Source organism: Lutra lutra, chromosome 7, assembly GCF_902655055.1.
Source record: "Lutra lutra chromosome 7, mLutLut1.2, whole genome shotgun sequence".
Taxonomy (NCBI): domain Eukaryota; kingdom Metazoa; phylum Chordata; class Mammalia; order Carnivora; family Mustelidae; genus Lutra; species Lutra lutra.
Genome location: NC_062284.1, coordinates 11502354 through 11572556, shown reverse-complemented (window position 1 = coordinate 11572556; position 70203 = coordinate 11502354). Strand labels below are relative to the sequence as shown.

The following is a 70203-nucleotide window of genomic DNA, read 5'->3' as shown; positions in this document are numbered from 1 at the left end:
TTTTGAGGATTCAAACACAAATGGTGGTCCTCAGCCACCGGGCTCCCTACTTCAACTTAACCTTCTGTTCTTCCATGATACCCGTGTCCTCAAGCTTACTGTCGAGTAACCTCATCATTGTGATCAACCAGTGGGCCTGACACATCAGTCAGCCTCCTAGAAGGAGACTGTTGTGTTTGTTTGTTTGTTTGTTTTCAGTTCGTGTCTGATGTGGCATTTCTTTTGCTTCCGTCAGAATGTCTATGGCTTTCTTACAGAATTCCTTTCAGATGGTTCTTCAGGTGCCCCATAGAACCCCACACAGTATTGGCACAATCACAAACATTCCATAAATGTGAAGCAGAAGTACAAATGGCCTTCCAGACCTTCAACACACCCTATTCTCCTTGCCTCTCTGCAGGCATTTTCATCTTAGACCAGCTGCCAGGTCAACTCTGCTGGTTCTTCCGTCGCCTACCATCACCGAGCGCCTGCCATGCAGTGGTCCTACTCCTCATCCAGTCTTCACAGCAATCCTCTAAGACAGGTCCCAACCTGTCCTCTCCTATGGATGAGAAGAACGAGGTCCAGAGAAGGGGAAAACACTCGAACGGTAAAGTCAGGGGTTGGACCCCAGTCAAAACAATCACAGAGTCTGCCCCCAGTGACTCCAGTTGTACAACGTCAGTGGGTTCTGAGATTATCCCCACATTACAAATGGCCAAAGAGGCCAGAGAGGTTCCAGACTTCCTAGACATCACCCACCCCCACCTGTAAAAAAGCAGAGTTCATGATTCCGTCAGGTCAACCAGAAGCTCAGACTCAAGGAGCAATTGTAGACCTACTTCTAAATTTCAACATAGGCTTCCATGAAATGAAAAAGAGAACTATAATAAACAGAAGAAAAGAAGTTTAATGCCGGCTTTGCACTAATCCCTTCGAATCATGCCTTTAATTAAAAAGCTACAAAAAGGTACGCATGAGCTTAACATGTTGGCTCCTTCCCATCATTGGTGACTCTGATTTCTTCTCTCTTTACAAGTACACTCCTGCCTCACGGCCTCTTGCTACTCAATGTGTGGTCCATGGACCAGCAGCAGCAGCAGCAGCATCTGGGGTTTCCCAGGAATATGGGGTCTTGGGCCCCAGCCAGACTCACTGCATCAGAGTCTGCACGTTGGGTGGCTCAGTGGGTTAAGCCGCTGCCTTCAGCTCGGGTCATGATCTCAGGGTCCTGGGATCGAGTCCCGCATCGGGCTCTCTGCTCAGCGGGGAGCCTGCTTCCCTTCCTCTCTCTCTGCCTGCCTCTCTGCCTACTTGTGATCTCTGTCTGTCAAATAAATAAATAAAATCTTTAAAAAAAAAAAAAAAAACAGAGTCTGCACGTTAACAAAATCGCCAGGTGACTTATATACAGGGGAAAGTTTGAGAACTGGGCTATATGACCCCAAGGAATGTCAAATATAACCATTTTGTGAATAATTCTCTTCAGTGTGTCTAAAGACAACATCGAGGGGGCACCTGGGTGGCTCTGTTGGTTAAGCATCCAGCTCTTGCTTTTGGGTCAGGTCATGATCTCAGGGTCCTGGGGTCGAGCCCCACATCGGGCTCTCTGCTCAGCAGGGAGTCTCCTTCTCCCTCTGCCTCTTTCCCCCTGGTTTGTACATTCACTCCTCTCTCTCTCTCTCTCGCTCGCTCAAATAAATAAATAAGATTACGTGACTAATGAGTACTCGTTTTTAAATTAAAAAAAAAAAAATCTGCCCAGCAACACAGCTCCCAAGCAAGAACCACCTGGAGGGGACCACAGTGAAATGTCTCAGAAATCTCAGTTCTCAGGTGAGCAAGCTCACTCCTGGGGGCCGCCGGGTTACCCCCAAATCCTCAGGTCCCCTGCAGCCAATCCTCACCCTCGTCTGCCACGGCTACTTGGCTCCTTCACCCAGTGTGCCCACTGGACCTTCTGCAAGGACCTGTGTCTGTTTTTCACAGAACTGGAGGGGGTCGTGGCTTTGAAAATCCATGTTGAATGACTAGAGCAAAACTGATTTTTTGCCACATGGAAGAACGCACCCAAAAATGAAGTAATTGGGGAATAACCATGAACCTTAGGGGCTGTCCATAAAACAAGCCTAGGATGGCTTGGAGAATGTCCTTATAAAGCCATATGATGACTCCTTGGTGGCTGAGCTGTGGGTGGTATGGGGCTGACCAGACTCGTGGAATCCCGGGTTATAGGAAGGTCGGAACTGCTTTGGTCACCGGCCAAATCTACAATTAGTCCTTGGGGGAGATGCACGGGAAGGGACCCTTGGCTGGAAGGGTGGGTCCAGCCCAGGAAAGCCAGAAGCCTTCCCCAGAAGGCGGTGCCCGGCTTTTCCTAGGGCCTGCTGGAATTTCATTATCCTGTTTGCACTGTACAGATGGGAATTTAATAATTAATTAGGGAAGAGCTCACCCCAGAGCCGGGCAGGGGGATTATACAAATCAACTGTGATGTAGCAAGGAGCTGAATATTTCATAGTGTGTTTAATTTGCAAATGCTGCCCACTGAGAAGGTTTAGGCAGGGAACCTACCAACATGATTCTTATTACTCCTGCAAAACTACTTGAGTTTCCATCAGACCGCCTTCTTTTCAATTGTTTTCGCCAAGTACTTCTTTCAAGACATGTAATATTTTTCAAAAATGGGAGGAAAAAAGAGCCAAAATGTAAAAGAATGTTTATTAGGAATGAAATGAACCTGTTCAGATAAAATAAAAACTAACCTAGACCCTACATTTGTTCAGCCTGTAACTCTTTTTAGCTCCATCCTGATCATTTTCTCTCCTGTGAACTCTGATTGAGGAAGCTGGACACTAAAAGTATCCAAGGCATTACTTCTCGTGTGTTCCACACATGATTTCATGCATTAATTAAACCATCCACTGATTCTGAACACCCTTGATATCCTTCCTATACATTTTCCTTCCCTTACCTAAGCAGGAGTAATTCTCTACTATCTTTGCAACAAGAACCCTAACTGCTGTAGCTGGTGTGGACACTAGGGGCCAGAGGACCACACACCCACAGGCTTCTAGCTAATTCCATCTTTCCTACCACCACCACCATCACAGGCTGAAAACTCAATCATCTAGAGGAGGGTCAGCAAACTTTTTCTGTAAAAGGACAAATAACAAATACTTTAGTCTTTGCAGCCCATATGGTCTCGGTTGGAACTTCTCAACACTGCTGTCTTAGGGGAACGTGGCCACAGACTGTATGTAAACAAATGAACATGGCTGTGTTTCAATAAAACTTTACTTACAAAAACAGATGGCAGGCCAGATTTGGCTGCCAGCCAAATTTCTAGATGTTCTGCTCTAGCATTTCTTAGGATTTCATCCAAATTTATGCTTTAAAAAAAAAAAATTAAAGAAGTTCTTGGAGCGACTGTGTGGCCTACACAGTTTCCATGGAGACTGAAGATGGTTTCCAGAAGGATGTGGCTAGCATTCACCCCCACCACTGGAAATCCTATACTTTCTGAACAGGTAGTACTATGTTACCTGTTTCCTGTTGGAACTCTTCATATTTCTGTAGAAAGCTCTCCTGTTACCATATTCAACAGCGAATCTAGTCCTAGACATGGTGATGTTTCTCCTTTACCTTGAGTTGAAGGAGTTCAACTATTTTTTGGTACAAAGGGAAACCTCTGCCAACAAAAGATGTCACTTGGTGTTAGCATGGCCTTGAACTTCCCATCTGTCACGGTGGCCTCCTATTATCTGCCACAGACCTATGTGCTCTGCCGGAAGCCATCATGAACAGCATCTCGCTCTTCTTCTGTGGCTCAGAGCTGCTGCCTGAGGTGTTCACCCTGACGGCTTTCTCCAGTATGGACCAGATTGGGAGTACAAACATTTCATTCAGCAGCCCTCCACGGGATGAGACCACAGATATTTCCGCTCTTTAACCACACCAGTGAGAACTGGTGGGTCAGGTTGTCCTGGGAAAGTTTCCACTCTTCTTTGGCACAGACATTTGGGCAACAAACTGAGCAGAAGGCCACTAGGCATCATCTTCTGAACCAGGACCATCAGCCTTCAGCCTGAGAGACTGTTCCACATCCAGTGTTAGGAGGAACAAGGTTGTCCCATCCTGGCCCTTCTCAAAAGCAGTTCCCTCGGGCCCTCAAGTTCTCTTCGGTCGTTGTGGCCAGAGCAGCTTGTCCAGACCGTATAAGCACTTTGGGCTTCCAGCACGACCGGAACAGCTTACTCCCTGTGCGTGCTGTGCACACCTGTTCCGTGAGCTCAGCGAGCCTCGGGATGCTCTGCTCCCAGAGTAAAGCAAAAACCTCTCACCTCAGTCCTCAGAGACCGAGCTCCAGAGCCTTTTTAGTAGCTCCTAATGTTATTTTTCTACCCTCATCATGAAACAAACATTATTTTATAATAAATGTGTCCTTTCTGTCAAAAAAAACACAAAAGATGGACTTTCTCTGTGACTCTGGGTATGTGTCTAAGTAGACCGAAGTTTATTAGATTAAACCAGTGGTTCTGGGGTGCCTGGGTGGCTCAGTGGGTTAAAGCCTCTGCCTTCAGCTCAGGTCATGATCTCAGGGTCCGGGGATCGAGCCCCACATCAGGCTCTCTGCTCGGCAGGGAGTCTGCTTCCCTCTTCTCTCTCTGCCTGCCTCTCTGCCTGCTTGTGATCCCTGTCTGTCAAATAAATAAATAAATAAAATCTTAAAAAAAAAAAAAAACAAAACAGTGGTTCTCACATTTGGTAATGTCTGGAGACCAGAGTTAGCCTCATGGGTGTCTACATCACACAGCTCAACGGGGCACCCAAATTAGGAGGGCCCAAGCCCCACCCTTGATTTAATGCTTTTCTGGTGAGTCAAGGTCAGGGCTGCCACTCAACATCCTAGAACATGTAGGTCAGCCCCACAGCTCAGCAAAATAGTATCAAAATATCCGCAGTGCCAAGATGGAGATATCCTGGGTCTGACCATGTGAAATGGCCGATAATCTGCCATCTCTGACGGACCCATAAAATCACAGGGTACGGTGCCGCCTCACGGAACTCTCCTTTACATCTTTATAAGATTTATTTTGTCATAATATTTACGGACCAGAAAACAGGTCCTCTCACCATCTGTGCGTTTCTGACTTCTCTTCGTTCACCACAAAGAAGCCTCTTTAAATCTGCCCCCGATTCGTGCCCTGGTGTCTTTATTTATCTATCGTGGTTTTTGCAGGAAAGTAACATACACAAGTGCCGCTGATATTCAAGGCTCTGAAAGTCTAGTTAACAGGGACTGTCCTGCCGGTCCTGTCCCCCATCCCCATTCTCCTTCTCAGAGCAAACCTGTTGATCACTGTTTCATCTGTCCCCACAGACGTTTTGAAAATGGGGCATTCTCCACACATGGTTCCATTCCAGTTTTCCTTGGGATGTCTCTTATCGGCCCACCTAAAACATTTACCAGCGACCCCCTGTGCCTGGTCCAATCCTGCTTTGCTCCCCATTTCTCGGGGGCCACCTACTTCAGTAACGGGGACTGCAAATGTTCCAGAGTCTTCCCTCCAGCAACTCTACCTCCTTATTAGATTCCCTTACCCGCCCCCATTTTGAAGTCCTGGCTGAATAAAAAAATAACATTCATTTTCCATTTCCTAATTTCTCCCCCTCGGTGCTCTTTGTCACAGAATGTATTATTGCTCTATTTAAGGTCTGTTGGGACCCAGCGCCTGTCAACATTGTTGAACAGAATAAAAAGCTCTTGAGCTTGAACCAGGCCAAACCTATACATAGACTTGACCCTCATTTCTGTTCCAAGAAGAGCAGGAAAGAGTCTGATGTTGGAGGATCTGACTTCCCTCCTATCGATCCCGACATGCAGGGGGAAGGAGGGGCCTCCTCCCCCCCCACCGCCCCGTGCGTGTGAGCGTGAGTGCATGGCACCACACATCTGCTCATAAATTATTAATCCCATCTTTGAATCAAAAAGGGGGAAAGACAAGCAAAAGCAGCCAGAAAAGCATAAGCAGGCAGAGAACACCAATTCAAGAGAAGGATTAATTATTTAGAGGTATTTAACCACTGTCTTGATTCAAGGGCAACATTTCTCGTTGGGAGAAGTGAGAAGTCTGCAGGAAAATGTGGCTCCGGCCCCAGCCAGCAGCAGATGGCTGCTGAGAGGACAGCAGGTCCCAGGGAATCTGCCTTATGTTTCCTTCCTGACCTCCCATCTCCCACAGCCGCCACACTCTTGTCTCTCAGGGGGAAGGCTGCGGGCTCCGGTTTCCCCTGGCCCTCCAAGGTGAGAATGAAGTGCCCTGGGAATGGTTGTTCCGACTGATGTCTGAGGTGGCAGCTCGGTGACAGAGAGAAGGCTGGACCTCACCCTTACGGATGGGGGTAGGGGGGTGGTCTCAGAAACCCAGGCGGGTCTGGCATTCACGTCCCCAAGGCACTGCTATCCTCATGCTTCAAGATGACTGGTGGAGAGGATGAGGAGGCCGGATCTGGGGATGCTTGTCCCATCTGCAGTGGGACAAGTGGGTGGCTTTAAGGAAGGCCTTCCACCGGCTCTCCTGGCTTACCTTGTTCTGCTTCCCAGTGCTACTACCATTTTGTCCTTCCGGGCACCGATGGGTTTGTCCTGGTTGTGACCACATTCCTGTCTAAATGAATGGCTTGAGATGGGGATGTTAGGGAGACAGGTGCAGACTAAGCTAGGAGCCAAAGAATGGCACAGGTGCTTTCAGAATGGTGAGGTAGCCTCAGGATCAAGTTCCCAGACTCCTTGCCCTCGAAAAGCCTGTACAGCTTTGGCGGGAAAGGGAGGGTAGTAATAAAAGACATGTAATATAAAATGTACCATTTTGGGCGCCTGGGTGGCTCAGTGGGTTGAGCCGCTGCCTTCGGCTCAGGTCATGATCTCAGGGTCCTGGGATCGAGTCCCGAATTGGGCTCTCTGCTCAGCAGGGAGCCTGTTTTGCTTCCCTTCCTCTCTCTCTGCCTGCCTCTCTGCCTACTTGAGATCTCTCTCTGTCAAATAAATAAATAAAATCTTTTTTAAAAATAAATAAATAAATAAATAAATAAATAAATAAATAAATAAAATGTACCATTTTTACCAAATTTACCAATGTCAACCATTTCAAAGCATATAGTTCAGTGACATTAAGTGCATTCACACTGTCGTGCAACCTTCACCACCATCGGTCTCCAGAACTTTCTCATCATCCCAAACTGCTCCCCATTCTCCCCTCCCCCAACCCCTGGCAACCACCATCCTTCCTGCCTCTGTGGATCGGACTACTCCAGGCACCTCAGAGAAGTGGAATTATACAGTATTTGTCTTGTTGCAACTGGCTTATTTCATTTAGCGTAATGACCTTGAGGTCCATCTCTGCTGCTGCAGCATGGGTCAGTATCTCATTTTTGGGACATTCTGCTGAAAGTCTCATCTTCTAACTGGGACGAGTGTAGACTCTGGAGTTCCTAGAAAGGGGGCCTTTAACCAAACCTAGGGTAAGTCTCCCAGCTCCTGTAATACCGATTTCCTTGTTGCTTAATCAGATTCTACGGGGCATTTTCAGGGAAGCGTACAGTATGAGCCCGTCGTGCTTCCTGTGATAGTTGACAAATCATGTCCAATGCCCTCCAGAATGCTGTGTGCATAGAAGTTACTACTGTGTAGATGAACCGAAGAATGAATGCACGCTCCTCCTATGTCTTGAGCTGACCTGTTTGAGTGCTGTATTAGTCACGGCCTCCAGAGAAATGGAACCGGATATATACAAGCAGATTTATTTTAAGAAATTGGCTCACATGATTGTGGGGGCTAGCAAAAAATTTGCTGGGGAGGCCAGCAGGCTGGAAACTGAAGCAGGGTTTCTACGTTTCAGCGTGGAGGCAGAACGCCTTCTTATCGCTAAACCCAACTTTCCTCTCAGTGGCCTTCAACTGGTTGGATAAGGCCCACCCACATCATGGAAGGCACTTTCTTTAAAGTCAACTGACTCAAAAAAAGTAAATAAATAAAGTCAACTGACTGCAAATGTTAATCGTGTCTAAAAAATACCCTGGACTAGTGTTTGGGCAAACTGGGCACCATAACCTAGCCAAGTGAACATGCAAAATGACCTATCACAAACACATACGTCCCCAATCTAGAGATTTATAAAAATGCAAGTTATTATGGATACTCCTAAAGGGGAGGAAAATAAGGATGTTAAGATGGGCAACTATTAATAATAAGATTACTATGAGCTTGTAATCACAAAGTCTGGAGTTGGGATGTTGTTTCTATTTATATCCTGCTTGCTTAGAGAAAATATTTGAAGAATCAGAGTCAAGAGCAAAAACCAAGAAATTGTCAAGAGAACTGAAATCGAGTTTCCCTGAATGTTCACTCTAGTAGGTGATAAAATCACATATTATTTTATGTTTACTAACTCAGGATTTTGGAACTCGGAAGATCTCAATTTGCAAACCACTGTTTCATATTCACAAAATCCAGGACTAAAGAGATGCATTTACAAAATGTCACACCCTATGAAGCCATGGGCCTCAGCCACACTGCAACCAGTCCACACGTTCAAATTAACCTGACCTTTATAGAGCACCTACTGCATACCAGGCTTTCTGACAGATACCTTGCTAGATACTGGAAACACATGCAAGACTTAAAATCACTACCATCACAATGATATTTTAAGTATGTAACTATTATCCCGGTTTTCCAGAAGAAAGTATTGAGTTGTAGAACATAAGGGATTTGCCTGAGGTCACAAGGCTACCAGGCCAGTTACTGGAATTCAAACCCAGCCAGCAGGGGCCTGGGTATGTGTCCTTGTCCATCATATGATACTGTTTACAGTAGGGAAAATAAAAGCACATGCAAAGGTTTTCAGGGTTTGCTTTTTTACTGTTAGGAAGGACAATATGAGACAAGTGTCTTAGAACGTGCCTGGAGGTTACGCAGCTAAGACAGGTGAGCAGAGAAGCGCGGCGCGCATAGATCCAGATTTTGTGGGACCTGAGGCGCATGTCATCTGGGGAGTGTCTTTCAGATACAAATCTATGAACACAAAATTAGGTGCCAAAATGAATATTCACTTAGCACAAGAAAGCACCACACTGCACATTTTAAAAAGTTGATCAAATACTGCAAACATTACACGATGGAAAAAAAAAAAAAGAAAGAAAGAGACACAATAATTTCATTCACGATCTGCCTGATTCACCTCTACTTTTATCCCTATATATTTGTCCTGCCCACTCTTCAATTGCCCCGTCCTATAACAATGCAATATTTTTTACAGAGAAAATGGATAATGTTGTCCTTCCTCTCCCATGGTGGATAGAAATTTTATTTTTATTCTTAACAGTTTAGAACAAATTCTTTGCACTTCCCGCTAATTTCTGGGGCGGCTGTGTAAATTTCGGGATTGTTGTCAAAACTGAGAAAAACCTCTGAAGGTTTATATATGAGCTGTGAGATTTCAGGATATTCCGAGTTTTCTTGGGCGGTGACTCATCTTGCTGTCCTCAAATTCTCTGAATTGATGAAACTCATCAACCACTTTGCTGTCGATGTCCTCATTATAGTATGTGTTTTAAGTTTAAATTAGATTGTTGATATCCATGTTTGTGGGCAAATCAGCAAGAAACTTCAATCTTTTCCCAATGTGTACAAATGTTTGACTCCTTTCAGTTAACTAATCTAGTTATCAAAAAAATCTGAGGGCTTAGTCATCACTTCCATTAGGAAGAGAATATCTTTCTCTTAATGAATTTCTACTTTTGACATATCTTTAAAAAATTTTTCACAATTCTTTTTTTTTTTTTAAAGATTTTATTTATTTATTTGAGAGAGAGACAGTGAGAGAGAGCATGAGCGAGGAGAAGGTCAGAGGGAGAAGCAGACTCCCCATGGGGCTGGGAGCCCGATGCGGGACTCGATCCCAGGACTCCGGGATCATGACCCGAGCCGAAGGCAGTCGTCCAACCAACTGAGCCACCCAGGCGTCCCATTTTTCACAATTCTTTAACATCAGAATGATTTCTATCGATTTCATGGTTTTTTAAATCACATTTTGTATATAATCCGTTAATTTGCTCTCAGCTCTTTTTTGTTTGGTTTCACATTAATATTTTACATTAGTTCACTGGAGTAGAGTTGACCACATGTTACATTCACTTTGGGCATACAACATGGGAATCCAATTTCTGTACACTTATGCGGCTCTCAGTTCTTTAATAAATTTAAAGATGACACAATAGGTTCATTTTCATCCAAATTAGGAGTCTCTGTTTTCTCACTTCTTTTATTGACATGTTCCAAAGCATCCTTCCAAATTCTAAGAAAAATGCATATTGAAGGTTTATCAACTTTTTTGCGTAAGCTTTGAATGCTTCTCATTTATGTTCGATCTCCTCTTCCAAGTCTTCGAAAATATATTTTGGAGCTCTCAACACATCCTACACTGCAAGGCTTGAACAGCTTCATCATGGGCAGACATTCTCATGACACTTAAATTCCTTAAAGAAAAAATCCAAGCTTAGCCAACCTGAAAAGAAAACATGTAACAGATAAAACATGGGAAGTAGTCAACAACTTTAGGTATGGCAGGGGCAGTGGGGGACAAGGACAGGACATGCCCAAGGTGGCTCCTGATTGCAATGAAAATATTTTATTTTTGCAAATTGACAAAAAGTTATGACTGTGCAAACACATTGGCCTCCTCCCAGACCTCAGAAGGACCCTGAAATAGAATCTGCAAGGTGGAGAGGAGGTATCCCGACCAGGATGAGATGAAGCAAGACAGGGTGCAGGAGACCGTGGGCAGATGAGCCTGAGGAGCAAGGGCAGCTCTAGGTCACTGAGAAAGGTTGTGCTGTGGATGATGGATGCTCTGGAGGGTTTAGTGTTTCTTTCAAATGTGTAGGGAAAGGGAGAATGGGAAGTTAGCTTTTAATGGGTACAGAGAGTAAGCTGGGAAGGTGCAGAAGTTCTGGAGACAGACGGTAGTGATAATTGCATAACAATGTGAATGTGCTAAATGCCCAGAAGTATCCACTTAAGAACGGCTACAATGGTCAATTTCCTGTTATGTATGTTTCACCACCTAAATACATTTTAACACAAACACATTTTCACATTTTAACAGTTTTTTTAATTGAGCTCATTATAGATTCACGGTTGTAATAATATGGAAAATTTTCTGGGGTGTCTGGCTGGCTCCAGTCAGTAGAGCACGCAACTCCTGATCTCGGTTGTGAGTTCAAGCCCCAAGCTGGGTATAGAGATTACTTAAAAAAAATTTTTTTTTTAATCTTAAAAAAAAAAAAAAAAGGAAAAAAATTTTATACTTTACCTATTGTAAAGTTTGTCCCCTGGTAATTCTTTGTAAGACTCTGGTACAGTATCACAGCCAGGATATTTTACACTAGTACAATTAATGTATTCTGACTCCCCCATTCTACTTGTACGTGTGTGTGTGTGTGTGTGTGTGTGTGTGTGTGTGTATGCAATTTTATTGCCTGTATGGTTTTGGGTATCCACCATTACAGTCAAGCTAGGACAGTCCCACACAGGGATCCTTCATGCTGCTCTTTTATAATCACATCCACACCCCTCCGACCCTGCTCCCCATCCCAAACCCCTGTCCTCCATTTACAAAATGGTATCATTTCAAGAATGGTATGTGAATGGAATCATACCTTCATCTCACTCATACAGACCTTCTTGGTTTGATCTTCTGCACCCAGCATCATTTCCTGGAAATGCGTCCAATCGGATACAGGTCTCAGTGCTTGGCTCCGTCTCGTTCTTGGGTACCGCTCCGTGGCATGGATGTGTCCCAGTTTGCTTAACCACCTATTATTAAGGGACATCTGGCCTATGGAAGGACAGTTTGGGACTATTACAAATAAAGCTGCTCTGAACATTTGAGGATAGGGCTCTGGGTGAACATGAGTTTTTATTCCTCTGGGATAAGTGCTCAGAAATGCCCTTGCTGGGGTCTCTAGTAGTTGCATGTTTGTTTGTTTTTTTAAGTAATTGCCCAACAGTTTTCCAGAGGGTTTTCCAGAATGTGTTTGTCAGCTCTGGTCCATTCTACATTCCCACCCACAACGTATGAGCGATGTAGCTCGGGTGCGTCCTCACCAGCATTTGGTGATGTCCCTGGTTTTATGTTGACCATCCTGATAGGTGTGTAGTGGTGTCTCCTGATTCCGATGTGCATTTCCCTAATGACGACTGATGCTGAGTATTTTTTCATGGGGTGGGGTGTTAAGCACGGGAGTGAGGTGGCAAAATGGGCACTTCTGAAGGGTTGTTATTGGAAGGGGTTCCCATAGTCCTTGGTGACAGCCACTGGGGGCCTGAGCTGGGCCTTGGAAGCCAATGGACAGAGAGGGGTGGGCTTGGAGGATTCCAGAAAGGCTTTAGGAAATAAAATAAGCCAAATATGGCAACCAGTGAGACACGGGGAAGAGACTTCCTGCTGAGGAAGACAGAGGAATCCAGAATAGAATTTGGTCTGGCAGTGTTGAGGTGGCTCAGAGCATTTGGATACGAGTGTTCAAAATCAGGACTGAACCTGGGCTGAAGACATGGATTTGTAAGCTCCTCAATTTCCTCCACTAAACTTCGCAGGGGAGGGACCTGATTTTTTGAACTTCTATTTACTGGTTCCCCTGGTAGGCCGAGGACCCCAGGCATCTGGGGACCGCCGCAGAGGACCGAACAATCCACATGCACACCAAGCATTTCCAGGAGCACATGACTCCCCTCACACACCTAAGTGTTATTTTTCAGTTATATGTAGATTGGGTTGTAATTTCACAGATCTATTTACAAAATGTAATTTTAGATTTTTCCATTATGACTACTTTTCAGGGAGATAAGAAAATCTCTCAAACTGGTGTAAGAGCATATAGAATGTTTAATCATCTAGAAGTGGCCGTGACTTCTGGCTAGTTCGTCTCCCTGAGGACAAGGGGTCTCCACTGCTCTGAAGCCCCCGCCCTTGGGGTCCCCAGATATTCTTTCAATGAAGGCGACCTTCCACCTGCTGCCCTGGGAGACTCCCTGCCCTTCCGCCTGCCCCCAGGCTTTCCCACCAGTTCCAGGTAGTAACAGTAACAGGTAGCTGTAGACCTTCCTGCTGAACTTGAGAATCCCCCTCCCCAGACTACCCCTTGCAGAAGCCCACCTGCCCCAGGAACGATCCCCTCTGGACCCCCTCCGTGCCCCACTCAGCCCTCTGGGGAAAATATTGCCAGCTCTGCACCCCAGGGGCTTTTTCCCACACCTGCTGTGAGATCTCCTTTGCTGCCTTTATAAAGATGGTAGAATTACATTTCCTAAGCTCTTCTGTTTTTCTCCGAAAGGACAACTCCCTCACTCCACCCCTACCACTACCCCCACCTCTATAGTAGGAAAACAAGCTAAGCCACCAAGACAGGCAGAAGAGCAAATCATGGGGTCTCCACAGGACTGATTCAGCGCCCCAAAGCACCGGGTTGTGCCTGTCCATGTATAATACAGCATGCACTGGACTTGGCCGAAACACAGTGACTGTGGAGTCCAGGCTTGCCTCTGGCATCTCATAAAATGGCTGCATAAATATAATTGCAAAGAAATTGAGGTTCTCTTTGGGAAGGAGGGGGAGGGGAAAGGAAAAGCTTGGCCTGCTCTATTGCAATCACTGAGTCTTTGTGACACGGAAGCCGTAGGCCAGATCCAAGATCTTACTGCAGACCGGAGGGAATTGTTCTCCCAGGAATTCGACACTGGGCTCTTATCTCATAATAATACCCCTGAAGTCTCCTGTACTGAGAATTAGCAAAGATGATGACACAGGGGGCAACAAGGGGACCCCTGCCTGCTATCCTTCTGCAACCATTTAACTGATTCTGTTTTCCAGCTCTGGCTTCCAAAAGCTTTATCGTGCTTTTCCAACAATGGGAAAAATTGGGAAACTTCGATTTACTTATATTTGTCTTTATGCCTTATTTTTGGAGTTTTCTAAAATTAAAAATCCAATGTCCAGACCCTGGTTATTTAAAAACAGGCAAGTTAACTTCCACTGCATATAATTTCCCTGGAGGCCCTGAGATTCCTACAGTGAAGCCATCTGAGGAAGCTGGAGGTAGGGAAGGAAAGGGAGAGAGTCATCAAGAAGACACTGCTCTTACTTTGCTTCCTCAGTTTTCCTTCCAGAATTTTCTTGGGCCTGTGATCCAAGGACCTCACAACCCCACCACACACCCTGTGCCACCTCCCACAGCTGTGCCAGCCCAGGGGCCCACCTGAATTTGGCATCACTGCCCCCTCCGCAGAGTGATGGTGGAGGTGCCCCAGTTCCCACCGTGGGTAAGGAAAAGGCCTTCTCGGCAACAGAAATGAGGTGGTGTCACTCTTTTGAGGCTTAATACAAGAAGTCCCCCAAGCCTCCCGTTAACACAGAATGTCGCAGGCACAATTACATGGAGAGCCTCTCCCTGAAATCCGTAGAGTCAATGACTTGGGGAGTTCACAGATTTTCAGGGGGAAAAAATGGAGAAATACATATGCATTTGCTAGCTCTTTGTTGTGTCAAGAAAGGATTTTTTTTTAAGGTTTTTTATTTATTTATTTGACAGAAATCAAAAGTAGGCAGAGAGGCAGGCAGAGAGAGGGGTGAAGCAGGCTCCCTACTGAGCAGAGAGCCAGATGCGGGACTCGATCCCAGGACGCTGAGATCATGGCCTGAGCCGAAAGCAGAGGCTTAACCCACTGAGCCACCCAGGCACCCCTAGGAAAGAAAGGATATTTTTAAAAGAACTACTTTCTGCTAGCACTTTCTAAGAAAAAGCACTTGAACTCGGGCACAAATATAGATACGCAAGCACACCCATACAGAAAGAGAAACCCTCCCGAGTTCGGAAGAGCCCAGCAGTTGACAATGAACCTCAAGTTTTCTTTTAAAGCCAACCACTGTTCCAGAAGCCCTGGTTTGGGGTACCAGTCCCCTCCCTCTGCTGTGTGCAGGGACCCAGGCGACATCTCCATCATCGCTCAGCAAAGAGCAGTGGGTTCGAGGGCCCCTATGTTCTGCTGGGAGCTACTCTGGGAAACGTATGTAAGAGCCTATCAGCTTTTCTGAAAGCCATCCCCTCCCTGGAGAAAGAGCAGAGGCATGAAAGACGGATGACCAAATGTCGTGGCTGTTATTTACCCCTTAAGGATGGGTTTCCCTGGTCAGTTTAAGTCTGAATCTTTGACTTCAGGGGTGACAGAGGCCTGACCCAAAGGGAAGCCTGCTCTGCGATATGGCCAGTTCCGGAGTCCGTCGCTCCAAATGCCCCACAAAGACCCAGTAAGGCATCTCTAGACACCACGTAGTCTGCGCCGGATGCCCATCGGATCACTGCGTACGCGGCTCTGCACAGACCTGCAGAATGGAGAAACGGAAGCCTTCGTTCCGATGAAGATGCTGATGCCACAGCTTTGCGCCAGGAGGGAGGGCCCTGTGTCATTCCCAAGGGGGGACACACCCCTGACCCGGGTTATATAATCCTGGCCTCTTAGTCACTGCTGGCTTTTCTTTGCAAATGCACTATTCCGGCATTGCTTCCAGCAGCATCAGCGATGGCCAATTTATATTCTAATGGGAGGAAGGACAGGGCCCAATTTATATTCTAATGGGAGGAAGGACAGGGCCTCTCGGGAGTTTGGCGGGCCAGGCCGGAATCAATTTCCCTCCTCCTTGCAAATGTTCTCCCACCTGAACGTATGCCTCTGAGGACACATGAGGAAAAAGATCATCAAGAAACAGCACTTGCAGATGAAGCTCATTCTGAAAAGGGACACGCTGGTGAACAGGCCACCAGGAAAAGACAAAAGACAGAAATACGAAGGGCTGATAAATAGATGTAAAATATTGAACACGACTGGTAACTTTTTAAAAATGTGAACTGAAACAGTGAGATTCAGTGAGTGATACAGTGCATGTATGTCTAGTGTATCCAATTGGCAAAATAATGTTACAGTCGATCCTGTGTCCTAGGGTCCGAGGAAGCCGATCCCATAGAAGGAATACAAACAATGGCCATTTTTCTAGAAGTCAGTTTTTCTCTACTTAACCTCAGAAACCTGCATATCTTCCATCATGACACCTGCACAAATGCATTCTAGGAAATAATGACGAATGCACACAGATGTCTTTATGTAAGGATGGTCTTTAAATACCCAACAGAGGCGCGCCTGGGTGGCTCAGTTGTTAAGGGTCTGCCTTCGGCTCAGGTCATGATTCTAGAGTCCTGTGATCGGGCCCTGCTTCGGGCTCCCTGCTGGGCGGGAAGCCTGCTTCTCCCTCTCCCTCTGTTGCTCCCCTGCTTGTGTTCCCTCTCTCGCTGTGTCTCTCTCTCTGTCAAATAAATAAATAAAATCTTTAAAAAATAAAAATAAAAAGGTAATAAATACCCCAAAAGCAGGGGTTGATGAAATCAGTTACGGTATACCTAAGTGATGGAACAGGAGACGCTTACAGGATAACAGGATGGTAGTTGTGTATTTGTTGAAATGAAAAGCAATTCAAAATATACTGTTACATTGTAAAAGAGTTTCAGGCATAGTAAACATAGGGGCACCTGGGTGGCTCAGTCATTAAGCATCCAACTCTTGGTTTGGGCTCAAGTTATGATCTCCGGGTCATGAGATCCAGCCCATGTGTGTTAGGCTCTGTACTTACAACATGGAGTCTACTTTCCCTTTCCCTCTGTTCCTCCCCCCACTTCCATGTGCTCTCTTGTTCTCTCTCTCAAATAAATAAACAATCTTTTAAAAAAATAATAGCGAGTATATTTTTTTTTGCTTAATTCATCATTTCAATCAATAAATATTACTAAGCAAGAAGAATGTATCAAAGACCAAGACAGATAGCTCCCCACTCATAAAGATTGCATTTATTGCAGTGATGGGGCCTGGGGATTGGACAACAATAAAAAGTCAGTGAGACAATTATCATAGTGTAAAACTGCTAGGCAGGGAATTAAAGTAGGAGACATAACAGAGATGTTTCTGAATTTTAAACTGAGATCTGAATAAGAGAAGGAGAAAGGAGTGAGAATGGTCCAGGCATCAAAAACAGCTTGTGCAAAGGTCCTGAGGCAGGACTGAGCTTTAGATGACATGGTTAGACCTAGCTAGACCATGTAGCTAAAGCCAAGTGAAGGAGGGACAGTATGGTAGATAAAGACAGAGAGGGGGTTGGAGCTGGATCATGTGGGGTTTGCTAAACCAGGGTAAGGAGCTGGGAATTTTTTCTACGTGCTATGGGAAGAACTGCAGGTCTCAAACGGGAGGTATGATCTCATCAGTGTTTAGTAACTTCACGCTGGCTGCTGTGTGCAAGTATGAATTTAAGAGCCAAAGATGGAGGCAGGGAATCAGGTCACGGGGGCTGCTGCAATCATCCACACCAGGCTTCAGGGTGGGTTGGACCTGAGGGGCAAGTGACAATGGAGAGAAATGGATATGGTCAGGATTTATTGTGGAGTCAGTACCAGCAGTATTTGCTAGTGGATGGGTGACTCGGAGGACTTCCCCCTCGTCCCTCCTGTTCCAGATGCTTCCAGCTCCACTTCCCTGCCAAGGTTCATCCATACCCCCTACCTTCGGGTTTTGTGGGATGATCGGCCCCAAAAACTAAGTCTTCCTCTCCTCAAACTACCTCCAGCTGCTTTTCATTCCTTGCAAGGGAGGCCATTGAGCACCTGCTGTGTTACAATCCTCCCAACAGCCCTGTAAGGAGGGCACAGCCATGGAAAAAGGCAAAGCTCGGAGAGATGAGGTGACCTGCTCAGTTCAGAGTGGCAGAGCGAGGATTCAAACCCAGGACTTCGGTTGGGGTCCAGAGCAAACACGTCCTCCTCTCCACCATGCTGGATCATCGAGATGTATCCAGCTGCTAGCTGACCAGCAAATATGGCTAGTTAAGCACCAAAATCTCAGCTCTCTGGTTGCACAGGAGAACAATGGCCACCTAACCACACTAATTTCCCAGCCTCCTTTGCAGCTGGTATGGACATTCGACTTTCTCCAGAGGAGTCTTAAAGGAAATGAAGAGTGTGGCTCCTCCACACCCTTTCTGGTTCCTGCAGGCTGCAAGCCGGGCTTGGCAGTGTGTCAGCTTCAACGAGGCAGATCGCAGTAACAATGACTCAGAAGGAGCATGAATCCCTGAATGATCACATGGCCCCGAGCCTGCCTCCAGCCTGGAAAGCCCACTTGGCCTGGGTGTGTGAGAGAGGAAGGATAGAAACTCTAATCTTTAAGTCATACCATTGCCAGGTCTCTTGGTACGGCATTCCAGCCTTATGTTAATTGATACGTCATCTCAACATGATCCATATATTTTAAATACCAGTGGCCTCTGTCGTTAAACACTAATTGAGCCCCTCAAAGAGTACCTCCGGACAATGCGTAGACCCTTGAGTTTCCCCACTCCTGTCCATGGCTGAACATGTCTAGTCTGTGGAACAGAGTCAATGCCTCATGCACTCCTAGGAGTACCTTTAAAACCCAGTTTAGGGGTGCCCGTGTGGCTCAGTCAGTTGGGCGTCTGAATCTTTTTTTTTTCCTTTTTTTTTTTTTTAACAATTTTTATTTTATTTGACAGATCACAAGTAGGCAGAGAGGCAGGCAGAGAGAGAGGGGGAAGCAGGCTCCCTGCTGAGCAGAGAGCCCAACGCGGGGCTCGATCCTAGGACCCTGAGATCATGACCCGAGCCAAAGGCAGAGACTTAACCCACTGAGCCACCCAGGCACCCGGGGCATCTGAATCTTGATTTTGTCTCAGGTTGTGATCTCAGAGTCATGAAATTCAGCCTCACGTTGGGCTCCAGGTTCAGTGAGGAGTCTGCTTGAGATTCTCTCTGTGTGTGCCCTCTGGCACACACCCCTCTCTCTAAAATAAATAAATCTTAAAAAACAATAAATAAATAAAACCCAGTTTAAGTTGGAAACCAAAATCAACAAGACCTCCATCTCCATGCATGAGAAATTTTTTACATATAATTATTTATAAAAATATTTGAAGTGTTACATTCTTTCTTGATAAATGCTTAACAATTGATAAACCAAAACTTAACAATCCTCCAATCTAATGTTAAATCTTCTGGGAAAAGACCAATTTTATTTTTATTATTATTATTATTATCATTATTATTGAACTGGGTTTGTTCCAGAAAGACCAGCTTCTGGGGAGCATGGGATCTGGCTTTCATATATTAATAAATCATTTTACTTTTTTTTTTTAATTTTATTTATTTATTTGGCAGACAGAGATCACAAGCAGGCAGAGAGGCAGGCAGAGAGAGAGGAGGAAGCAGGCTCCCTGCTGAGCAGAGAGCCCGATGCGGGGCTCGATCCCAGGACCCTGAGATCATGACCTGAGCTGAAGGCAGCGGCTTAACCCACTGAGCCACCCAGGCGCCCCATAAATCATTTTACTTTTCAAAAACGGGGTGGGATTGTCAGGGAGCAAGCCAAAAACCCTAGTCGATCATGATGACAATTTATTTATATCAGACTGTGCGCTTCGTCCCACAGGTTCCAAATTTAGAGACCAACGTTAAGTTCCCCTGAAATAGGTGTGACTCAGTTACTTCCTGGTAAGGTCCACTGAATACTAAAATAAACCCAGTAACTCCCTGCGCTTCTCCATGGTTCACAAATGTGACAAAGCTCTCCAGAGTCCACTAGGAAACCAATCTGCTTATAGAGCTTGCCCTGTGGACACTGGATGCTTTTGGCTGGAGGTGACAATACAGTCATACTCCACCAGCTTCCGCAGCACTGCAGAAAATGGGGTAAAAACCTGTTCCCCAGAGTGGTGAGTGTAGGTGTTTCCATAAGGCCATCAGGAAAGATGGAGAAAGGACAGTAAGGGAAAGGGGTTCCACATGCTTAGTAGTAAGAAATGTACCAGTTTGGGATTCAGATGGATGCGGATTCCAATCCTGACTCTCTCTACTAGGTGCTGTTTGACTCACGTAACTTCTTTAAACCTCAGTTCCCTAGAAAGACACCCAACTCAAAGAGCGTCATGAAGACTGAGGAAGTATCTATAGCACATATAGAATGTTCTGGCAGACTTGGCACTGAGCCAGTGACTGCAAAACAAAACCCAAGCCGATCCTGCCTCGAGATAAAGAAGTCAGCAAGCCTGCCTTCTCTGCCAAGTCGCTATGAAGGAACGCAGCATGCCAGCTGGCCTCAAGGTTTCTAAATTGTCAAGGATGGGCTTCTGTGGGTGCTCTTGTGGGGCGGGTGGATATGCTCGCTGACCACATCCCAGCTGTTCTCCTGCAACTGTGGCTGCCCAAACCTTCCAACTATTCTCATGGCTAAACCAGCCAGCAAAGCACAGTCAAGGCCTCATGGAAAAGTCTGTGTTCCAGTCACCTTCTTCTGCTGTCCAAACTCACGAACAATAATGAAGGACTGCTTTACGTGCTTTCTGTTCCTGAGGCTGGTCATCCACTTTCTTTTTTTTTTTTTTTAATTTTATTTATTTATTTGACAGAGATCACAAGTAGTCAGAGAGGCAGCCAGAGAGAGAGAGAGAGAGAGGGAGAGAGAGAGGAGGAAGCAGGCTCCCTGCTGAGCAGAGAGCCCGATGTGGGACTTGATCCCAGGACCCTGGAATCATGACCTGAGCCGAAGGCAGAGGTTTTAACCCACTGAGCCACCCAGGCGCCCCCCATCCACTTTCTTAACAACAATGAAGTGCAAAACCAAAAACAAACAAAACAAAAAAATCCTTCATGTACCTTGATTATGGTCTTTACTGTTAGACAGCCAACAACTGGCTTATAGGGAAAAAAAGCCATAAAAAGCAACAGTGAATTCATTAGGCCTTTTTTTCTTCATGATGGGCACAGGCACTGGATTTTTGGCTTCAACCCACGTCCATAATATCAAATATGGAAAATCAAGTAATGCTCTCAGGATAGTGTTGAGGATCCCTCCCATGCTGAGACCATGACCATCGGTCTGATGGCCATCTACACCTACTCCTTCCAAGCTTGTCCTCATGACTTCCCAGTCTCTGTAATGAGCACTTACTCCCTCTGATACTTTGACACCCCTCCAGCTCCCAATGAAGCATGTGGGTCCTCCATTAGTCCCTACTTCCCTGTACACTCAGCATCTTGAGTCATGCTCTTCATAACATCATACCAAGACTATTAGGATCTTTTGCTGGTCTCCCACCTCCTATTTCTCCAAACCGTCTTCCACTGACCTACCAAAAGTGAAGATTTATCTGCATCCTTCCTCTGCTCAGTAACCTTCAATGGCTCCCTATTACTCATTCTGCAACCAACGTTCTCCACGATACAGCCCTCAACTCCCTTCCCTATCACATCTCTCCTCCAGGACCCACATTCCCACTAGATTTAATCACTCCTTATTGAATATACTGACCTTTTCCCATCCCCATGCCTTTTTCATGTGATTCTTCTCCCTGGAATACTCACCCTCCTTCCCATTCACCCACACACTAAACTCAAATCCATCTATCAGAGATCATCTCAAGGGAGACCTCTTCTGTGAAGACTTTCCCAATCCTTCCAACTAGCAATAAATACACCTACCTTCTAAATCCCATGACCTTGAATTTGTACTTACTTTCCTTCTGTCTTTTGTTCCCCTCTACCTTGCAGTGTCAAACCCTAAGTGTCCATGCGGGCTTTTGAGCACAATCTGGTGGGAAGGGAAGGTGGGGAGATGGGCCTTAGGGCCACACTTGCAAAAGCACTGGTTTTACTACAATGAGATGGGAAAAGAGATCAGATGGGGCTGTTCAGGCACACACAATCCCCCCCACACACCACACAGCCATGGAGACCTTCTCAGCCGTCTTTCCTGTCTCGCACCAGACTGCAAGTGTCTGAAGGGGAGAGGCTGTTTTCTTTAAGTAAATGCCTGCCACAGGGTTGAGCACGACACCCGCTATGGAGAGCTCCCGGATACGAAGCGTGCTGGATTTATAAGAGCAGATAATGCCTGAGATGTGTCCAGCCTACGTGGCTTCTTCCGGTCTGTGCTGAACAAACAGGTCTCCAGCACCCATTCCCTCCTGACATCTCACTGAGGCCAAGTGTGGGACAGCCAGTCCCTCCTTCTTTAACAGGATCCTATGAGAGCTTCTGACCTGCTTCTCCTATAAGCTGCCCGTTTACTTCTGAAACTGCATTTACCCAGAAACCCATAAAGGGGTGATCCCCCCCATCCAAAGGGACAGCCCCCAATGCCAACCCTGAGTGAAGAGTCCTGCCAATTTACTTTGCATTGTATTGTCAGCGGGAAAGGATCCCTTCATGGGTTTCACCAGGAATCCACCTTCCCAGGGTACCCGCTCGGCCGGCAGCCGCCACCCCTCATTTGAAGCAGCCAGAGTCAGCAAATTGCCCCCATGCCCTGGTAGTACCCGCTTTTCCTGCACTGGGCGTGGGGCCTCCTTCCTCCTGCTCCAGCCCAGAGGCCCCACTGACACTGCACACTCTCCTGCAGGCGAAAGCTCTCCGCACAAAGTCGGGGCTTCCAGAAGGGGCATGGAGGGGGAACCAGCCACTGCACATATCCCTGATTAAAGAGAGAGAAAGAGGAGGAGGAAACAGTGGCCAAGACAGGATGGGAGCCCCAGCTCTCCCGTTTTCCTATACAAATATGAGGCCAGATTCTAACCTCTCCCTTGGCAACTCTGCACAGAGGACAAGAGAGAAACTAACACAGACATGACTCTTGCTCTGAATTAGACCCTCACTTCCTTCACTTCCCCTACCCCTTGTTTCTTCATGGCCTTTTTTTCTTTCTTTTTTTTTTTCCTTTTTTTTTTTTTTTTTTTTTTAGCACTTGAACCCAGGTTAGCCTATTTCCTGTTCCTATTTTTAAGGAATTCAGGCTCTCTGCAGCAAAGAAAGACAAGCATTCCCTGGAGCTTTCTATTAGGAATGTTTCTAGATTGTTCGTTGAAAGCATGTACATTTGTTAATTCGCGCCATAAACACACCCCACGCCTCATTTAGCTCTGAGCGCTCATGTGTACATTGCGACTACCTATGCATGGTTCCAACTTAATCAAATACTTAATGAGCAGCATTAATATTCGCTGTCTTCTCCACGGGAGCCTCCGCTCATCAAGGTAAATGACGGTTGGTTGTCTCCACAGCTTGTGGTTGAGCTAAGAAATATCTGCCATTTCTTAAGACAGGGAAACTGTTGGTCCCCAAGATGGGAAAACCCTGCTGGGTACTTTCCAAAGGCTTCATTGTAAAACGAGATGTTTCCACTTAACAGATCCTTTGCCAAAGTCAATGTCAAGCAATCTGGAAGAGCAATAAGAGATCCACCATCGGGGTGATGGTCATTCAGAGATCCTTGTAGCATTCTATTATGTGCCAGACACTGGAGATCGGATGAGGACCTCTCCTCACAGTGCTTACAGTCTGGTGGGAGAGACCTACACTTATGCAAAGGTCAGCCTAGAGGACACAAAATTACGGAGTGAGATCAGGGTTTGTCAGGAAAAGCATGGGGTGCTGGGAGAGCCATTCCCTAAAGAAGAGATACTGGAGTTGAGCTGAAATGAGAACAGGGGAAGAGATCAGTTATTCACTCACTATTAGGTCTACAGCGCGCGCGCACACACACACACACACACACACACACACACAGCAAAACTCCTGTATTTATACCTAAAGAAACTGAGGCCCAGCAGAGCTAAATGTCTTGCCCAAGTCAGAACTAATTATAGAAACTGCCCATCCCAATATCTAATCCCTTCCTGCTAAAATCAATGGATTTTATGTACATCCCCACCATAGATTATTTTAATACACTTGGCCAATAAAACGCAGAATATTGAGTTAAACCCACATCCCTCGAGACCACAAGCATAAATAACGATCGTGTTTTAATGCGGAGGATACCTTTTCATTGTGCAAATCCGAATTTTCATTGTATCAAAATCCAAGACAGTTTGTTTTCAGGAGGATCGGGAAGGTCATAACCCTGTCTCAAACGCACTGGCAAATCTCTCTAACCGTGCAATGCTAATTTGGGCGTGAGCTGTGTGTTTAGGCTGACTTCATGCCCCAGCTGGGGTTTCAGATTTGCACACAGCATTGGGTGGCTCTGTGCTGTTCACTGCAAGGGTCTCTCCCCAGACTCCGGAAGCCTCTGGGGACTTAGCGCTATCCTCCCAGTGTGTGCCTGCGCTGTGTAGTGAAACATTGTTTTGAAAAGCCCGTGAGAATTCACTTGCAGTCTGTGCGTTTGCATGTAAAAGCAAGGACTGGAGAGAACCGCAGAGGATCACGCTCTGACCCGAGGTTACCTCTGGGAAGCAGCTGCAGTGGGGAGAGCATGGGATACGCTCTTCTTTTTACTCTAGATACGCCCGAGTTGTGTAGAATTGTACACAGGAAGGTATTCGTGTATGACGCATTTAATACATGTGTATAAATTCTTTTAAAGAAAAATCTTAGACAAAACTAACATCTCAGTAGAACAAAGGTGCGTCTCCTCAGGGAGCAGAGGCGTTTCTTCTGGATGTGACTATATTCCAGAAACCTCAGAGCAACTCCCGGGTTGACCAGCAGAGAACTGAAGGTGGAAAACGCGCCCTCCCCAGCATCCCAACGGGAAATCTGGAAAGTTGGAGGCGCCTCGAGGGTCGCCGCCCTTACGACCCGCCCCCCACAACGGGTGCACTTCGGCAAGTCCCGACTTTACCGCGTGCGCACCCAGCCACCCACCCCCGCCCCTCAACCCGTGCGGGTGCCGGAGGGTGCGGCCGCGGCGGGGCGGGGCCATGCGAGCCCGCTCCCCAACCTCCTCCCGCGTCCCCTCCCCGCCAGCCCCGCCCGCGCTCGCCCCCCGCCCGCGCCCGGGGCGCCTGGCCCGCCCCCTCCCCTAGCGCGCAAACGAACCTCGCTACGCGCTCGGAGGCGGCGGGGCGGGGGCCGGGCGAGGGAGGGGGCTGGCCCGAGCAGCCCGACTCCGCAGTTGTCTCCCGAGCGCGGGCTGCGCCGCCCGAGCCGCTGGGCTGGGGAAGCACTACCCGTTGGCTCCCGGGCCGGCCCCTCCAGGCGCTCGCAGGCATGCAGCCCGGGAGCAGGCGGCGTGCCCCGGGCCGCTGCTGAGCCGGCCGGGGCGGCGGGGACCAGCGCCTGCCGAGCCCCTCCCACCTTGCCCCGGGGCCGACGAGCGAGGCCCGGCACCCCGCTCTTCGCCCGCAGCCCCGCCAGCGCCACCCCCCGCGGGCCGCAGGGGCTCATGCAGCCGCCAAGGTAAGCGCGGGCCGGGAGCGAGGCGGACCCGGCTCTGACATCCCCGAGGCGCCTCCCGCACTTGCGGGGGGCCACGGCACTGCTCTGGTCCTCCCCGGCCCCGCGTCTCATCTAGCTCCAGGCTTGCCCAGATTTGGAGCTTTGCTGTGCCTCGATCGCTTTAGTCTTGGCAGCGGTAAAGTTTTTGTGGTTTAGCATTTGCTCTTTTTTCCCCTAAAATGCTCTCCCCGGGCCGCCGGCAGCGCGTGTGCTTGAACAGACCCGGCGAGCGTCTCTTCCACTGTGTGCGGGCTGGGAGCTCCCTTTCTCCCTCGCGGTCACCTCCTCTCCGGGTAGCCGCACCGCCCGGCCGGTGCAGCCTGGGACGGAGCCGGACAGAGGGCTGTCCCACCGCGAACCCCTGCCGGGCTCCCCACTTCTGCTCCGCGCCTGGCTGCCTAGGCCAGCTGCAGAGACGCGGGACAGGCGCCTGCCCCCGGGCGCGTAGGTGCTGCACGGTCTGGGCTCGGGTCCGAGAGGTCCGTGGCACTGGGAGCTGCAGCGCGCAGGAAGGTGCGGGACTTGGGTTCAGCGCTAAGGGGTCGGACTCCCGCGTGGCCCGGGCGCTCCCAAGTGGGCGGGTGGGCCCCGCGGGCGGGCACAGAGACTGTTCCGCGCCCGGCTGGAGCGGTGGCTCAGGCCAGGGAACTCGCTGAAGCAGGGGTACAGGTGTATTTAGGGGGAGGGCCGACGGGGGTGGGTAAGGGACGCTCGGTTGCAATTCCTGATTGCATCCTGTTAGTGTAATTGCATTAGATTTGCTCGGAGGCAGAATCAATTCCCCCAGATTGAGATTTTTAATGGGAGCCTGCGAGTCGCTATTCTGTGGTGTGGTTTCGGGAGGCGTTGGATTGTATTTCTTTTCTAAGTCGCGCGTCTGGGGAGCGGAGCAGGGGAAGTCGCGCCACCTAGCGGAACTGGCCAGCTGCGCGTTCCTTTTAGGCGATGAAGTTGGGTGTTCTCAAAAGTAGGAGACTCCAGCGCCAGGTAGGGAGGCCAGAGGAGCCCTCCCGGGAAGAGTAGTTACCCGCCGATCTAGAGTCGGGTTAAGCGAGAGCCTCCCCGACCCCCAACTCAGCACGCCAAGCTCAAGGGACAGAATTACAGCTTGTCCTGCGGGGCAGGCTGTCACCTCGAGGATATCCGTCACCTCCCATCTGGCTGGAGGGTCCGCCCACAAAAACATAAAACATTACCTGCCACTAAGTGGCATCTATTTCAGAAGAAAGGGGAAGAAAAAAAAAAAAAAAGACAAGATGCACGGACTTTGCTCTCTTCTCCAGTGCATCATAGAGGGGGATTTTGGGGGCGGATCTTGAGCCATGACCCCTAGGGAAGAGATTGGTGGGAAGGGCAACTGAAGGACAGTGGGAAAGGGCCACCTGGCGATCTGTGCAGGGAAGGGATAGCATACCAAAAATGGCATTTTTAAAAACACAACGCAAAGGGTTTCCTGATGTTCCACTGCCACAGAAGGTGAGAAGCAAGCCCCCTTTATAAGGGATATGGTCTCCAGTGAACCACTGGGCTGACTTTGCTGGGTGACAAGCCCCGCGGACAAAGGCTCTGGGTGGGGCACCCACACACCAGGCGGGCTCCACATTCTCTGTGGCTGGTTTGTGCTGCCACCTTCCAGGCGGGATGATATTAGCAATGAGCTGAGTTCTCCCTGTTCTAAAGGATACCTTGGTTCCTTGGAGAGCAGCATGGTGGTCCCCATATGGTGAAGACCCTTGCCGTGTCGAAATCCTCTTCCCTGTGGTGCTGGGGAGGAAGGTCCCAGATCCCTTTTCGCAATAGCCCTGCTCTTACCTTTTCTTTCCCAGGTAACAGACAGGTGCTTATATTCCAAATAGACATGTGGAATGGGGGGGGGGGGCATATCTGCCCCCCCCCATGCTGTCTCTCCCTTTGCAGGTGTTTATTTAATAACCAGCTTTGTGACCAAAAGGATCTTACGGTAACCTGGCCTCTTATTCAAGGAGGGCTTCTCTGACCTTTGCTAAGAAACCCCTTACAAGGCATGACTGCTGTTCCCTTAGTGTGCATGGTAACGCAGAACAGAGCGGGGAGGGGCTCCTATTATAATAGGAGGTCCTATAGGTCCTATAGGACCTTTGACTTGGCCCTTCGGCCACCCAACGTGGGGCCAAATACAGGAATTCTTAGATGAGATGCAAAATAAAATGAACAGGTACTGAGCATCCCTGACATTGGGACAGGAAGTTTTTCAAGCCACCATCGCACTGATGCTCACCAGAACAGGGGCTGGCATTTCCATTTCCCTAAAGAAACTGAGGTCCAGATGGGTAGAGCCCAGGTTCTGCGAGTTGAAAGTGCCTTTTCACTTTCAACGGTGCTACCAAGTGAATTAAATCCAAGCACTGGCTTCTACCAAGCGCGGCCCCCAAATTCAGTCACGCCTTAGGAGGTCTGGTCACCAATCTCTTGAGAAGTCTGCCATCCAGGGAAAGAGACGGGGATAAACCCAAGTGAAACAGAGCATCAACAAACTGGGATTATCAGAAACCAGCGCAGGCTCGTTTGAATCCGTTGGTTCTGTGAAATGGAAAGGCACCCCTCCAGAAAGATCCCTGTTCTATAACTTGACTTACAATATCCCGAAGTTCAAATAACTTCTAAGCGTTTGCTGTGTTTCTGTGGCTCTTCAAGGACAATGGCTTTGCTTTTCAAACAACATCCATTGTTTATTCATGCGACAGACTTGACATAAATTTACCCTGAAAATGGGAGGCTCCAGGCTCTCCCACCTGTCTGGTATCCAGCCCCATTCAAAGGACAGACTCCTGCTTTTCTTATTTTGACCGAACGATAAGTCCCGTGTCAGCCTCCCTTCCTTTCAGACCAACAGAGCTACGAAGGAGCAATGAACGGGGCCGTGGAAAACCCAAGGACTGCACTTACCCAAGTGTGCGTGCATCCAAAGTCAGGCAGAAGTCCGTTTCCTTGGTGACAAATAAACATCTTTTAAAAGGATGCCCCGTTTCTCAGCCAGGTGTGACCCTAGGAATAGAAAATGCAGCATCGTATTAGGTCAGGAGGGAAGAATGCGTGCTGACAGGTGAAATTTTTCTAATTCTAAGGGCGGTAAGAAGAAGACATTTTGCAACTTGGGCAACAACTTTGTAACAAAGTAAATGCAAATATTTCGTGTAGCAACAAAGTAAATGCAAATATTTCGTGTAGCCTCATTTAAAAAATTTCAAGTCACTGCTACTTGATGAATATAAAAATGCCCTTTGTACTAACTTGACTTTTAACATTATTATATCCAGATTACTAAAGTGAAGAATTAAAACGTAGCAAACACCGTGGATGCAGGAAAAAATAACAGAGCAACCGGTTGAGTTTACTTCTGGTTTTTCAGTTGTTTGTTTAAAGTAACACTACAAGATGAGGAACTTTCTGGAATCAAGATACTAGATTTGGGGCACCCGGGTGGCTCAACTGTTAAGCTTCTGCCTCGGCTCGGGTCATGATCCCAGGATCCTGGGATGGAGCCACATTGGGCTCCCTGCCCAGCGGGAGGCCTTCTCCTCCCTCTCCCACTCCCCCTGCTTGTGTTCCCTCTCTTGCTGTAAAAAAAAAAAAAAAAAGATACTAAATTTGGCAGAGTCTGAAAAATCTTGAAAACTTAAAAACAAAAGAATCTGTCAGCTATCTGATGAATCACGGCCAGTTCCTATAGGTTCTGCAGCCTCCACAGGGCAGAGCAGAGATTAGCAGATGTGACTACAAATGCCCTAAAACTTACTGATCTGTATCTTTGAGACCCTGTTTAGTGCTTACCATCCCTCATGGCTGTTACTTATGTTTTATTTTTCCATCTCCGGGGACTCTGCTTCTCAAGGTCTCTGCAGCAGCTTTCCTGGCTGACGGCAACAGTTTGTCCTGGGTCCTGATAACGCTCATCTCTTCTGCCCTTGGGAGCAGAGATATTCTGGCCGAGTCCCCAAGAAGAGCCTCGGTATCATCCCTTTATTCTTCATACACTGTTCTGAAGATGGACGCACACGGTTTTTCGTCCTCTTTAGGCTGGTGAAGACTTTTCTCTTGATGGATGACTCTGAAAGGAGCTTAGGTGGAAACACGCAAAAGCACACCAAGAGTCACCCCTCTGGCCCCCTAAACATTTGTGTCATCAGCCCTGGTGGCCACAGCGCAGACACTCAACTTCAGAGTTCAGTCTCCTGGTAGTCTTGTATGCGTTTCCCTCATCTGTGCCCTGCTGTGTCTCTTCCCAGCTGTTAGGCTCTTTAAAAACTAGGCTACTGGGGCACCTGGGTGGCTCAGTGGATTAAAGCCTTTGCCTTCGGCTTGGGTCATGGTCTCAGGGTCCTGGGATCGAGCCCCGAATCAGGTTCTCTGCTCGGCGGGGAACCTGCTTCCTCCCTCTCTCTCTGCCTGCCTTTCTGCCTACTTGTGATCTCTCTCTCTGTCAAATGAATAAATAAAATATTAAACACCAGGCTACCTCATTGTTCTAGGTGCTGCCACAAAGTTTCCTCCCCTCTCAAAGTCAGAACCTCTTCTGCAACCATAAGATGTTGCTGGTTACCCGCTGCTGGCGGTAGCTCAGAAAAAACGTCTGCTGGGCAAAAGTGACTTGGAAATTCACTGCCAGGGTGCATTTTCAGCTTCTGACCCTGGCGTCCTAGAGAACAGACCGCTGTCATAGTACATCCCTTGGACCCCTGAGAGTTGAAGCCACTCTGTGGTGTTGCTGCCTCGGCAAACGTTTTGTTTGGCCACGTTGCCTGTATGTGTGTGTGGAGGGGGAGGTCTTAGACTGGTCATATCCTCCCCCCACCCGTCCCCCATGTGAATGCATGCCCTGGACAGCAGCTACCAAGTCCCAAGCAGATGTAAGTCCTAATGGCTTTCCTCAATGGCCTTTGTGATAAACAGTCTCCCCCACCTCCCAGAGCTGTCCCTTGATGCACCCCTTGGAAAAAGATCCCCCTGGGGTTCACCAAAAGCCCACTCTTTTGGTTTGAATGGACCAATCTAGCTTTAGCACAGAAACCCTCCAATGCTGTACCCATGCACCCTAATAGAGGCTTGAGCCCTGGTCCTGCCTCTCTCTGCTGCCTCCACTGACCCCGCCCCACCTGGCCCCTCCAGGTGTGCCCTGCTCATCCTCTAGGATTTGTGAATGATAAACTTCTCCATTTCAGTTTCTGTGGTCCACCCTTGAACTATGGCTCCCCACCCAGCACCCTGGGCTCCACTTAATTTGACCGATTTTGTAACAGAAGAGCACATGGAAATGCATACCTCATTCTCATAATCATAAACATGGCAGGGTTTCCTCACAACAACTGGTTCTTTGGAAACAGTAAGAATTCATGTTTGTTTGGAAATCTGGGTGTATAATACACTTTCATTTCCATTTAATTTAATATCCAGTATAGAAAGAGCTAGAGTATAAATAATAGATTTTGTAACACCATTGCATTTTCTCAGATGGGCTTCCATTTATGCAAGAGAGGCAAAGCAACGAGAAATGTAGAGCTTAGAGATCAGGCTCACCTGGAGACACTGTGAGGTTCACGATGGCACCCCCTCGCAGGTCCACACCTGCTAAGAACCCCTCCCTGCTAAGGTGGGCACCTCATTTTGCGCCAGAACAATGGATTTGTGGGACATTCATTTATGTTGTCTCACACCCTTTGGTGCAGCTAAAACAGTCTGATATTCACCTTTCAGAATACTGATTTCAAAATGCTTACCTTCCTATCGGGAAGCATGGTGGGCTTTGTATCTTTAAGTATCTCAAGAGCATATGGTAAGAAAAAGCGAGATGCCACCATTTTCTCCGCTGTGAGGGTTTTAGCTTGCTTTTATTTTTCTCTGCTGAGATCCCTAAACTCCCAAGTGTATGATTTCTTTATGAGCAAATGGACGCTATTGGCAGATTCCACAGACCTCCACAGGCCTAGTTAGAAATATGTCGCCTCCCCTGAGCCTCGGCCAAGAGTCAACGAGGACAAGGGAAACCCAAGCCAAGATGGCACCCAAGCCTTCCCTTTCCAGGTCATTGACCAGCCTCTAGGGGCAGAATCCCACCCGGCTTAGAATTTGAGATAAGGTGGGGATGGCTTGTGGTCTGAAGGGAATATAACGAATTGATATTCTAGATAGGTTTACTAAACATCTTGAGTCATATTTACCTTGCCAGTCAGAGGCTGCATCCAAGTAAACGCTCTGTGAAAACTTGACCTAAAAATACCATTTAGTATCCCAAAGAAAGAAAAGGAGTTCTGAAACTATTTCAACTCTCTAAGTCTTTAAGGGGCTGGGGTAGATCGTTCAGGGAAGTTGTTCTTTTCTTAAAATATTTTAAGCTTTTTAATTTATTTCTGGAAAGCAGCATATCTCTAAACATATTCTCATTTCTTGCATTTTTTTTTGTTTGTTTGTTTGTTTTTTTAAAGATTTTATTTATTTATTTGACAGAGAGAAATCACAAGTAGGCAGAGAGGCAGGCAGAGAGAGAGAGGAGGAAGCAGGCTCCCTGCTGAGCAGAAAACCCGATGTGGGGCTCGAACCCAGGACCTGGGATCATGACCTGAGCCGAAGGCAGCAGCTTAACCCACTGAGCCACCCAGGCGCCCCTTTTTGTTTGTTTTTTAAGGTAGGCTCCACTCCAGTGTGGGGCTTGAACTCACAGCCCATAGATCAAGAGTCACATGCTCTACCAATGGAGTCAGCCAGGCACCCCCACACCCATATTCTCATTTCTAACACATAACCCACTGTTATACAAATGGAGCATATTATTGGACAAACAGGGAAAAAAGTAAACCCCAGGTGAAAAAGCCGGGAAGCAGCTGTAATTTGGGGTGGGGAACACTGAACTTGGCATCCCTTGGCCAGGGTCTGAGGCTCTCCCTGCTCTGATCTTCTTAGTGACGTTGGACAAGTCACTTAATCTCCCAGTGTCTCTGTGTCCTCACTCATGAAATGAAGGCAGCGGTTTCCACGACACAGTTGGGACAACTCTGTAGTTATGTGGGAAACTGCTGTATTGTGGTCGCTCAACAGAACTTGAATGTTACCAGCAATGCACTTAGAACCCACCCAGTAATCAAGGATATCCACGCATCCTCGGGGAATTCTGCAGATCTCCCCGCAGTTTCCACATAGACAAAGGCAGAATCGGGTGCACAATTGAGACTCTGTTCTAATCTAAAGAATGGTTCTTGTCCGTGATATAAAACTGACATGGTCAGTTACTTACCAACACTCACTCTATGCCAAGCATCTGTTCTCAGTGGTCTGTATCATGTTAACTCATCTAATCTCCCCAGTAACCCTCGGAGGGAGCAAAGCATATCCCCACTTCACAGATGAGATCACTGAGATTTAAGGAACCGGTATTCAGACCACACATTGTCAGCCTGCCTGCTGTGTTGTCTCTCTCGTATCAAAGTGAAGCCTCCAACAAACGTAAAAAAGAAAACAATGTGGGGGAAGGAGGTTGTCACATAAAGGGACACATTTGCTCGTGTTTCTGCTTTGGCTCTTTTCCCCGCCTCCCATGAGCCAGTGATCTTCTTTATTTCAGCTTTGCATTAGCCATTCTAAACAGTTTTCAATTTGATGAATAACTTGGTTATCTGTTTCTATTGCTAAATGTCTATGGTATTTGTGCTTGGCACCAAATTGTTCATTAATCCAAATCCCCCAGGCTTCTGCTGGTTGAGAGAAAGAGAGAGACAGACTCACTGTCCGTTCAAACAGTTGCCATTTGGTGGATAAATGGTTCCAAGCTGCTGCTTCTCCCCAGTACTTACTGGAATGGGGAGAAGTAAACACTGGGTGGTCTGTTCTCCATTACAGGAACCTGGTGTGTCTTGGTATGGGTACCCAAACGTTTCTTTAAAACATGAGGTGATTGGGGCACCTGGGTGGCTCAGTCGGTTAAGTGTCTGACTCTTGGTTCTGGCTTAGGTCATGATCTCAGGGTTGTGGGATCAAGCCCCACAGGGGGCTCTGTGCTCAGTCAGGAGTCTGCTTAAGGTTCTCTCTCCCTCTGCCCCTATCCCATTTGCTCGCTGGCTTGCTCTCAAATAAAATAAATAAACCTTTAAAAAAAAAAAAAAAGAGGTTACTAACTATTTTTGAGGTTTCAGATATACGGGTATTGCTGGGGATTATTGCTGAAGAATTTCATGGTGACACTCAAACATAAAAATGTCACTCTTCAAGCACCATTTCCTCCTTGCTTGGCCACATTTTTACTTGGGGAGCCCAGCAATGTTACAGATGAGGCCCCAGAATGGCTCCTTGGAGTCAGGTGTGGGCAAGGCTGATGACTTACAGAGCCAGCACGGTTCACTGGGTCCCTAGAGACGCTAGAGCAGGGAGCTGGCAGACCCCTCGGGGGGCAGCCAGGCCATGATTCTGCAGACTGCAAAGCTGACAATCCAGAGACAGGACAGACCATGCAAGGGGCCTCCCAGCTTGAGGCAGAGCTTCCCCGAATCCTCGGTCTCTGTCTTTCCCCAGATCCACCGCAGTGTCTAGAAAGTCTCAGTCTCCACGCTGACAGCTAAGCACGACACAAATGCTGTCCTGTTCATACTGGCTTTATAGGCAGAAGAATTTGCAAGCTGTAGACCAGACGGTAGGTGTGCGCTGGCCTCCCAGTGCTGGGGGTCAAGAGGAAAGTGAGGGAGGGAAGACTTTCATATACAAAACTTCAATTATCCACTAGTTTGTCATCTCCATATCATCATCTCATCTCCATAGGGAGAGATGCGAGAAGCATCAAAAGAAAAAGCGTTGGCGCCTCCAAGAGTTTACAGTGAAACTCAGAAGTCAGGAAGGAGAGGTGAGAAAAGGAGGAAGGGGGTGCTCATTGCCAAATACCACGGGCACGCGATCCCAGAAAGTGTTAGCAAGTGATCAGGAAGGCTCCAACCCAGCCTGGGTAGGTGGCAGGGGAGGACACTCACTCCTTTTGGAGGATCAGTAGAGGCACAGGGGAGACCTGGCATCTCTGTGCCTGGGAAGGAGTTGGGGAGCTCATCAGAGGTGGCAGAACAACCAGGAGTCACCAGTGCCCCGCTCTGCCACCCAGCCAGCGGGGGGACCTCGGGAAGGTTCCTACATTCTGCAGGGTTAGTGGGGGCAACCGTGAGCTGTCTGGATTCCAAATGAGAGGGGACAAAACAAGCATCTTTAAACAGGAATGGGAGTCCAGAGAGAGCAAAGGATGAAGTCTGTCTGTCTGTACATCTGCAAATCCCCTTTGGCTGGTGAGCTCAGGTCTTCTCTGACTGCTCAGCCCATTCCATGATGGAAGAGTTCCCAGGAATGTTTAACTGAAAGGAAAAATAAAATAGGAAATACCTACTGGGAGGGAACAGTCAGAAGATTGCTAATCATTTTGGGTGAAATGATAGCTAATGAGCTAGACTGATTGCTCTTCTATATGTGTTTATATGCCCGTGGAGATATCTAGAAAGATGCACATGAAACAGCTAAGAGTTACTGCCTCCAGGGAGAGTCACCTAATTTCATTTGACAGGAAGTTGATTTTTTTTTAACATGTGCCAATATTGTTCTTTCAATTTTGTTTTGTTTTTTTAAATAAACTTGATGTTGGACTGAAGGAAACGGAAAGCCCAGAAAAATTGTTCTTCCAGCATTTTCTTTTTTTGCAAAATCCCTTTCATATCTTCCGGGCACATTGAAAATGTCCATGTCTACCATGGGGGGAGAGGATGTTCCATATCAATGTCCCAAGCCCAGCTGGGCCACCAGGCTCTGAAAGTCTCCAGCCTCTGTTCCTGAAAGCAGATTCACGACCGGGAATGCTAACCCAGGGGCCGTCTGAAGTAGTGTCCCAACAGGTGAAAATTGGAAGGAAGGTATTCCAGACAGCATGAGGCTAAGGGAATGTAGATGTCACCAGTCTTCACCGTTGGTGGTCTTCACCGTCGGTGGTCCCATTTGTTAAAGAAGTTACCAGTATAAACTCCTCATCAGGGGCGCCTGGATGGCTCAGTGGGTTAAAGCCTCTGCCTTCGGCTCAGGTCATGATCCCAGGATCCTGGGATGGAGCCCCGCATCGGGTTCTCTGCTCAGCAGGGAGCCTGCTTCCCTTCTCCTCTCTCTGCCTGCCTCTCTGCCTACTTGTGATCTCTGTCAAATAAATAAATAAAATCTTTAAAATAAAATAAACTCGGGGCGCCTGGGTGGCTCAGTGGGTTAAGCCGCTGCCTTCGGCTCAGGTCATGATCTCAGGGTCCTGGGATCGAGCCCCGCATTGGGCTCTCTGCTCAGCAGGGAGCCTGCTTCCTCCTCTCTCTCTGCCTGCCTCTCTGCCTGCTTGTGATCTCCCTCTGTCAAATAAATAAATAAATAAATCTTTTAAAAAAAAATAAAAATAAAATAAACTCCTCATTACCCCCAACTCTGAGAGACTTACCAGTTTTGCAGAAGTTGATTTGCAGTAACGACAAAGGGGAGTAAATGCGGGTCTCCCAAGACACATGAATGCCCACCCCAGAGTACTGAGCACAAGGTGCGGAAATCATTTGTCTCTACATCTGACAACTTACCTGGGCTGCCAGGAGGGAGCCGGGACCGTCTGCCCGCATCCTGAGAACCCCCAAAGCCCCCACTCAGAGCTGAGTACTCAGTGCTCCGTGAATGCTTATTGAAGGAGTAAAACAGAAGCACAGTAAATAAATAGGAAGAATGTGTTTTCTGTGGGAGCCAAACAATGTGACTGGTCTGATCACATCCATTTAAAGCCATGCCCAAGAGCAAATAAAATCTGCTGACGTGTCTTAAATCCATCTGAAAGATTTCAGAGAAAAAGTGAGATGCCTCTTCAGTTTCTAAAGAGAGCTGTTGGAATGCCAGGGGAACCTGTGTTTCAGAACACCATTAAAGTATTGGAATAAAGTCTCCACGTTTTGATTACTAAAAATAAGCATCCCTCCGGGTGAGGGAGGGAGCACAGAAGCACATGGAAGGGTGTGCACACAGGACAAAGGAAGCCAATGGCAAGAGCTGAGAAGACAAGATTGGCCAAAGTGGGAGCACACTGAGGCTTTCTGAAGTCTACAGGGAAGGGGTCTTTCATGCCAGCCTAAGGACAAGACTCACAAATGGTTTGTAAGAAGAGGAGCAGGGAGAGGTCCTCTCCTCAATCATCACGGAAACAAACAGCAGGGAAACTCTATGGCCTCCTACCCTCCAACCATCTAGAGGGAAGGGAGCAGGGGTAATTAATGATGGCGTCCATGTCCTGATGGCCAGAATGGGCAGTGACCTTCCATACTGGGCCTGCGCCCAAGGGTGTACACCCTGGGCCCCCTGCCCACAAAGGGAGCTCCCCCAGCTAAGAAGGGTCACTCTTAACAGCCACTCCATGGAATACATGTGAAGATGTAATATCACCAAGACATTTGGAAATCCCAATGAACTGGACAGAGCACAGCACGCTCTCTGAGAAGAGAACATGAAACCGGAGAAATCTATTAGCATTCTTGGAGGAGGTAGAAACAGGGCCGGAGACGAGGGAGAAACCAGGGATGAATTATGTTTAGACTTTCAGAATTCCTTCTGAGAAGGTTCCACCCCAGGGGTCACTCGCAATAGTAAGTTGCTCCAGAATGTGCGGGGAAATCGCCACAGATTGGAACTGTCCTTAGAGAGAGGAAACAAAAGATAGGATAAACAGGTACTTTGCTGGATGGAGAATTATAAACAGTGGGGATCCCCAAGGATCACTGGGGCTCCCAGACTTCGTTTCAGTGTCCATAGATCATCTGAAGGAGCGAGTGCTCGGATGGTTCCAGGCCTGCCGATGGAGAGCAGACACATGGCGGATGACGGCAGAGCACGCTTATGAGTTAGCAAGAAAATACACATTGAAGCCTCAGTTACTGCATTTAGGAGCACAGCATCCAAACGATAACAAAATGGACTCCGTCCAGCCTGTTTACAGCCCAGAAGGGGATCTTGGGGATCTTTGCAAAATGTTCGTTTGCTAACAGCCATGCAGGACTACGTGTTCAGAAAGTGCCAGAATACTTCCAGAAACTGCTTTGGGAGCTAAGCCCAAAATAGGATTCTCCCCAGGCTAGACCCAAACCTGGGGATTTTATGACTTTCCCCCAGAGAAAAATATCTCTGTACTGTAGAATGGTAAGTAAAGTCACCACCCAGATAAAAGACTTGCCTGAGAAGCTGGACTGCTTTGTTCTTCAGTGTGGAAAAATGAAGCCAAAAAGATGATATGGTCAAAGCCTATTAAGCCTTGAAAGTTACTGGGGTGAAGGGGCACCCGGGTGGTTCAGTCCGTTAAGTGTCTGCCTTCAGCACAGGTCATGATCCCAGGGTCCTGGGATCGAGCCCCACGTTGGGCTCCCTGCCCAGCAGAGAGTCAGCTTCTCCCCTTCTCTCTGCCCTTCCCCACTGCCCATACTGGCTCGCTCGCTCTCAAATAAATAAATAAAATCTTTTAAAAAAATTTCACTACGATAAGAAAAACAACCTTAGTTTTTCCAAGTTGCTGCCTGTGCATTTTACAGTAGGAGAACCCTACTCACACCCTGGACATTTAGGTCAGGACTCAAATTTAGGGTTCCCTGCCTTGCTTTTTCCAGGGTACATTTTGAATTAACCCTTAGAGTTCAGCCCAAGAAAAGGGAGTGACCTCCACCCCCACCACCCTGTAAGGTGTGGGTGCTTGCTACCCTGCTCTCTGTCCCCTGCTCTCTCTCAACCTGGGATGGAGGGCTGCCCCTCACCTGCCTCCCTGTGCACCCCACCAATCCCACTCTTTCCGGGACCTGTTAGTAATAAATCTTGTGATTCTAATTCCTTGATGTGGGCTATTGAAACCGCATCTTCAATCAGAAACAGCCCTGTGGGTCTCACTTGTCCAAAGTGGGAGCCTGGATGCTGAGGGGACCCCCTGCTGACCCGTGGCAGGGGAGGGGGGTCCTGTGCCCCCTCATAGAGCAGGTCATAATCTGCAGATTCTTTATGTAATACACCAGCTCCGGCTTCTCAACACATGGGGAGAGTGAAGGAGGTCTCGTTCATCAAATCTGAGACAACCAGACCCCACAGGAGCCCTTGGAGTTTGAAAGAGGAACTTGAAGTCAACCTTGATTTCAATTAAAGAGGATTGGGTCCCACGCTCAGTTGTCAGTTGAACCAACTGAGTTCCTTAAGACATGGCACAGCCAAAATGTTTTCACAGGTGGGGGTGGAGGGCATGAGAATAGGCTCAAGAAATGTTACCAGTAAATGAATGAGGGGTTAGACGCCATTGACAACATACCTCTGTGCTTGTGAGGCCGGTGGAAGGACTTCTTGGGACCGGTGTTGGACCATCTGCTCCCTCCCTGTTAGGAGTCTGTGCACACGAGGGAGAGAATCCTCAATCAAATCAGTTTCAGCAAAGTGAGGAGCTCTGTTGGCTCCCACAGCTGGAATGGGTACTCCTATAACTCAGAGGAGGTGTAGGGAGAATCACATGCTGGAATGGCATGGGAGCCCTGAAAATCTCCATCAGCCCCAGAAAAGCTCACCTGATAAAGTGCAATTTTAGTAAAAACAGTGTGCTAACTCTGCCAGCACAGCTTCCCCTGCCAGCACTCATACCCACCAGCCTCCCCATCAGGTAGCTACCTGCAGACCCATTCTCTGGAATCAGAGACCAGGAAGGGGCTCCCCCATAGCCACAGCCCAGGACCGACTCTGATCGGTCAGCCCGGGTCACGCACCAGTCACTGCTTTATTGAAAGTGCTTGTTAAGTTATCTGTCTCAGCAGCCTTGACTTTAAAAGGATAAAGTGATGGACTCGGCCTGAGTCTTAGCAGGCACCCAGGGTCAATGACGCATGATGTGACTTACCAACCTAGCAAATCCCTACAATTTCATCACCTGGGAGAGCTCGTTAAAAACGATGAAGAGGGGCACCTGGGTGGCTCAGTGGGTTAAAACCTCTGCCTTCCGCTCAGGTCACGATCCCAGGGTCCTGGGATCGAGCCTCCTTCCTCCTCCTCTCTCTCTCTCTCTCTCTGCCTGCCTCTCTGCCTACTTGTGATCTCTGTCTGTCAAATAAATAAATAAAAATCTTTAAAAAAACAAACAAACAAACAAACAAAAAACGCTGATGCCCAGGCTCTACCCAGGGATTCAGATTCGGCTGCTTTGGAATGGTTCCTGGGCAGTATGACTGCTCCCTCCTCTTCTTGAGACCTCGGGAGGGGCTCCCAGGTGCTAAAAATGGACCCCCCCGCCCCAGCCCATCTTGTACAAACCCCTGCTCTCCCTGCAGCCTCATCCTCTGGCTTGTCCAGCTCCTGGGGCAGGTCACACTTTGGAACATGCCTGGAATCCTTACCCTACTCCCCTTCCCTTGCCCACCACCTCCGCCCACCCCCCACAGCACTCTTGCACACTTGGAAAACTTCCCTCCCCACCCTGCACCCCATCCTGGGCTGAAGGCCCCTCATGCCCATGTTCTGTGTCTCCGCTGCCAGAGTCTGTGTTCTGTTTTATTGACAGTGATTGTTAAGTGATCTGTCGTCCAGCCGTGACTTGCTGCCCCACGCGGGCTTGCACTGCAGGAATCAATGGCACGCTCATACAGCACATCAGGTGTGGGCTTGGGGTGCTCAGATCTCTGGTTTAGTAGCCAGTCATCGGGTGAACACCTGACTTTACTCAGCCTCAGTTTCTCATCTGCAAAATGGGGATGGCCGTAGACCTTAGCTTAAAGAGTCTAGAAACGTACTTAGCCAGCACTTGACATAATGTGAGAGCGCGTCAAAACGCAAGCCAGGATTACTGTCAGTCTTCCTAAAAACAAATCCTTCAGAACAGCCCACGAGACACACCACCTTTTTGGTAAAGCCTCCCCTGGGCTGTTAGTTACTCACCCCTCACCTTCCTCTAATACTGGTTTCTACCAGCAGTGCAAAGACAGGGTCTGTCTTATTTATTTCTTTATCCCTTAGGGACTAGCATGGCGTAGTTCTTTTTATTTTAAATTTTTTTATAAACATATAATGTATTATTAGCCCCAGGGGTACAGGTCTGTGAATCACCAGGTTTACACACTTCACAGCACTCACCATAGCACATACCCTTCCTAGTGTCCATAGCCCCACTACCCTTTCCCTACCTCCCCTCCCCCCAGCAACCCCCAGTTTGTTTTGTGACAATAAGAGTCTCTTATGGTTTGTCTCCCTCCTGAGCCCATCTTGTTTCATTTATTCTTTTCCTACCCCCCAAGCCCCCCACTTTGCCTCTCTACTTCCTTATATCAGGGAAATCATATGATAGTTTTCTTTCTCTGGTTGACTTATTTCGCTAAGCATAATACCCTCTAGTTCCATCCACATCATCGCAAATCTAGCATGCCTTAGTTCTGAATATGCACTTATTGACCGAGGACTCAGGCCCTGGATGTGGGAACACCCTGTGTGTACCCAGAGGAAGGGAAAGTTGGAGCTGCCAACTTGCCTGTCTCTGAGAGAGCTTCAGCCTTACGTAGAGCCTTGTCTTTCGGAAATGCCCTGCCCTTCCGCCACACAGCCCCACTGTCTAACCATGGAGGCTGGGGGGCAAGGCTTCAGTGCTGGGCCCGACACAGCCCATGTTGGGTGATAGGGAGCTAGAGCCACACAAGGGGAGATCTCTAACCCAAGCCTCAGAGTACAACCTAGGGGAGAACCCGGAAGTGGCCACGTTCTATAATAGGAACTGTTTATAAGAAGTCAGCCACGCTTTGAGTTAAGTGAGTTTCTTTGGCGAATAGAGTGCTGAGTTCCATAACCCGGTGTTCCAAGAATTTCTTATTGCAAAGACCTGCAGAATTGTCAATAAGCTGGTTAGTTTGGCCAGTATAGATGGATTGCTCAAGGCCAACATGACCCCATACTGCTCTTTTGGGAGACTGCCTTTCTCTTGATAGTCTAAACTATGTAAAGGCCAAATCTCTACTTTCGTGATGTCCAAATATAGCCTCACACATCTCTCCTCGTGAGGATAAAAAAAAAAAAAGGAAGCCGTCTGTATCCCTTTCCTAAATCATGGACTTACGTCATAAGAATTGGATCGCCTCACAAAATGGCGGCCAATCTTGTAGCAGGAGCTCGGGCGTTCCCATGGCCCGGTGCCCCTCTCAAACTGTATTTGTTTGCAGTCTCAGGGTGACAATATTATCAGCCTGCCCCTACAGACGATGAAATTGAGGTACGGAGGCTCTAAGTCCTGCTTCCAAAGGTCCATCCTCAGGCAAGGACCACACTGGAAAGGCTGTCCGGTCTTCCAAGCCCAGCAGTGCTTGTGGCTGAGTCACTGTGGGGGCTACCTTGCTGAAGGATCCCCTCTCTCATTAGCAAGAAGCTTTAGAACTACTGGGAAGGGCACAATCCCGCAAATGGTATTAATGGATGGACCTCAAAGGCGCCTCTGTGCCTGCCTCAGTGGGCCAGGGCTGTCCTAGGATTCTCTGGAATAAACCGTGAGGTCTGGCCAAGGGGGGGGGGCGTTCTAGAAGAATGCCAGGAGAGCCCTGGGTTGGGAGGTGCTGGACTTTCCACCCGACAGAACCCTAGCATTTTACAAATCAGAGCTGAAAATGATCCCCAGTTTGGGGAAATGATACTTAGAGCCTGTTGGGTGGTGACCTCACTCTTTGGGGGAAATGGGCAGTGCAACTTTAAAGATGAGCAGTTGTCTTCATGGCTTGTTTGCTCCAAGGGGACCACAGCTTTCTATGGCCCCATGGTACAGCTGGCTGAAACAGTAGCCCCCTTTCTCACCTGTTTTGCAGAAGCCAGATTTAGAAGGCTGACTGAGTTGTGACTTCACAGGACATAGGGATTTCTTCCCCTTGCCCAAAGCCTGCTTCCCCAGAGCTATCCTCCCCTCCTGGCAGACAGAGTCCTAAGCACAGGCGAAGCCTTGCAGCCTGTGTGGCCTTCAGCAAGTGAGGACTGCGATAGTGCTTAAGAGAAACATCAAAATTGGATAAAAATTCAGAATTTTTTTCCAAAGAGCCAGATGAGTAGGCTTGGAGGAGAGGTGAGGGGGGCCAAGGGAGGGATTGGTTCCACGCAAAAACACTTGCTCTGGCCTATTTGCGTTCCATCCAAAAGATGTTTCTCGGGGAAAGTTGCCAGTCTCTTAAATATCCCAACAGCGGCAGAAGAGCCGCAGGTCCTAGGCAACCTTGGGGAGGAGACATTTTTCTCCTGGAAAAATAAGCGACTGAGTTAAGGGAAGTCGCCACCCCGATGCCCTCCCAAGAGCGGCCTTGGTGGCCTTGCCCTGGCAGCCCCAGAAGGCCGGGCCCGGCGCACCGCAGAGACCGCTGTATCCACACCTCCTCCGGGGTGGCAGCCGTCCTGCGGCCTCCGTCAGGCTCGCAGGCCCCCAACTCGGGACTGCAGCCAGGGCAAGTACCGGGGAAGCAGCGAGGTGCGCGAAGGGGATGCGGGAGGCTTAGAGTCCCGGCGGGGTGGGTGGCCCGGGGTCCCGGAGGGAGGGAGCCTCGAGGTGCGTTGGCGGCTGAGAGCCAGCGGGCCATCCCGGACACCCTCGGACAACTCAGAAGCGGATTTTCCAGCCTCCTGCATGGGGTGGTGGGGGGGTAGGGGGGCAATTCTGAGTGAGAGGAATGAACCAGGGGGGTGTGGCTGGCGGCATCGGGACGGCAGTCTGGTTGGAACCGGGTCCTGGGATTTGTCTCCAAGCGCAGTTTCTACTTGGGTTGGATATTTACAGGTTGGATTAGGGGGGCGCTCTGCAGGCCGTCCGGGGGCGCTGGGCCTCCTCGGTCTGGGCTGCCGCGGGGATCGGGGAGCCGGGGCGCACCCTGCACCCCCTGGGCCGGGGTTCCCGAGCTCCCCGCGGCCAGCGTCGGAGCCCCACCGCCCCGGTCCCCGCCCAGCTCGTCCCCCGCCCCAACCCCCGCGGGCCGCGCTGAAACCCGAGCGCTAAGGGGCGGGCCGCGCGGCGGCTGGGGCGGCGGGGCAGCGCCGACATTGGAGGGGACCCGGGGGAGGGAGGGCGAGGGAGGGGCTCCCGAGGAGGGGGGGGCGCGCCGGGCGCCCGCGGCCGAGGGGGACCGAGCCTCCCGGCTCGCTGCTCCCGCCGGCGGAGCGAGGCTGCCCTTTCTCCGCAGCGTGATTTATTTTCCTCTTCTTTTCTTCTAAACTCTTCTTCCAGGGAGAGGCTAGTGGTAACAGGCCGAGCTGGATGGATGGGTATGGGGAGAGGGGCAGGACGTTCAGCCCTGGGATTCTGGCCGACCCTCGCCTTCCTTCTCTGCAGCTTCCCGGCAGGTAAGCCACTGCCCCCGGCGCGCGGGGACGGCCGGTCGCCGCTCCCGGGCCTCGCCGCCGCCCCTCGGCCATACTTCTGCGAGCCGGTCGGAGCCGAAGTTCGCCGGCGTCCCCGGGACCCCCGCCTCCCATTTCCACCCGTCTTTGTTTCTCCCGCGCCCCGCCGAGGGCACGATGGATGCCCGCGGGGACCCGGGCGTTGGGGGGGGGGGGGTAGAAGGACCCCCCCGGCTGCCACGGGACGGAGCCGGAGCAGGGAGGTAGCAGGGGCCGGGGGCGCCTTCCTCCTTCCGAGAAAGGGGGTGCCGGGGACGCGCCCCATAGGGGCCCTCGAAGGAGGGGGGAGGGAGACGGAGCGCGGACTCGCGGCGGGGGGCACTTTCTCCCGCTGCTCGCCCACCAGAGTGCGAACCTGCTGGGTGCCCAGGGGTGGAGCCGGGGCCGCCCCTGAGGTCCCAGGGGGGTCCCCAGCCTCCCCCTCCTCCGGGACCCTGTCCCGTCCCGCCCCACGCTCCTGCCCACGCGGGGAAGCCCACCGACTAGGCTCACGCGAGCCCGGGTTCCTGTTTGATAACATTCCGCGTCGCCCCCTGTTTGTTTTTATTGTGTCAGAAAGGGAGAGAATTTCAGAATTAAAGCTGAAAAAGCCATCTGTTTCCAATGAATCCCCCATAGTTTTTCACAATGTTTTTGGCAGATCGCTGCTTTCAAATTCCTCCGAGCCCGGACCTCTTGTTTTTGTTGGGGGAAGGGAGACCAACTCCACAGAGAAGCATTTGTTCCTTCCCAAACGCTCCAGTTTCTTCACTTTTTTTTTTTTTCCCCTTTCGGGGGGAGGGGGAAAGCACGAAACTTAAATCCCCAGTCTGTTTTCTTTATAATGTTTCATAAAACTTTATTTCATTTTGGCCATATGCTACTCACAGCCTGGAAACGCCAGTTAAATCCTTTATACCCATTTTTTCTCTTGCTTAAAATACAAATAAACCCAGTGTCACGGGCCAAATGGTCCCCGATGCAAGGCGGGATCTCTCGTCCGGCTCCATTGTGTTGCGGGGTGCCGAGGTGTCTGTTTGCAGAAGTGCGAGCCTCTGCGGCCCGGCGCGCATCCGCAGCCCCCGCGCACAACCAAGCTCTTTGCAAGGAAAGATTTCGGTTAGACTGGGATTGGGTTGTTTTGTTTTGCTTCCCAGCCAACTGGGTTTCAGGAACTGGCAGAACTGGGCAGTCCGGGCTCTGCCTGGCTGTAAGCTGGGGCTGCCGGCGGGCGGACGCTGCTGGCAGCGGTAAGGGACAGGCGATCAGTTTACCTTCTTGCCCCAGCCCGGTTGCGGGGGGCCTCCGGCGCCAGCGGAGTCCAGCGTGTCCAGCTCAGTCAGCAGCTGCGTGCCCCAAGGGCATCACGGTGAGCCACAACCTGCTCCCAGCTCTGGATTCCACTGGGGAGGCCAGGGCCAATGACGAGATGGGGGCGGGTGGGGGGGGGTCAGTGACCCAAAGAGACCTTGGACCCTCATGCGCCCCGGTTGGGGAATATTAATACCTCTATATAGTGAACCCAGCAACGAGTGGCCTACTCCCTCCCCCCTTCACCCACCTTTTAAAAGGCCTTTACCCCTTTTACAGTAGGGCCTGGCTGAAAGGCTGATTTGATTCTCTTCCCAAAACTAAGAATAATAATAATAAATAATAAAAAGGACAGTCTTCTTTAAAAAGAAATCCACCTTTTGGAGGAGCAGGACTTTGCCGGGTGTGCATCTCAGTTTGGTCTAGATAAAGATCCAGCCCGTTGGAAGTTTTATCAGATGGGTTGATAAATAGCTTTTGTCCCTTGGCTGCCTTGGGGGATGTGATCTCAGCTTGGAGCTGAAATTGAGAACGGGGGCTTAGAGGCCCTTAAAACAACACCTTCCCGCTCTTAAAGGGGCAGCGCTTGTTAACTGCTGGAATTGGGGAGAGGAAAGGGAGGGCCGGCGGGACTCCCAAGGAGGCAGCTGCCAGCACCCCAGTGGTGGTGTTTTCCTTGTTGCTCATTTCTCGTCTCCATCTGAAGATCTTTATTTTTAAATGTACCCCTCCACACACTGCTCCCCCCAACCATTCCCCCCACCGCGGTCCCAGGAAAGCTGGTGGGTTATATAATTCACAACACACATTCCATCACTTTTGTTTCCTAGAAGCCCATTTCATTTTTGGCTTCAAGGCTGGTAACTAAAACCTGGCAGATAGAACAGATAGCCGCAGCACCGTCATGCCAACTGGCTCGTGTTTCTTCTAATTTGAGGCCTTGACAGCTGCATTTAGTCAAAATTGCCCACCTTACTGAAATCTGAGCTTCCAAATACACCGGGGGCTCCAAAAGCTTGCGCACGCAAGGAATCTGGGTCAGAAGACAAGTTTCTTAAGTGATGAAATGGGTCCTTTTCGCGGCGAAAGACAGACAGACTATCCTCTTCTTGGACCCAATGGCAGAGAGGCTCCTCTGGACTGAAGTCGAGAAGCTGTGGGTCTGACGGAGAGCAGGGAGAGCCAGCGGGGAGCTGGAGAAAACCCAAAGCCCTGGCAAGTGTAAGGCGTGGAGATCCCGGGGGCCCTGCCTGCAGGGGCCTCTCCCACTGAAGACAGGTGGAATCTAGCTTGAGCAGGCTCAGGAAAGAATAGGTTTGTTCAGCGCTAGTTAGCTTGAATGGTTGCCAGGAGTAAACCCAGAGGAGTGCAAATTAAATTGGACATAGTTATGTGGGGAAAGATGCCTTAATCTCTGTAGACTGAGAGGGTATGTGTCTTTGGAGAGTGTTTACAGGGACTCGCCCAGTGCCCGTGGCCCCCTGGCATGCCTGCTGGGTTCCTGACTCAGTAGCAGCCTTCAGGACCCTCCTCCCAGCATGGCTGGCGGATCCCCAGCCTCCTGATGGGAAAGGGTTCTGTGGTAGTCCTCAGGCTGCAAGGCTGTGTGCCTAGACCATTCTGTGCCCACCGTGGTTGGGGATGGACCAACGGCTGCGTCTAGCTGGGGACGGGGGTGGGGGAGAGATACATAGATGCTTCTTAAACTTCTAAATCACCGTGACTTCATCAAAGAGATTGCTAAGAGAAACCCGTCAAAGGGTTGTAGATCTGTTGGCCTGTTTCCTATCAACATCGGATGGGTGGGTGTGGTCTATACTCGCACAGGAGTTCTTCAAGTCTGGTGCCTGGACCCACAGCCTCAACCTCCCTCGGGAGCTGCTGGTTAGACCCAGACAAGCTCTGGGCCCACGCCGGACTCACCGAAGCCCATACCCCAGGGTGGGACCCGCAGTCTGTAACCTGCCAGGCCCTCTAGGGGCTTCTGAGGTGCCCTCCAGTGTGAAGACTGCCCTTCTAAAAATTATTGCCTGTCTTTTCCCCTTGTTCCTTTCCCTTTACTTTTGAACTGCGCCGGTTACAGAAATATCAGTCCTCAAAGGGAAACTAAGGCTTGTGGAGACCAAGGGCCGTCTGCAGCGTCCAAGGGCATCTGTGTCATTATAGGGATGAGAAAAGTTCTCCCAGAGCCGGTGCTTAGAAATGTGCAAGCAAGTCAATTTGCTTATCACATTTTTTGTTCTCCCAGTGGGACTTAGTGTCCCAAAGGGAGAGAATGAAGTGATGTCTGGTGGCAGGAGCCAGAGGACAGCGGAGCCAGCTAGCAGGTCGGTGTGTGACACAGCAGAGCCTTGGTTCCCAGGAAGGCCGGATGTAAGATCTTATGGACGGTTTACCTGTTAGGCCCTGAGGGTGAACTGGAAATAAGGAGAGGATTTCGCTCCTTTCTTCCTTTCTTTCTTTCTTTCTTTCTTTCTTTCTTTCTTTCTTTCTTTCTTTCTTTCTCTTTTAAGATTTATTTATTTATTTGACAGAGATCACAAGTAGGCAGAGAGGCAGGCAGAGAGAGAGGAGGAAGCAGGCTCCCCGCTGAGCAGAGAGCCCGATGTGGGCTCGATCCCAGGACCCTGGGATCATGACCTGAGCCGAAGGCAGAGGCTTTAACCCACTGAGCCACCCAGGCGCCCCAAGGAGAAGCTTTCTGGTCTTGTGGCTGAAGAAGGGAAACCTGTCTGCAAGGTTCAAGTACTTGCTAGCAATCACCCCAGAGCTCAATGGAGAAGTGGGGACAGGTGGTCCATGAGCTCAGATAAGGACGCTCTGTGCAATGGGGAAGAGGGCGTCCCGGGACCCTGTGGGGGTAAGAGGACGAGGTGGGGACCAGTTTTTAGACTGGGGGACACGTGGTTCCTGCGAAAAATCCCCTTTGGTGAAATATGCAATGCCCGGCCCAGAACTGGGCGGAGAACCCCAACTTTCTGTTTTGACTGAGTGGTTGACTACCATGCTGTTCCCATGCTTGGCTCAATTCAACCTGCAGAAAACTGAAGGCGCGGTTTCTTCTAGAGTGACCAACATATCCTAGCATACCCCGGACATTTCTAGTTTGAAAGTTGAACGTCTGCTGTCCTTAGAAACCCTCCCAGTCCTGGACATACCAGGGTGGTGGCTCACCTAAGATTCCTCCCCTCCTGCCCCCGGGGCCAGTCTGTTTAAACTGCCCAGAACGGTGAAGTGACAAGTGTGACAGTGGGCCTGTCCCTTCAGTCCAGGTGCTTGGGGCTGGGTCTCCTTCCTACACCCTGTCCTGTCTGTTCCCATTGTCTCCTTGCTACAACAGCTGGCCAGCCCTAGGAGCCCCCTCTCCAGCCCCCCGACCCCCGTGCACACTCCCAAATGAGTTGTTCTAAAAGCCCTGCTCGGGAACTTGTGCCTCCTTATAGCCTTCTTTGGAGCATCCAAAAAGGAGGACCCTCTGACTTCTGGCCCCCGCCCCCGAGCTTCTCCCAGGTCTCATTCCCATGGCTTCTGGCAAATCTCTAGGTCCCAGGTCACTCCTGCCCCCCAGACATACAGACATAGTCTGCCACCACCCCACCATGCCCTCCCTGTGGGCAACCCCCAGGACCCCCGTGCTCATGCCACTGCCCATTTTGGAATGGAAATGCCCTCTCGATCAAGTTCAGTGCTGTCTCTCGGGGTCCGTGCCATCCCTCCCATGACCTAGACACCTGTCCCCTTGGCTGAAGACATCTGTGCTTCCTCGCAGCATCATTGCTTCGTGGGTCTTCGGGTTTTGTCCTCTCCTAAATCACCAGTTCTTTCAATAAGGGCAGAACCCCATTTTCTGTTTCTTCATACCCTTCTCCTTGCTGCACACCCTGAGTACAACCCATGCGATCCTGGGAATGGTAGGGCCCTTGGGTTTTTGGTATTTCTGTTTTATTTTCTCCCAAGAGACAGAGACCACGGGTTTTCTTTTATCCCAGTCTTTTTTCTAAAATAACTTTTTTTGGTTATAAAAACAACCCTCACTTTTAAATCTAAAAACCGAAAAGGATAAGTAAGTAAATGAAAATAACCCAAATTCCAACCTCGCACAAAGATTACGCACATCCTCGGAGATATAATAACTTATGTTGTTCTCTCCAAAGTATGATCATCTGAATGGGGAACAATACTTTTTAAACCTCTTTTCATTTATGGAGTGGTCACAGGACACCAGGAGCTCATTAAAACTCATTAAAGCCAAATGCTTTAAATACAACACCTCCTGAGCTCACCACCCCTTCCTCACTGAACGTCATCACTCCCACTGCCCTGAAGAGGAGACAGAGGGTCAGAGAGGCTGCCTGACATTACATAGCTAGCTAGTGACAGAGCCAGAGGGAGAACACAGACCCCTCCCCTTATCCATATCCCCAATTTTGAGTAAACAAGCCCATTAAGTTTGTTTTGTGGCATCTGAGAGTTTGTGTTATGGATCCTATAAGGCTTTAAGGTGGGAAAAAATAAGGAACAAAATCAGGAGCTATTCGATAGTAGAATGAGGAGAGACCACATTTTCTGCAGACCTAACATTTTTGCCTCTTCCCAAGGGCCCTCTCTGCTCCCTATCCGTTCCCTCACTTAGTATTTCAAAGAAGAAGATGCCACCCAGCCATAGGTCAGGAAAACGAGTTGGCAGGGCTGTCATTGTGCAAATTTTCCCAAGTCAGATTTATGTCTTTTGGGTTTTGCTTATTTATTCATTTCATGCACCATTTCACCCAAGCAGTCGGAATACATAGACGCCTATTAAAGTGGTTCGTCTGCACCCAGGTCCCTGCAGAAAGGAGCCCATTATTGCTTCCCATGCTGAGGAATGGCCCATGAACACAGGCTCACACATGTGTGCGCCAGCCGGGCGTGTGCCCAGCTGGCGTGCATTTGCCCTCCCACCGCATGAGGAAGGTGGAGGAGGGAGGCCTGCCCATGGACAGCGGTGAGGGCGAAAAAGCCACTTCAAATGAACTTGGACCTGGAGCGGCCAAGCAGATGAGCCCAGGGTTCCTGGAGGCAGAGCCAGGATGGAAAATTATCATTACGAGAGCCAGCCCCTAAACTCAGGAAACGGGGTTATACCTCAAAGCAGGAAGACCAAATTGCACACCTGAAAGCTTCGTTTATATAGGAAAAGTGATGTCTTTGCCCATAACCGCCCTTCTTGTGGAACTCAGGGTAGCTCAATGCTATGCCCTAAGACAAGATGCTCTGGGCATGACATCTCGCTCCCCGCTCAGCCCTTGGCTGGCATGGGCCCCTCTTACCCAGAGGAGCCCTCAGCTGACAGGTGCTTTTTTGAATTCCCCGTTTGCCATTGATCAGGCTCCCCATGGCCCCAGCGGAATCGGTGGTGGGAGGGTGTCCCGTTTGGCAAGCTGACCTGTGCCCTTTTCCTTGGCGTGCTTTCTTGTAGCAACTTGGCCTGCATGGCTGGGTGGGATGAGGGGGCAGTGCCTCCTGCCTCAGCTTCATGGGTCGCAGTGGACCTGGGTGTGCTGCTTGAGGTATCTGGTGTCCGACAGGCCGATGGTGACGCCACGATGATCCCGGGCAGGTCCCGGGCATCTCTGAACTCAAGGAGACTCCAGGACACTGTCCAGGCCCGAGTGTGCCCTATCCTGGCACCAGATCCGTTCGCTGCCCCGTCCTTGAGTCCCTGCTGAGGGGACAGAAGAGAGTGCGGGCAGCTGTTGAGGCCAAAGCCAGAGTCCCATGCTGGGTGCAGGCAGGCTGCCCCTCCCCTTGGTGCTGCTCTGTGCCTCCGCGGCCCAGAGTGAGCAGGGACAGGACCAGGTCTCTGGCTTTATGGGCGACCTTTCCACAGAGGCCTGGTCGGCCCTGTTCTTTTAAGCCATTCTGTGCAGACTCTGTCTGCTTGACCCCGAAGAAAGCCACCACCTCCTAAAAATAGTATTCTGATCATGCCGCGCACTTCCTGAACGTTTTCCTGGGGCTCCCCACAATCAACCACATCAGAGTCTGAAATCAGGCTGGGGTGGCAGGGTCCAGGCAGAACAGAACCACAGGGAGTATTTCCACGGAGGGACTTGAGTCTAGGGGATTGCTGGGTGCTTGTGGGAGCACCTTGGGAAAGGCCACGAGGGCCCACAGAGGCACGCATGCCGCAGGAAGCCTCTTGGTCCCCCTGGGGTGTGGGGGACCAAGGCTAGAAGAATTGTGGGGGCAGGTCTCTGAGGAGGGTGGGGTGATACCAGCGCCCCCTTGTGGCGGAATCTAACGGAGCTGGGGGACCCCTGGCCCCCCACACTGCTGAGGAAAGCGCTTTGGAGCTCGGTGACGTTTGCTACCAGCAACCAACTAGTATTTCGGCTCCAGCCAACCTCCGCTGTTCCCGAGGCCAATGTACCTCCAGACCTCTGTCCCACGTCACCTGCCAAATCCCACTTGCCCTTCCAGACCGGGATGAAATGCTTTTCCCCGGGTACCCTCTCCTGCCTCCGTCCTTCCATCTTTGCTGCGACTCAGGATTCACGTGAAACGTGTTTGCTCTGCCTTCTAGAAGTTTGGGAGCTGCTTGCACCTGAGCAGAGAAACCCACGGACTTGCCCCAAACAGGCTGAAGCACCTGGTAGAGTCCAGAACTTGGAGCAAGTAAATGAATCTGGGCAGTTGCTGTGCTACAGCCCCCCCAACACACACACACACCCCTACCCCCACCCCACCCCCGACGCCTTGCCCCAAGTCGGACAAAACCGACCGGATCATGGGGCTTGTATTCCGAACGAGACTTACCCCTTTAAGAGGAGGCAGGTTTTCCCCCTCTCCCGGCTCACCCCACCCCTCCCACACAGCCACTGAAACCCGATCTAATCCCTTTGCACGCGGGTAATTTATTGGTCTATTGGGCTTTTCTTGGTGGCAAATTGCATTGTCTTTATTCCTGGGTTCTGGCCGTGGAGCGGCTCCCCGCATTCCTGAGACTCGTTTCTCAGGGCGATCCTTCACACCCCCTCCGCGCACAGTGAAATAAGTTTTATTGGGCTTCTTTGTTATGCAAACAGGGCAGTAATAATCAGGCTATTATTCCGAAAGATTGGGCTTGATTAACAGTTCAAAGGAGGTCTCTGAAAGCAGCGAATGCCTCCCCGGTGCGTAAATATTTTCCTCCTGCCCGGGTGGGTACGGCGGGCCCCCCCCCCAGCTCCCTGCCCCCAGCTTGCTGTTTCCAAGGGGCTCTGGGTCACTATTGAAAGGGAAGGAATTAAGTCAGGCCAGCAGTGGGGCTCTCATTCCTCTCGCGGGCACGTCTCAGCCCACAAAGGAGGCAGTCTGGAGCTCACCTCCCCCCAGAAGTGAAATGTTACCTTTGCACATAGAAGCCCCCAGCTCCCCCCCCCGCCCCGAGACCTAGCAGAGCCCGGGGTTCGGGGGGTACTTAAAAAAGGCATCAGATCTGCTAAGATGCTTTGAGTGCGGGGTGGGGAAGATGGGGTGACCCCCCAGCTGGGGGGTCCTCCAGAGGCTGAGGATGGCGACACAAAGGGACCATTAGATAAAGTGATCTTGATGAAGTTGATGGCACAGAGAGGCAAGGAGTTTCCGCCCCAGTGGCACAAGTCCGGAGGCCCCAGAGTCGCTCTGCCCAATGACACAGCGGCTGAGATGGAAATGAAGTTCAGGGGAGCTGAGTTCCCATCAGATTCTTGATCCCCTGGCTCTGCTCATATGGGCGGTCTTGGATCCAACCAGAGGTGGCCGGGGAGCCAGAAGGGGCCGCTTTGCCGTCTGCGGGTACCAGGCAAGGAGGGGGCAGCCGCCGGCTTCTGTCACCCCGAAAGCACCAAGGGCAGCTCGATCTGCAGAGCCTGGTCTCCTCTCCTTGCTTCCTTTCTTGGACATTCACATCAGGAAAAAGCCAAGCCTTCCTGCCTGGAATTAAGGTCTCCGCTTTTCTTTCTTTCTTTTTTTTTTAAGATACGGTACATAAAAATCAGCCCCTCTGTGGTTTCTTTGGCAGGTGACACCGCAGCCAAGAGCTTTTTCTTTTGATGCTGGGCCAGGTTACATTCAGATTCCTGACCTGGGGTGGCCTCCAGCCCGTGATTTAGCGGAGTAGACAGGGTGCGGCAGGATGACTCTAATGGGGGGTGGAGGGCCCCTCGGCTCTCCCCCTGGGGGGACTGTCCAGCCCTGGCATGCTCGAAGCCCTTCCATGAGACCCCCAGGAAATGACAGCTCATGCATGACCACTTCAGTCAGACCCAGGAGGGCTGCATTGCCACCTGGAGAGAAGGCAGGGGTGGGGCGGGGCAGGGGAGCCCTCAAGTCTGGTCCCAGCTGGTCCCTGGCCTCTTGCACACCATTGTCCCACCCTGAGCTCTAGCTCCTCCATCTGTGGTGGGAGACCTTGGCCAGGAACCTTAAACGAGAGCTCACTGTCCATTTGGGGGTGGTCACTGTCCTGGGAACCGAGGGTTCGCGCTGGCCCTACCTCAGGGACTGGGCGTGGTCCAAGAAAACCCATCTCGGTGTCAGGAATTTTAGGACCTGGATCCTTCTCAGCTGGTGTCCCCAGAAAGGTAGGGCACGCGCACTTTGAAAAGCAGAGAAAAGAGCCCCCCAAAAGCTGGTGCCTGTGTGAGCCACGCGTGCTTGCGAGCAGCAGATGAAGATGGTAACTCTTGCCCGCCAAGTCAGCGTCGCCGTGAGGATCTGGCTATGGAACCGTTTGCAGTCCACACGGGCCAGGGAAGATCGGGGCGTCATTATTGTCATCATCATTTCCTTTTTGGAGAAGCCTGTGTGTCCTGCGGGTGCACCCCCACGGCGCTCCCCCACACGTGTACATGTGTGCTGCCCATCCCATGAGCCCCCCAAAGGGCAGAGTCTCCTCTTCAGTGTCTTTGTGGCCCACAGCCTGTGGGATCGGCCCAGTGTGTGTGGAGGTCCCTAAAGGGAGAGCCGCTTGGGGCCTGAGAGCTGTGGTTTGTCTCCCGCTGAGGTCAGAGTACCTGGAAGGAGGGGGCTATGGAATGCCACCAGGCCTCAGTTTGCCTGTCTGTGGAATGGGGACAACCTAATCCTAGGGCCGTCATAGGGTTAATGGAGATAGCTGTACAATGTGTGGCATACAGTAAGTACTCAGCACACATTAGCTGTGAGGTACATCTAAGTCTCGCCCCCGGATTACCATTTAAGCAAACCAAGTTAACACAAAACTGATTTCGGCCGAGCTGCCTTCCCATGTTCTCAGGGTTTGCTTACATCAGCTCCACTGGTCCCTGGAGTACTGATGACAGTACTGATGCATCTTCATGGCACAGAGAGCAACACTGAGCTCAGAGAGATTAGTGGATTTGCCCGTAGCCACACAGCACTGAGCTCCAGAGCTGGAATTGGACCACGAGCATCTGCCCTTGGAGTTACATATCTTGAAACCCTCCCCACCAACACTGCTTCCCAAAGCGAGGTCCCCCAGATCCCGAGAACCTCCAGCGTGGGATTGCCCAGTGACACAGAACCTGTCACCAGCTGCCTTGTTGACCCCAAATTCACCCCGGTACTCTGTCTGGGTGGGAAAATGGCCAGCGCTCTCATTTTTCTTTGTGTCCCAGAACTCAAGGTCTGTTCCTTTATTCATGCACAAGAGCAAAGGCAAACTTGTTGCAATTGTGCTTCAGGACCCAAAGTTTCTGATTCTGCCATCTCTCAGAAAACCTGTGGGTGGAAGAGGCATTGTGGGGCGTGTCGGACACCTGGGGGGAAGGGTCGGCTTGGCAGTGGGAGAGAAGGCGGGGCCCGCAGCCAGAGGAAGAGACTGGATCCCAGAAGCTGGGATGGGGGGGTGAGGTGCGAAGCCAATGAGAGGTCTCTTCACGCCTCCCCCCTGTCCTCTCCCCGTCAAGTGCTGGGAGAGTCATCCCAGCCCAGGTTACCCCTTGGTGACCAGAGGTCCTTTCAAGGAGAGGGGACAATGGAATAAGGGGAACCAAGACTACCTGGTCTTCTGGCCCCTGGCCAAGTGAATGTCTCCAGTGATCTGGCTTCCGCAGAGGAGTCAGGAGGGCTGGGGAAGGGGAGGAGAGATGGGGCAAGGCTTATAGTCCCTGAGGCTGAAAGTCCGGGTGCCAGGCATGGTCGGGCTCTGGTGGCAGCTCTCTAATTCACCCCTCCTTGCTGTGTCCTCCCATGGCCCAGTGCGAGCCCGAGCTCTGGTGTCTCTCTCTTCCCGTAAGGACGCTAATCCCGTCCTGGGACATCCCCCTCAGGAACGTAATCACCTCCCAGAGGCCCCGCCCTTCCAAGTACCATCACACTGGGGTTGGGACTTCAACACAGGAATTGGGGGGGGACACATTCAGTCCATAGCATCCTCTCCGGTGAAAGACAGTGAGTGAGGTGGTGGGCAAAGCCATCCCAGAGCCCTTGGGAAGTGTGGCGCCCGGCCAGTCACAGTCCTGGGCCAATGTGGGTGGGCTGCAGGGGTGGGTGATCCGTGCACAGAGCACTCACACTCAGCACTCCCAAATCCAGGTGGAAGGGCAGAGCCCAGCCAGGGCCCTAAGGTGAGGACGAAGGAGAGGTGGGGGAGGGGATGCTCCGGGCCACTGCCCTTCCTGTCCCTTCCCTGTCCCGGCCTGTGACTTCTAACTTCTTACCTTTATCCCCCTCAGAGACCTTTGTCAGGGGCCCGTTTGTTGATCGCTCACGGGGTCCCAGGCAGAACAAGTGCCCCTTCTCATTCAACCCTTGGCCACTCTCTAAGTTCATAGATAGGAAACTGAGGCAGAGCCAAGTTCCCACAACTACAGAGAAGGGACAGAGCAGGATTGTGAGCCTGACAGTCTCCCTCCAGTGCCCACTGCCCACCACTCCGTGTGGCCAGTGTCGCCTTCACACCTCCCCAGGTCTGTCCCTAGTCCTGGGTGACAGCATCGGGAACGTTCTCCAGATGGCTGAGAAATGGGATGGGCAGGACTTCAGGGGAGTGAGGGGCTGGAGGAGTTCACCCCTGTGCGGACCCTGCCTGGGGTGGAAGGTCTATCTCTTCAGGGCAAGGGCAGCCCCAGGATGACCTCAGTTGCCCCCTGGGGGTGGTGGGCGGAGCTGCCATCACCACTCTTGGGAGGCTCTGAGAGGGGGAGGGGAGCAAGGGAAGGAGCCCCACTGAGTTGAACTGATTGATGAAAGGCCTGTTCTGCAAGGGCAGAGGGCCCCGGGGCGGTGCCCAGGACTGCTCTGGGTTGGCAGCTGCATCCCTGCTGGGCTTGCCCCTTGGGAGAGGGGTCTCCTCCCTTTGCCCCCTCTGCAGCCCCTCCCACCCCAAAGGAAATGCCCCGTGCACACACTCCAGACTGGCCAGGCTCCAGCACGTACTAACTTGGCCCTTTTGGGACTGTTGAAAAGAAAATGGCCCAACTCTAAAGAAGTGTTATCTGTGCACCAGCAGCACGGGCCTCCCTGGGGAGCCTGGCTGAAGTGCAGAGTCTCAGGCCCACTGAGGCCTGCTGACTCTGCCCAGGCGACTGGTGTGTGCGGGGACGTTTGAAGAGCGCTGCTCTGAACAGAGGATTAAGTGCTGGCAGATTCCCGCCGATGACCCCAGAGTACGGGAGGGACCCCCTTTTGGGGCACCTCTGGAGGATTTCTGTCACAAGACCCAGACATCCTGGAGAGCTCTGCCGTGGGGACACTGCTCTGAGCCATTTTCAGGGCGGGGAAGACATCAGACTCATCACCACCTGCGGAGTCGCCCAGGGGTGGGGATAGAGCCACAAATGGGGGTCAGGAGTGAGACACCCCGCATACCCCACATTGTCTGCGTGCAGGCTGGTCCTGCCCGAGGCCCCGTTCTCGCCCCCTGCCTTCGAGCCACTGCCCACCCTGCAAAGCAGCCCCTGGGAACTGGTCTCCTGTGGGCAAGGCCACAGAGCACCTGGGGACCACAGGCCTCCCAGCTGGTGGGGGAATCCCACAGGAGGGGTCTACAAGGAGAGGCTGAAAGTCACTGGTGGCAAAGTGGGCCCTTGAAGGGCCAGCTGGGCCCAGAGGTTGGCGGGGCCGAGGCGCCCAGAGACCTGGGGCCAGAGGAGCCTGATTGTGCCCCGCAGAGAGGTGAGCAGGGCCAAGGAGCCTGGCCCTGGAGCCACAGGGAGAGCTGGAGACAGAGACCAGCCAGAGACAGAGTCTGGTAGCTGCAACGTGGCTCTCTGCTGTCCCCGGTCCGCTTTGGCTGAGCTGAGGCCAAAACAGCTCCTGCTTTGGGGTTGTGCCATCTGGTTGTAAGGGACAGGGGGTGGCCCTTCTCCCCTCCGGGCACACTGAGCACCAGAGGAGGACCCGAGCCTGGCTGTAGGCAGGGCTCCCGAGGTTGCTGGGCTGGTGGGTGGTGTGGGCGCAGCCCAGGTGGCCACCACTCAGCACAGGCTGTGTCCCCCTCAGATCGTTTCCTCTGACATCCCGATCTCCATGGTTGTGAGAAAGCAGCATCGCAGGTCAGCACATCCTGCACCGCGCACTGGCGAGGCTCCTGAGGGGACCGCGTGTGGGGGCCACCAACCACAGGCGGAGTATTGTGTTGTATTGTATTGTGTTCCTCTGCACGGCAACCCCTCCACTCACACCTACCCCCTCTCCTCACCTCACCTTAGCCCTTTTGCAAGGTCGGTTGGGCCTTGGGTGTCTTCTATAGGTTTAGTTAAATATGAAGACAGCAGGGCCAGAGAATCGTCTGGCTGCCTTTCAAGGGACCCCTGCCCCAGGAGTACACATCTGTGGGAGGAAGACCACTGGGGGCCAGGGAGGGTGTGGGATCCCAACGAGTGCCTTTCCCCTGTTCACCCCAAATGCCTCTTCTTGGCAATTACCCTCTCTTATTAACCAAATCTCCTGGAGTCAGCACGGTTCTTCAACTTAAAGCTGTGAAAATGGAAAATCTGTAGCTCTCATATCAAATTTGCTTTATTTTCCCTAAGACACATTTAAGTAAATACATAACTTCTCAAAAGAAAAAATGTCCACCCAGACTCCACCAGAAACAACCTCGGTTGCCAGCAGTGGTGACAAACACAGGTGAAGTTAGGAGAGGAGCCTGAAATTTAGGACAAGCTTGGGCTCCCCCGTGCCCAGGTGTGTGACCTGGGCGGGTCAGCTTCAGCTCCACACAGGTGCCTGCGGAGGGAACAGATCTCTAAGAGGCCATCCAGGGCAGCTGCTCAGATGTTCCTTAGCCTGCCCTTACCTATTACTGCCCCTGGCTTTATTGGCAACTTGATTTTGGAGGTAAAAAGGCAGCACCAGAGAAGCAAACTGACTTTTCCAAGGGTTCATGAGCCCGGCTGGGAACGATCGCCCCATCCTCCTGTCGATCACTCCAGCGCTGGGCTGCAACCCAGCTGGTCTGTCAGTCGCTTTGCTCCTGGAGCCTGTGGAGAGCCTTCCTTCCTGCTACCTGTCTGCATGCCTGGCCGCCAAAGTTACTAGGGACCGTGCGAAAGAATCTGGGAGGCCAGGAAAGGGCAGGCTCCACGTGTCCAGGTACAAGATTGAGGTGTGTTCAGGCAGTTTTCAGGCATAGTCACTTGTTGCTAATTGTCAGGTCTCAAAGATTGTGGGTGACTTGAAAAAAAAAATACAAATTAAGGCAGATCCAAGGTGGTGGCTCTCAGTTGCTTCCCAGCATACTCTCCTGAGCAGGACAGAGGAGGGAGGGAGGGAGAGATGGCGACCAAGAGGGAAGCCACCCGTGCTCGGCAGACAAGGAGACCGGACCCAGGCGTCCTGTGACCAAAGCTCCTTGAGGAATCATACTAGCCAGCTGTCACTGACCTGCTCTAGTCAGTGCTTCTCTTGGTCCTTTACCACTCTGACCAACCCCACAAGGCATATACTACTATGCCTCATTTTCTAGGTAAATCCAATGAGGCACAGAGAGGTCTAGGGATTTGGACAAGGTCACACAGCAGAGCCCAGAACACATAGTGGGGCTTAATTCCCAGCCGCATTTCTGTTGAGGTTGGCAAAATGCTTGGGGGTAGCTGTGACAGTGTCAGCAGACGTCAGAAGCCCAAGGGTGGCTTGTCGCCTCCCACAGCCGGGCTGCCCAGAAACCCTGACCCCTCCACTTTACCGCCTGGGAACTGGGGGAGGAGCCAGCATGGTCCTTGCGGCAGGTGGCTGGCGCACTCCCGGCCCCTTGGGGTCACCCCAGGCGGAAGGAAGGCAGGTTGGGCACTGCACGCCCACCTGCAGGCACTATTTACCATCCGGGCGTGAAGGTGCCGCGGGGGTGGCGCCGTCCGGGAGGAGATGTCCTCAGGCCACGTGCCAGGGGCGCTGATCCACGGGGGCGAGGAGATTGGAGCCCGCCGGCTGGCCTTAACAGTGTGTCCCTTCCTTTCCCCCACAGCCACGACCCCGTGCAAGATCCTCAAGTGCAACTCCGAGTTCTGGAGCGCCACGGCCGGCAGCCACTCCCCGGCCTCGGACGACGCCCCCGAGTTCTGCGCGGCGCTGCGCACCTACGCCCTGTGCACGCGGCGCACCGCCCGCACCTGCCGGGGCGACCTGGCCTACCACTCGGCGGTCCATGGCATAGAAGACCTCATGAGCCAGTACAACTGCTCCAAGGATGGCCCCACGTCGCAGCCGCGCCTGCGCACCCTCCCGCCGCCGGGCGATAGCCAGGAGCGCTCTGACAGCCCCGAGGTCTGCCACTACGAGAAGAGCTTCCACAAGCACTCGGCGGCCCCCAACTACACCCACTGCGGCCTCTTTGGGGACCCGCACCTCAGGACTTTCACAGACCGCTTCCAGACCTGCAAGGTGCAGGGCGCCTGGCCGCTCATCGACAATAATTACCTGAACGTGCAGGTCACCAATACACCGGTGCTGCCGGGCTCGGCCGCCACCGCCACCAGCAAGGTAAGGGTGAGGCTGAGGCTCTCGGGGCCCTGCTGTCCCCAGGGCCCAGACCCAGACACCGCTTGCAACCCCTCCCCCTCCGTGTTCTTATGTCCAGTCAATGGACTGGTTATTTACAAAGGAATGGTCTTTGTCAGGAGATAAACCCGCCGGGAACCACCTCTTCACGTTTTGGGGAGTGTGAGCATTCTCAGACTGCTGGATGCTGCCCACTGGGGGTTTGTGAAATCCGTTACCCAGCGGTCACTTTTTTTTTTTTTTTTAATTTTTTAATTGGGCAGCGCAGAAAGGCAGGCCTAACAAGACACCGCTAGGAAAGGCAGGTTGCCCATGCGTTGCGCCTGGGAAGGGTATACGCCTTGGGAAGCTTAGTTCTGGTTGTGTGCGTGCCCATGTGTGTGCTTGGGCACCCGGGCCAGTGCCAGGTCCAGGCGTGAGGGGGATTTCTTACTGGGTTCTTGTCCACAAATTTTAGAAACACTCGCCAGAGCACTCGGTTTCAAGCTTTGGGAATATTCTTTTCTTGCCCCCAGATTGTGCTTTGTTAGAACTCAGGTATTAAATCCCAATTAGACAGAATCCTCTTTACAGGTGTGTCTCCATCATTACCCTCGGTGGGGGGCTACTCCGTCCCCCGCCCCCCGGACACATGAACCCAGGGCCCCAGAGGTGAGGGTGATCCCGCCCATGGGTTCTCACGTGACTGCATGGTTACAAACTGAACAGATTTTAGAAGATAGTGATTCTGGGCCCCTCTCCCGGCTGGTAGGCACCAGATTTCTGGGTACGGTCAGGCATGCTGTGTGTGTGTGTGTGTGTGTGTGTGTGTGTGTGTACACGCATGTGTGTTTTTAAAGCCCCCAGTGATTCTGGCCCATGGAGGGGGTCAGGGACCAGGGCTCTAGGATGCTGATGGGGTCAGCAGGGCTGCACGGTACCGCCCTGCCCTTCCTTTGCCCCGTGCCTACCCGGAGAGGCTGCAGGCCCAAGGCTGAGCGGCTGTGGTGTCCAGGAACACCCGGAGATGGAACAAGTGAAGATAGAGAAGCAGCTTCCCGAGCATGCCAGGGGCCACCCAGGCAGCTTTCCCCTCCTCCCTCGGGCCAGCCCTGCCTGGCTGGAGCAGCTCCCTTGGACACATCCCCAAAGTGGGATGTACCTCTCCACCCCAAGTGCACTGGGCTGGGAACGCTGAGCTAGCATTTGACCCGGGCCAGGTGGCTCGGCCGAGGGGCGTGTTGTCATTTGCCGTGAGAGGCAGTCCTCATCCGGAGCACCAGAGGCCGCGGAGAGCTGGTCATCTTCTGACCCCAGAAGGCCTCTGTCTCTGGGTGGCAGGTCTCAGGTCCTACTCACAGGGCCGCAGCCAGAGGCAGCCACCGATGTGGCCCATGGCCCAGGCACTTGGACACCCCCATCTTCTCCCTCCCCTACCTGCTTCCAGGAAGGGCTCCTTTGACCCCCTAACCAGACCTCAGACCTCAGCCACCAGAGGGCGCAGCCTCATGACTAGGAGGCTGGTGGGCTCTGAGCGTGCAGGGGCCCCACAGGGCCACCTCGGGGCCTGGCCCCCAGAGCCCCTGGGGGTCCCGGACCGGCCGTGGCTGTTTTCCTAGGAAAAGCACGCTGCAAGGCGGCACGTTGGGCAGCGCCCGGCTGGTCCACAGAGGGCCTTTCTGTTCCTTCCTGCCCCCACGCCCCACAGGAGGACAGCAAGGTGACCTACAGCCAGGAAAATTCCCGCCATCTCTCTCTGCCCTGGTGGCCGCCCCATGCCTCCAGAGGGTCTGTTTCTGGGCCCAGCTGCAGGATAAGAAACACGTGGTTCTTTGCCCCACAGACGCCCCAGCAGGCCCTTGGCACCAGGCTGTAAAGCCTGGCAGACGGCAGAATCATGGCCAACGCTCTCTCCACCCTGGCCGCCCTCTCAGCCCTCCGCAGAAGGGGGGGTGGTGTTGTTGCATCAGGGACCCAGCCACCTTCCCTGGGGCCCCTCCATCTACCCACCTCCCTCCTTCCCCAGAGCCAACATAAATGAACGCCAGGAGCCTGAGGCTGCAGCTTCTAAATCCAGCAGCAAACAGGCTGCCGGGGGGGGCAGGGGGGCTCCCGCCTCCCTGTCCCCCCACCCCGGGCCGGGGCACACAGGGGAGTCTGAGGGTATGAGACAGACGTGGACCTCAGAAGTCCGCGCCTCCTAACCCAGGCTGGTGTGAGCACCAAATGTGATGACAGAGCCCTGCGCAGATCTGGGAGGGATGGTGGTTTGTGACCCACCAGGCTGGGCTGCAGCCCCCACTGACTGGAGGGGGAAGGGGACGGTGACCCTGGGAACAAGAGCCTTTAGGCCACATCCCATCGGGTCCTGCAGGCCGGGGTGACGTGCCCAGGCTTAGAACCCCTGCCTACCACCCTCAGCTCTTCCCTGGCATACCCTGGGAGCCCAGCAGTGCTGTCCCCAAACCACTTGGATTAATGATCTAGTGACTTGACTGTCCAGTCTGCACCAGGCGCCCAGGGATCGGGCAGCAGTGCCCAGTCAGGGATGGGAGCTCCCTCTTCCGATGCCAGCATGGGGGCTCCGGAGAGTATGGGGATCCCCCGCAGAGCTTGACGGACCCTGCTGCTTTCTGCTGTGACCTCGGTCCCCTCAGTCTTCCCAGCAAGGCGCAGAGCCCCACGGCCTTCTGTTCCCTCCTCACCAGCCAGGAGGGAGCACAAGGCTTGTCCCCCCCAGAGACCCAGCTGGGACAGGGTCGGTGTGTGTGGCCAAGTCAGTGGCAGGCCCCCAGACAGACCGGGTTCCCGGGTCTGAGACACCAGCAGCTGCTTTCCAGTGCCATCGGCCAGCCCGCACCTGTTCCCGTAGGCCTCTGCGCTCAGGTGCACTGGTTTTGCTCGTTCGTTGATTCTGCAGACATTTACAAAACATCTCGGAGCCAGCCTCCGTGCCTCATGCTTCCTACCTCCTGGCCGCTCCCGGGCTGATCGTGGAGGACCAAAGCAGGCTGAGGGGTGCTTGTGGTAGGGGCAGGACGCTCTGCCCTGAGCCCTGTGGAGGGCCTCCTCCAAGTCCTTGCAGAGCTTGGCTCGGGAGGACGGGAGTAGGAAGCTGGGGAACGGTAGGGGATGGGAGGACCGCAGAGCCTGGCAGAGCGTGGGAGAGCCGCCTGGAGCCTCAGTGGCAGCATGAGAAGCCAAGGGGCTGTTATCTCGGAGGGGTATTTGTGCCTCCCCCCAAGAGCCCTCTGCCAACCTCTTCTGCCCACTTGAACCTACATGCCCTCTGCCCTTCCCTCTCCCCTAGGGCCCTTGGCTCATTTCCCAGGATCCTGGCATTATCCAGCCCGGCCCGTCCCTCTGTTCTCATAGTGATCAAGATGTCATGTTTTCCAGCCCAAACTAATGTTTTAGCCGGCTTCCCACCGCCCTGAGCTCAGCCCCTACCTCCACTGCCTTCCCTCCAGCAGCCCGTGGTACAGATGAGAAAACTGAGGCACTGGGAGGAGAGGAACTCACGCCCCTGCCTTCCCCTGCCCCCTCACCCATGCTGGTTCTACCTTGAACGTACCATCTGTCCCACCACCTAACTCAGCCCCCCAGTCCGGCACCCCCCTGGAGTGTGAGCTCCTTGAGGACAAGGCTCTTGGACTCCTCAGCCCCCGTGTATGGATACAGTCCCTAGCGCCGGGCCTGGTGTGGTGGAGGGGGCCTTGGGTGCCCCTGGGAAGGGGGGGGCAGCAAAGGCAGGAGTGGCAGCCGCACCCGTGGCCGAGCTGGCAGTGAGCCGCCTGGCTTTCGACAGGCCCCTTCATGCTGTTACTTGTGGTTGAGTCCCTGGCACTGGTGCCAAGAAGAGTCTAGCAGGCTGTCAGCCTTCCAGGAGCCTGTCTCCACGAGAGATGACGGTTAGAGGGAAACCAGCCTTTCCTGTTCCAGGAGACTGATGGCACTTGGAAACCAGCAGCACCCCCCCCCGCCCCCCTGCTCCCCAGCACACCAGGCAGGGACACCGGAGACCCTCGTCTCCCTCGCCCCCTCCCCAGTGACAGGACCACCCACTGCCCAGACCACCCTGGCTGTACCTCCCAGCCCCCCACAGGCAACCTCCATCCACATTAGGGTGGGCGCTGTGGGACATGGGATGGAATGGAGGTGGAGCTATGAAGTGGCCATTTTTGTTGGCCAGGGATGGTGGGGTAGCGGCAAGTTCCTGGGGTCCGACAAGTAGGGCTCCAAGCGGGATGCAGGGGCCGCAGCCACCTGTGACATCCCACAGCAAACCAGGGTGCCCTGTTTCCCCGGGACCGGGCAGTGGCCTTGCAGGGGGGGATAGGGAAATCGAGTCTGGTGCCCAAGGGGCGGTGCCCACCCCAGACCTGGACTCTGGCAGGACCCCCAGCCTCCAGCTTCGGAACCCCTCCTCGTGGCCCGTGCAGACAGCAGAATGTGCCCCCATCCATCCTGACCATCCACCAGGCCCCAGGGGCCCGAAGACTTCCAGGGACCCATGAGAAAGCTTTCATTTGTTTTCATGTCAGAGGAAAAATCACCATCATCTAACCTCGACTGTATTCATCTGGACAGGAATGCAGTCACAAAATGTAATTTTAGTATTTTTTTTTAAGATTTTATTTATTTATTTGACAGAGATCACAAGCAGGCAGAGAGGCAGGCAGAGAGAGAGAGGAGGAAGCAGGCTCCTCACCAAGCAGAGAACCTGATGTGGGACTCGATCCCAGGACCCTGAGATCATGACCTAAGCCGAAGGCAGAAGCTTAACCCACTGAGCCACCCAGGCGCCACAGTAATTTCAGTATTTTTGATGGAGAAGGGGGGCCCACAAAGGCCCAAAGGTCTGAAGTCCCCGACATTCCCGACTGCGGCCTGGCTCTCGCCCTCAGCTTTCTGAGTATCAGCGTGAGAAGGGGGAGTTTCTCTCTGAGGGTTCACACCCCTCATACACTCCCAGCCGGGTCACCCCTATGCTTCACGAGTGTGAGCAGTGACGAGACAGCCCAACAATTCCTGCCAGGCCCTCGCTACCCTGTGGGATGGCCCAGCCTAGAACTTAAGCTCTGCTCCCGAGGCCCCAGACTGAGACTGCTCCCTGCCTGCTTCCCCCTCGGCATCGTCTGTGCCCCTGGTCACCCTCCCAGCCCCCAAACTGCAGCCACACTGCCTGGCTTGTGGCCCAGCCCCAGATCACACCCTGGGTCCCTGCCTTTCCGAACCCTGGGCCTGAGCTGGGGTCCTTCACGTTTCTCCTGCCTCCCCTTGCCTATAGGACCTGCTCGTGGTTTCTAGCACACCCGGGCCCTTGTACTTATCATACCCCCACTGTTTGGCCAGAAACTCCCTTAGGGCTTCGTGCAGCTGGCCCTCTACTCCCAGGGCCGTCCTAGGTATCCCCCTCCCACTGCCACATCGCCCAGGGTGCCGAGGCACAAAATTCAGCCACAGCCAGGACATCGGGGCCCCCTCAGCCTGCAGACCATCTGAGGAGGTATGATACCAAAAGGCCTGGGTGCCCTCTTGCTCCATGACCTGGCCTCCCTCCCTGGCCATGGGCTGGAGTTCAGGTCCCAGCTGCCCTTGATTCAGGGGGCAGTGGCCTTAAAGCCACCAGGGGCAGGAAGTTGGCACCTAGGAACAGGAATGAAGGAGCGGTGGTCATCTCTCTCCCGGATCTGATTCCTGTCTCCAGCCCATGCAATCATCCTAGTTAGGATTAGAGGGAAAGTGCAGCCTGGCCCTTCCCCCAGGATGAAAGGGGAAATGCTCGCTCCCCAGGCTGTTTGTCTCCAGCTTTCTCCCAGGCCTCCTACCCTGGGGGCTTGTGGCCAGAAAGAGCCCAGGGGTTGGAAACCAAGCGACTAAACTCTGCTCTACCTCTTGCTGGTGGCTGTGCAACCTTGGCCAAGTCACTTGACCTCTCTGAGGGTGAATTTTCTCCGCTATAAATGGGAGGTCACGTCATCCTCCCCGCAGCGCCCCACAGGACTAGGAGAAGCAGCACCTGTGCCTGCGTCTGTGGTCGTCAGGGGTCGTCAGGAAGACCGTTCCCGTGGAACCGCCCCACCAGCTGCTTCTCCTGCAGCAGCTCAGCCCAGCCCCCCAGCCCCGGCTGCAGGCACCAGCAGACACAGGCCTCCCTGCTCCTGCCTTGGCCAGGGCTGCGTGCTCAGCCTCGAGCCCCCCATCTTCCTTTCCCTGACTATTACCCTCCTCCTCTCTTTCTTGCCCCTGCTCACGTCCGAGTCCTGGCTGGGTGACCCCTCAGGGCAGCCCTGCCACCGTGGCCTCTGCCGGCCTCTGCCTGCCCATTCTTTCCCTGAGCACGAATCTGTCCCCTTCCACCTGTCGCGATGTTCAGCCAGCAGCTCACAGCCCTTTTGAAAGCATTTGGTGGAAGGTCCACTGGCGGCTTGAGAGGTCGTGTGAGATGGTCGTGGACCATATTAGTTTCCTGTTGCTGCTGTAACAAATACCACAAACTCAGGGTTTCCCACAAGCAGAAATATATTCTCTTGTAGCGCTGGAGACAAGAAGTCTGGAGTGCATCTTTAAGGGCTAACGTAACGGTATTAGGAGGGTCGGTCCTTCTAGGGTATTCCAGGAGAAATCTGTTTGGTGTCTCTTCCAGACTCTGGTGGTTGCCAGCATCTCTGGCCTATGGTCACCCCTCTCCAGTCTCTGCCTCTCTGGAAAGAGCCATCCCCCTCTTCAATGGTCCCATTTCCCTCTGCCTCCGTGTTAAGAGGAGACCTGTGACTCTAGGGCTTAGCCCAGCTAATCCAGGATAACTTCTCCATCTTGGTGCCCTTAACCCAATCACATCTTCGAAGTCTCTTTTGCATAAACGGTAACATTCACTGGTTCCAGGAATTAGGGTTTGATATCTTGGGGGCCATTACTCAGCACACTACAATAGATAATGAAGTTTTATTTTTAATTAGCTGTGCTTTTCTTTTTATGGTACACCTCTATATATAGTAAATGAGCTGATTTTCTATTTAGGGTAGTGATCTAAAGTTCCCATTCTAAGTCAGGTTGTTTTTTTTGTTTTGTTTTGTTTTTTTAAATAAAACAAGTTGGTTTTTTTTTTTTTTACTAAGTTTTTAATTTCAGTATGGTTCACATACAATATATGATTCCATACATGATTCAGGGCTCACCGGGTAAGTGTGTCTTCATCCCCTTCACCTGTTCCCCCCGTACCCCCACCCACCTCCCTCCGGGAGCCATCAGTCTATCCCCTATCGTTAAGATCCTGTCTCTTGGTTTGTCTCTCTCTCCTTTTTTCCCCTTTGTCCTAGAGTAAAACAAGTTGTTTTAAAGAAGAATATTAAGTGCCTAATAACGCAGGTGGTACCAAGGTGACACAAATGGGGAAGGGAGGGAGGGCTTGGGGCATGGAGGGGGCTGCTCCTATCTGCAGCATCGCCAGCATGGGCTGGGCCTCCCACCCCCCCACTGTCTCGGCACCGCTGACCACCTGTCTCCCTGTCCTTCCCTCCCTGCCCCCCCACCAGCTCACCATCATCTTCAAGAACTTCCAGGAGTGCGTGGACCAGAAGGTGTACCAGGCAGAGATGGATGAGCTCCCTGCCGCCTTCGCCGATGGCTCCAAGAACGGCGGGGACAAGCACGGGGCCAACAGCCTGAAGATCACAGAGAAGGTATCCGGCCAGCACGTGGAGATCCAGGCCAAGTACATCGGCACCACCATCGTGGTGCGCCAGGTGGGCCGCTACCTGACTTTCGCGGTCCGCATGCCCGAGGAGGTGGTCAACGCCGTGGAGGACAGGGACAGCCAGGGCCTCTACCTCTGCCTGCGGGGCTGCCCCCTCAACCAGCAGATCGACTTCCAGGCCTTCGGTGCCAATGCCGAGGGCCCCGGACCCCGCAGGCCGGCGGCCGCCAGCCCAGCCCCCGCAGCCCCGGACACCTTCCCGTACGAGACGGCCGTGGCCAAGTGCAAGGAGAAGCTGCCCGTGGAGGACCTCTACTACCAGGCCTGCGTCTTCGACCTGCTCACCACGGGCGACGTGAACTTCACGCTGGCCGCCTACTACGCCCTGGAGGACGTCAAGATGCTGCACTCCAACAAGGACAGGCTGCACCTGTACCAGAGGACTCGGGAGCCGCCGGGCCGGGCGGCCGCTGCAGGGCTGCCCCCCGCCCCCCGGCCCCTCCTGGGCGGCCTGCTGCTCCTCACCCTGCTCCCTGCCTTCCTGGAGGCCGTGGCCGAGTAGGGCAGAGAGGGGCCGCTTCCTGTCCCTGAGCCGGGGGGTGACTGCAGGAGGGCTGGGGCTGTTGTGAGGGCAGGGAGGGCGGGGAAGGGGAGACCCCGCAGGGTCTGCAGGGGTCAGGAGCGGAGGCAGCCGCTGGCCGGCGGGCTGGAGACGGTTACCTCAGAGCTCCCCCGGGCTGTCTGCTGGCAAGGGCTGGTGTGGGGGCGGCCTCCCCCAATGGCCCGCGCCCTCCATCAGGGGCCCTGAGAGGTCCTGGTGACTGGTGCTGTGATGTTCGTGACAGTTGAGCTGTGTGAGACAGGGAGCCACTCCCCTCCACCCGCCCCGCAGTGTGAATGTGCAAAACAGAGCCCCTCAGGCCGAAGCCCCCCACCCCGGCCCCCGCCAGAGACACTGGGATTGATCAGAGTTGAGCTCCTACCCCCCCCACCCCTGCAATGCACTGAAACAGGCCCAGCTGACTGCTGCCCGCGCCCGCCACACGCACACACACTCACACGAGCACACTCGCACACACTAAGCTGAGGGGCTGAGGCATCAGCGAGGCTGGACCCCCCCCACTAGGCGGGATCTCCTTTCCCCTTAGGCCTTAGGACGACTGGGGCTGGGAGGGTGGGGGCTGTTCGGCATCTTTAGCAAAACTTCATCCTTGACCCCAAGGTTGTGCCCACCTGGTGCCTTCCGGCCCGTGGCCTGCCTGTGAGCCGAGGGGAGACTCCGGCCCATTAGAAGGCCCCTGCCCCAGAGTCCGAAGCTGGGGCGGCAGGTGCTGTCTCCCGAGGTCTGTGCGATGCCACTCACAGGCTCCAACGCTCTGTTCTGGCTCCTTCCCTCCCTGTCCCCCATTTCCCCCTGTGCTTAGGAGGTCACGTCCTCATGTCTAAATGTCTGAATAGAAGTACCCCTTGGTTTCTGTCCCCTTCTCCCCAGCAGATGGCAAGAGTCCCTGGGCAGGGGGAGCTTGGGCCACCGGGCAGGGGCAGGAAGCACACACGGACAGGGCCAGCTGGCCTGCCCTGATCCTCTTCGTTCTCCTCCCCTGCCCCCCAGAACCCCACTCCCCACCCGTCCCCCCACAGGCCGGGGAGAGGAGCAGGGTCCGCAAGCTTCTCAGCCCCGAGCATCCCGGGCTGGTCTCGTTCCTCTCGTCCCCTCCCTTAAGCCCGTGGCCACACAGCCAGGAGAGGCCTGCCGCCACCTAGAGCCCTGGCGCCCACCTACTGTGAGCCCAGCTGCCCATCCGAGGAGCCCCGAACCAGTCCCGCCCCTGCTGCTGTTCCAGAGAACCCAGGGACCCGCGCCGTACTAGGCTCCACTCCCAGAAAGGGGCAGGAGGGCGGTTGCCACAGCCCCGCACTGGCTGGCCCCTCAGTCTCGGGGCAGCCCTTCTGCTGTTCCCCGGGGACCTCTCATACACTGGCCCAGGAGGCTCCCTGCCTCCCCTCCAAGAGGTCCCCTCTTGCTGCCCAACGCCAGGGCAGGCAGGTGGGAGGCCCGGCCCCGGCCGCCCTGCTGGTTTTTAGATGGTCCCTATGTTGGAAGTAAAAAGTGAAGCACTTTATTTTGGTTGTGTTTGATCGCGTTCTGCTAGGAAGTGGGGACCCCTCACTGCGTCCTTGTGTCTGCGACCTGTGTAGAGTGTCACCGCATGTATATATTGTAAATTATTTATTAACGGCTAAATGCAAGTAAAGTTTGGGTTTTTTTTGTTTTGTTATTCTCTTTTGGACCGCGTGTTGGAATTCGCTTTCTGAACAGGCTGGCTCCGTTGGAGGGGTGGTGGGGGAGGCCCACGTGTGCACTCACGTGAAGGGGAGTGGCAGGTGTTTGTGGAGGGCGAAGCCCTTTAACACAAGCTCCCCACTTCTCTTAAAATTACTTTTTCTCCTTCTGGGGACTAAGGGCTCCAAGTCTTCTTGCCCCCTGGGAGGCTGGAACAGTT

The 70203-nt window shown here is 52.0% G+C and overlaps 2 protein-coding genes and 1 pseudogene across 2 annotated transcripts; 2 read left to right on the top strand and 1 right to left on the bottom strand.

Annotated features, from left to right (window-relative positions):
• The first annotated feature begins 3612 nt into the window (after positions 1-3612).
• Positions 3613-3934, top strand: LOC125103848 (transmembrane protein 216-like; annotated as a pseudogene).
• An 11394-nt stretch (positions 3935-15328) lies between these two features.
• LOC125105160 (collagen alpha-2(I) chain-like) lies at positions 15329-25320 on the bottom strand. The gene is made up of 3 exons (XM_047738334.1): positions 24973-25320; positions 23506-23621; positions 15329-15425 (listed from the first exon to the last, which is right to left on the bottom strand). Exons 1-2 carry the CDS (start codon positions 25318-25320, stop codon positions 23562-23564), a joined length of 408 nt encoding a protein of 135 aa, XP_047594290.1. The 3' UTR covers positions 15329-15425; positions 23506-23561.
• RGMA (repulsive guidance molecule BMP co-receptor a) lies at positions 25201-69983 on the top strand. The gene is made up of 4 exons (XM_047738333.1): positions 25201-25332; positions 43613-43728; positions 59489-60003; positions 67539-69983. Exons 1-4 carry the CDS (start codon positions 25319-25321, stop codon positions 68259-68261), a joined length of 1368 nt encoding a protein of 455 aa, XP_047594289.1. The 5' UTR covers positions 25201-25318; the 3' UTR covers positions 68262-69983.
• The last annotated feature ends 220 nt before the right edge of the window (positions 69984-70203 follow it).

Excerpts from the sequence above, each read along its gene's own strand:
- RGMA (XM_047738333.1), top strand. Across the intron at positions 43,729-59,488 it reads TCTCTGCAGCTTCCCGGCAG|CCACGACCCCGTGCAAGATC; the intron begins GTAAGCCACTGC and ends TTTCCCCCACAG. Across the intron at positions 60,004-67,538 it reads CCGCCACCGCCACCAGCAAG|CTCACCATCATCTTCAAGAA; the intron begins GTAAGGGTGAGG and ends CCCCCCCACCAG.
- LOC125105160 (XM_047738334.1), bottom strand. The coding sequence starts at position 25,320 with ATGAGCCCCTGCGGCCCGCGGGGGGTGGCGCTGGCGGGGCTGCGGGCG. Across the intron at positions 23,622-24,972 it reads GCCTCCGAGCGCGTAGCGAG|CTCAACTCCAGTATCTCTTC; the intron begins GTTCGTTTGCGC and ends TTCTCATTTCAG.